General features: G+C 33.4%; 4 protein-coding genes and 4 pseudogenes across 4 annotated transcripts; all 8 read right to left on the bottom strand.

Annotated features, from left to right (window-relative positions):
* Positions 1-2,262: 2,262 nt before the first annotated feature.
* Positions 2,263-3,894, bottom strand: LOC149576870 (linoleate 9S-lipoxygenase 5-like). The gene is made up of 5 exons (XM_089795179.1): positions 3,662-3,894; positions 3,225-3,584; positions 3,021-3,045; positions 2,814-2,937; positions 2,263-2,726 (listed from the first exon to the last, which is right to left on the bottom strand). Exons 1-5 carry the CDS (start codon positions 3,892-3,894, stop codon positions 2,263-2,265), a joined length of 1,206 nt encoding a protein of 401 aa, XP_089651305.1.
* An 18-nt stretch (positions 3,895-3,912) lies between these two features.
* Positions 3,913-5,038, bottom strand: LOC149576869 (linoleate 9S-lipoxygenase A-like). The gene is made up of 5 exons (XM_089795168.1): positions 4,855-5,038; positions 4,440-4,763; positions 4,267-4,352; positions 4,052-4,159; positions 3,913-3,969 (listed from the first exon to the last, which is right to left on the bottom strand). Exons 1-5 carry the CDS (start codon positions 5,036-5,038, stop codon positions 3,913-3,915), a joined length of 759 nt encoding a protein of 252 aa, XP_089651294.1.
* Positions 5,039-15,708: 10,670 nt separating this feature from the next.
* Positions 15,709-19,313, bottom strand: LOC149576868 (linoleate 9S-lipoxygenase-like; annotated as a pseudogene).
* A 25-nt stretch (positions 19,314-19,338) lies between these two features.
* Positions 19,339-31,676, bottom strand: LOC149576867 (seed linoleate 9S-lipoxygenase-2-like). Its single transcript, XM_089795145.1, has 3 exons — positions 31,589-31,676; positions 31,152-31,476; positions 19,339-19,381 (listed from the first exon to the last, which is right to left on the bottom strand). Exons 1-3 carry the CDS (start codon positions 31,674-31,676, stop codon positions 19,339-19,341), a joined length of 456 nt encoding a protein of 151 aa, XP_089651271.1.
* A 163-nt stretch (positions 31,677-31,839) lies between these two features.
* On the bottom strand, positions 31,840-32,981 carry LOC149576866 (linoleate 9S-lipoxygenase A-like). The gene is made up of 5 exons (XM_089795142.1): positions 32,852-32,981; positions 32,367-32,690; positions 32,194-32,279; positions 31,979-32,086; positions 31,840-31,896 (listed from the first exon to the last, which is right to left on the bottom strand). Exons 1-5 carry the CDS (start codon positions 32,979-32,981, stop codon positions 31,840-31,842), a joined length of 705 nt encoding a protein of 234 aa, XP_089651268.1.
* Positions 32,982-39,095: 6,114 nt separating this feature from the next.
* LOC149576865 (linoleate 9S-lipoxygenase A-like) lies at positions 39,096-42,722 on the bottom strand (annotated as a pseudogene).
* An 11,304-nt stretch (positions 42,723-54,026) lies between these two features.
* Positions 54,027-57,656, bottom strand: LOC149576864 (linoleate 9S-lipoxygenase A-like; annotated as a pseudogene).
* A 9,870-nt stretch (positions 57,657-67,526) lies between these two features.
* Positions 67,527-71,131, bottom strand: LOC149576863 (linoleate 9S-lipoxygenase-like; annotated as a pseudogene).
* Between the last annotated feature and the right edge of the window lie 958 nt (positions 71,132-72,089).

Raw genomic sequence — 72,089 nt, 5'->3', positions numbered from 1 at the left:
TTTTAAATTTCAATTTACTTCTACATCTAAATCTAAATGAAAATGTAAATAAAAAATAGAAATCTCACCTGCAAAAATGTTACTCCAAAACTTCAATTTACTCCTATTCAAAAACTCCAATCTAATCCTACAATAACCTCCACCTCTTTCTTCCTGCAAAAACATAAAATGAAAATGAAATGAGGAGCCTTGGTTTTATAACTTCTGAGAGGCTCCTCATATCCCCCAACAGACGTCTCTTCACATTCCACGAATTTGTTTCAAATTCCCCCACTCCCCGCAAAAAAAAAGCATGAATGTGCATGCAAAATTATATTTAACAAAAAAAAAACCATATTGAAATTATTTCGCCCCTATTTTTTCAGGCCCTATTTTTTCGGGTCGTACTTTTTCGGGCCCTACTTTTTCGAGCCTATTATTTCGGCCTCCATTTGGCTTCCTATTATTTCGGCCAGCTACTATTTCGGGAATTCTTTTTTAATATTTAATTTGGAAGTTTGTAAATGCTCCCAATTCTTTTTTGTTGACAGGAATCTTGGCATATTCCCGTGCTGGGCATTTGTGCTGCCATTGTATAGAACGCCTCTCGGCGTAATAACTAATGCTCCTATACATAGATAAGGACGAACAACTATCCAAGCTACCCATAAATACTACTCCTATTTTTGGGTCAAAAATAACATTGTCCAATTAACAATAATTAACAGAACAAATATTGAATTTGTTAAGATGGCAGGATCATGCTCTGATACCACTATAATATCCCTCTTCCCAATCTTTTAAATATTTACCACTTTATTTCGTAAACAATCAATGATTTCTCTCCTTTGCGTTTGTATTCATTTATATATTTCATTGTAAGAGGGGATGCGTCTATTCAAATTAGTTTTGTTATATTTATCATTTATTTATATTTATACTTTAATATTAAAATATTATTATATATGTGAATCATATCATATACAATTTATTTCTCTATTAAATATTACAATTATAAGGTAATATCATATTATATGATAATGATTTGTATATAATTTATTTATATATTTATATAAGACTATTTCTTATTTCGATGTTGCATTTGATATTATGACATATTAAATTTATGATCCTATATAATATTTATATGTACAATTATCATATATTATTATTAATAGATAATATAGTATTATTATCTCATTCAATATTACTATATTGCTATGAGTAACGTATTATTATTATGACAAAATATATTATTTTATATTATAATTCTTTAATTTCTCTATCATGATTAGGAGACATGACATAAGGCTTGTTATGGTCTATGAAAATGTTCTAAACAATGAAATGTATACTAAATGTCTTGATAAGAACCTTAGGATCAAAATAATGAATATGTTGCATTTTTTTATCTTGTGTCAAAATATATTTTTCTTTGTTTAATTGATTCATTAAAGTTTTAAATCATCACTTTTATTAAACAACTAGAAGGTACAATTTAATGCATGTAAAATGTATGCTCAAAATTTAAAATAATATTTTATTTCTATCTCCATTGATTCGCTGAACTTCCTTGAATCTTCTCTAAATTTTAGCATTCATTTTATACTAGCTTTTTACACCATAATATTTGAAAAATGACAGATTTTATTCCAGTTTTCAGATTTTATTCCAGTTTTCATTCTCCCCCTTCAAGAAACATATTTTTTTGATCAATTCATACATTCACGATCCCATAAAAGGTGCCAAGTATTCCTACAAATATTCAACCATGGGAATAAATGACATATCAATAAAACACATGGATTCCATTTGTTTACAATTTAATGATTCTTCTAATAGATAGATTAAGATAAATACTTCATTCGAAAATACATGGAATAATTTCTCTTAAAGCAATTTAAGAAGCATCTAATTAAAGCATAATTGTTTTTTATGAAGGTAATATATTACATTTTCGTCCTTATTTTAATATAAAATTTTCTTTGTTTAATTGATTCATAGAAGTTATAAATCTTCACTTTTATTAAACATTAAATTGAAGAGAAGAACCACATTTCTTATGGGAAGAACATAAATTAATAAATCTTTATTGGTACATTGAAGAACGGCTAGAAGGTACAATTTAATGTGTGTAAAATCTCTGCTCAAAATTCAAAACAAAAGAAAACAATGGTGCTCAATTGTCATGTGTGACGGATGATAATTTTGAGTTGCAGCCGTATTGTGAATGGAAGTGCTTCGAGTGAAGGTTTGGAATTTCTTGTCTGTGCGAAGATGCCATTAAATAGATATGCTATTGGGCACACCACGGCCTGTGAGACCACCTGATTTTGATAGATCAGTAGTGTTGGGGTATAGCAGTGTGTAAGGGACTTTTGCAGGTCCGGTCCTGTTCTTGTAAACATGACAGTTGTTATTCCTGTCAATAATAATATTCTCAATCTTTGTCATGTTCTCTGAAAATTTTGTAAATCTCTCTTGAATACGGAGATCATCTACTCTAGCAATGGTGGAGCCCTGCAACTGTCCCACATACAACTCATTTTTTGCATGGTTTGACAAAATTTCCAGAACAGCCATGACAAGGGTTGCTTGCGTGGGAGCGGAGACGGTCTTGAGGAAGAATTCCTCTGGATCCTTAACAAGTTCATCATACTCAGGTGTTCCCTTTTCTGGAATCAAGCGTCTACTCATGGTAGGTAGATTGGGCATGTATCCCCCGTACGAGTACTGCCCAAAGTTGACTGCAGCATGGTGAGCAAATGCAGTTCAGATTATAGTCGTCACTATTTGAACTGCTTCAACCAAAGAATCCATCTTGTACCATCTGCTTGGATCGTCCCTGAGTTCTCCGTGGCCAACATTTACTATCTCATCCCACCAAGCCTGCAATTCCTTTTTATTTCTAATGGAGGCATCATCCTTGTAGTAGAGGGACAGGTAGTCTGAAACCCACTGTTTCACGGCAAACCATATTTCTATACAAGGTCAACAGCATATGGGTAGTCCTTGATCACAAGCTTCAAACCATTCGGTGCCTTTGAATCACGGACTGCCATTCCCCTGCACAGTACATTGTGAAGTAACGGGTCAAATTTTCGGTATCTCTGTTAACTGGATTGGAAAAATGAAACGGATGTAAAAGGACAGTAATCAGCTTTTTAGCAACATTTCACCATATTACGAATAAATGTTATGAACCAGCATAGGTAATGCAGCAGTCGAGCTATTAAATAAGTTACCTTTTGAGCAGATCGGTCTCTAATCCTTGTTCATTGAATTTCCACTGCTTGTAGGCTTTAGATGACAATTCTATACAATATCTGCTAGGCGTGAAGCCTTGTTCAATAATACCTGACGCATTTATCAAACTCTGACAGGCAGCTTGATTGATGTCCATGGTATCCACGTAATGAGGTATTAACAATTTGTATACTGGGTGCATTTTGCTTAGTTGTCTGTGGGTTGCTATAATGAAAGGCTCCGTGATACAATGTGTTGTTAACTTGCGGACAATTGGAGAGCAAAACGTGTTTATCTTTAAGAAGTTTTTAGGCAACTTATAATCTTTGATCGATTTTGCCAGAATATAATTTAAGTGGCTGTTGGTATATTACGGTGGGAAAATGGTAATGTGCATACTGCATAGTGAAAATACAGGTCGGAAAATGGTACTTACCAATGACTGACGAGCTGATGGTAACCTACATCATTGACTTTAGCATGCGCTTTGGCCAGCTGCCACAGCGCTCCTTCTTCTGTCCCATGTTCCCCTGGTGTGAAAACCTTTCTTACGACCGCCTGATCATCAATTGGTGGCAAACACAACTCAATGGCCACTGGCTTCAGAATCCCTCCTTTGGTGAGGAAGTAAAGCGTGCGGCTTGCATATGTCTTGGCATCTTTCGACATCTTGTTTATACGCTCCACTTAAGGCATATAAACATCATAGTAGTCCACAATAAATAACCTTTTAGAAGCAGTGGCCTGCATTTTCCACATTAATTTTACATTAGATTTCAATAACAGTTAGATTAAGGAAGAGGGAGCTTTTGAAGAAAATAAAGACCAGATCCACCGAAAGGCCCTCAAGGTTCATTTCTATGTGCTGTGCGGCGATGGCGCTCTTATTTGGACCGTATATCCTTTCATCCAAGCTACTCGTGGGAGGAAATGTCTGTTTCAATTGTAAAGCGGCCATTGTTTATGTTATTGAAGAGACACGAGAAGAAGAGTTATAAATGTGAAGATTTTGGGGAGTTACAGAAAGTGGGTCAAGGTTACCTCTAGGCACTTGATCACCAATGGATTCAGCCTTGCAAGTGTCTGGCGTGCAAATTCCTCGTCGCTTCTCCAAGCGCACTCATCCGCTGTGGTGTGCAAAAGATTGGTTCAATTGTTGTTTAACCTTAATAGATTGTAGATCGATTAATGAAGCAATGCCAATATATTTATACTTTGGACAATTTGCGGGCGAGTGAAATTAATGAGCGGAATGTCATCCTCGATGCTGTCGAGGAGTCCCTGCACAAAATGCAGTGGGCTGCTATCCTGACGGAGAGTCCTGAGAGAATTGTGGGCAGTTTTGAGACCTCGTTTGTAGAGGTCGCTTACGTCATCAAAGGAGTCAAATCCGTGATCGAAGAGATTAGTGAGAGTGGGAACGATGAGGTCAGCAACTGCGTCTATGAGGTGAGCTCCAAAGTCAGAATAGTCAGAATAAGGAAACCTTTCGTCCGGGGGAATGAAGATCAAGCTTGTGCGAGTCTCGAATTCGGGGGCTGCAACAGATTCAATAAGAAAACATGTGTCAAGATTACAGGCTCACAGTTACATAATGACTAGTGAGTATACATGTATATAGACACATGCCTATTTGAATGCGCGGACGACCAGTTCGGCATCTCCTGGGATATGGGAGCTCCTGCGATCCACCCAGCACTTCCCTCCGCAGCTCTGCATCCTTCTCTGGCTCCCCAATCAAATCCATCTCCCTCAACTTTCTCAGCCCCGCCGGGGTTTCCTCCGGAACAAAGCTCTGATGATAAACACACATTCACATTCACCTTCATGTTAGCGCTTCTACTATTTGGTCAAATCCTGAATAATTTAAAACCTTGCAATTGCTATATATATGTGTTAGCGATAAGGAAAAATTGACCTTATTGGCGAAGAAAACACGGTCATTCGGGTTGACGAAAGAAAGGGTTATCCACGAGTTGCATTGGAAACGAACATTGCAGTCGCCAGGGACAGATATGGTGAGTGATTTCAGAAAGAACTCTTGGGCGTGCATGTTTTTTATGAAAAATGCGCCTGGGAACCGGAGTGCCAAGTTCCATTTCAACGTCCACCGCGCAGCTTGTCTCTTGTGAGATGGGTCCGTCCCATGGGCTCCACTTCAAGTGACAAGGCTGCCCCATCGTTTTGCCCAATCTCGTTTCTACACAAGATAACATGCATCGCATCGTATTAATTAAATTGGGATGAATATACCATTCTTCAAATTTAATTCATACCCTTTAATATCAACATACAAATACAAATTTATGTGTGTAAACGTCTTCTAATCGCCATTTCTTTACCATTACCATCAGTTAAGCAAACACAATTCTATGTGTATACTAATTATAATATTAGAAATGCACTTCCCATGAGAAAGCAGCTTAAAGCTTATATTATTATTATTATTATGCATAGATTATTGCCGGGGTCCACTTGGTCGGTGCTCACAAGCTGAAGAGAGATTTTGTTCCCCATCAATTCAGATGCCTCGTCAAGCAGCGTTGCAGCGTAGTCCGTCAAGTGGAGGAGAGCCACTTTCTGCAGCACCACTTCACCATTCATCTCATAGTCGGGTGAACTCATTCCATTGCTGCCCACTGTTGCAGCTGTTGTAATTGAACCCATCTTACTAATTCGCTCCTTCACTCGATTACAATCCGCTAATATATATCACTTGCTGCAGACTCAGACTCCTACGAAGAAACGAAGATATCTAGTTTTGCTTAATCGCTTATATTTCCCTATATATTATATTGATAGGTCCTACGAACAATGAAGATATTTGCAAGTATTGCTCTATAAATAGCTGGCCAAGGAGGATAACATTACGATTCCGTGGTTGGCATGTTAACGTGTTTCACAACATCCTCACACTCGTTGTTGTTGACGACAATAATTGGTGGGCTCTATAATCAACGTGGTTTTAGGGTCAAATATTGTCTTCACATTCAAATTTTTTTATCATTTCTTGTCTCTGATCTCGTTCTTTTAAAAGTGTTTATAGATCCCGCTCTCCGGAATCTTCAAAACACATTTACGTCATCAACGTGGTTTTAGTGTCTAATGTCTTCCAATGGTATGCAAGATTTTTTTAAAAAATTATTCTCTCTCTCATTATTATTATTATTTTAAATATTCATAAAATCGTTTGACGGAATTTTCAAAATTCATTTTACTTTGGCTAGAAAGTTATCACGTGTTCAACATTAGAAATGTATGTCATAATGGTTTGGTCATTTGATGTGAAATAAAAAAATATAGTTGAATTTCTTGTAAACAAACATTGGAAAACTTTTCCAATCAATTATCTTTTCTTGATAATAACGTGACAAACCATCGGCACTAAGGTTTTAAACTAGCTATATATACCTCTATATATATTACGCCGAGAGTAATCGTTCTCGAGGCGCCTATTTTTATTTAATCCCAAAGTTATTTTAATCGAAGTTGGGATTAATGAAAATAAAAATAGGCGCCTCGAGAACGATTACTCTCGGCGTAATATATATAGAGGTAGATATAGCTAGTGGCAGTCGCGGCGCAATAGGAAAAATATTTACTTTTTATTTTTTATTTTGATAAGGTTACTATAAAATTGTTAATTAATTTTTAATTAGAGTTGTATGAAGTTAGTATAAAATTATGCTTCAAAATATTTTTAAAAATTTAATATAAGGAGTTTAATATAGATTAAAAATATATTTTTTATTTTTGGGATATTGTAATGTAAAATGTTATAGTCATACATAGATATATGGTTAGGGACAAAGTTACCATTATAGTTAATGTTAACCTTAGGGATAGAATTAGGGTTAGGGTTAGCATTAGAGTTAGGGTTGGAGTTAGGGTTAGGGTTTGAGCTATGGTTAAGGTAAGGGATAGAGTTATGGTTATGGTTATTGTTAGAGTTATGGTTATGGTTTAGATTAGAGCTATGTTTATGGTTAAGGTTAGGGTTAATGTTATGGTCATGGTTAAGGTTAGGGTTAGAGTTATGGTTATGGTTATGATTAGGGTTAGTGTTAGGGTTATAGTAAGGCTAACGTTAGAGTTATGCTCATGGTTAAGGCTAGCGTTAGAGTTATGCTCATAGTTAGGGTTAGGGATAGGATTAGAATCCAATTATGGTAGAGTTAGAATTAGGGTTAGAGTTAGGTGTAGAGTTATGTTTATGGTTAAGGTTAGGGTTAGAGTAATGCTCATGGTTAAGGTTAGGGTTACGGTTAAGGTTTGAGTCAAATATTATTTTAAATTTAATATAAGGAGTTTAATTTAGATTAAAATATATATTTTATTTTTGGGATATTGTAATGTAAAATGTTATAGTCATACGGAGATATATGGTTAGGGACAAAGTTAGGGTAAGGGTTTGAGCTAGGGTTAAGGTTAGGGTTAGGGTTAGACTCTAATTATGGTAGAGTTAGATTTATGGTTAGAGTTAGGGTTAGGATTAGGGTTATAGATAGGATTAGAATTAGAGTTAAGATTAGGATTAGAGTTAGGGTTAGGATTAGGGTTATAGATAGGGTTAGGGTTAGGGTTAGGGTCTAGGTTAGGGTTAGGGCTAGGGTCAGGTTTAGGGTTAGAGTATGAGTTAGGGTTAGAGTTTGAGTTAGGGTTAGGGTTATAGTTTGAGTTAGGGGTAGACAGAGCATTATAATTTGGGTTAGGATTAGGGTTAGGTTTAGGGTTTGAGTTTGAGTTATGGTTAGAGTTAGGGTTAGAGCTAGAGCTAGAGTTAGAGTTAGGGTTAGAATTAGGGTTAGTTTTAGGGTTTGAGTTACCAATAGAGTTAATTTTACAGTTGGGTTAATGTTAGAGTTAGGGTTAGGGTTAGAGTTTTGAGTCAAGGTTAGGGTTAGAGTTAGGGTTAGGGTTAAAATTAAAATCCAATTATGGTAGAGTTAGATTTACAGTTAGAGTTATGGGTAGGGGTAGGGTTACGCTTACAGTTAGGGTTAGAGTTAGATTTAGGGTTAGGGTTAGGGTTAGGGTTAGGTTTATATTTAGAGTTAGGGTTATATATAGAGAGAGTTATATCAATGTTAAGGTTAGGGTAAGGGGATTGAGTAAGGGTTAAGGTTAGAGTTAGGGTTAGGGTTAGGGTTTCAGTCAGGATTAAAGTTAGGGTTAGGGTTAGGGTTTCAGTCAGGATTAAAGTTAGGGTTAGGGTTAGAGTCTAATTATGGTAGAGTTAGATTTACAGAAAGAGTTAGAGTTAGGGGTAGGGTTAGGGTTAGGGTTAGGGTTAGAGATAGGGGTATACAAAGGGTTAGGCTTAGGCTTAGGGTTAGGGTTAGGGTCAAGGTTAGGGTTAGGTTTAGGGTTAGAATATGAGTTACGGTTAGAGTTTGAGGTATAGTTAGGGCTATAGTTTGAGTTAGGGGTAGACAGAGTATTAGAATCCTAGCTACGATTAGGGTTAGGTTTTGGGTTATGGTTATGGTTACGGTTAAGGTTAGAGTTAGGTTTAGGGTTATAGTTATAGTTAGGGTTAAAGTTCAATTATGGTAGAGTTAGATTCAGGGTTACAGTTAGTGGTAGGGATAGGGTTACAATTATAGTTAGGGTTAGGGTTAGGGTTAGAGTTAGAGGAAGGGTTATATTTAGAAGTTTTCTTATGGTCACAGTTATAGTTAGGAGTGGAGTAAGGGTTGGGATTTTAGATTATATTTATTATTATATAAGGTGCCCTATATAATAATATGTATATTCCCACGCTCATGGATAAGGTTAGGGAAAGAAGTAGGACTGTGGTTATTAGTGTTACATTTAGAATTTCATTTAGGAGGGCATTGTGTGCTATTTTTTCCCCCCATTCAACCCATCACTGATGTCTGATCTAAGAGACCTTAAATGGGATAGGTTCTTTGCAGAGGGTTAACATCGCTAAAGTTGGCGGCTAACATTTTGTGTTGGCTCAGTTTCTTCATTGACCATGCTGGATCATTTTTTCTTGGTCGGGTTGATTCATGCTGCGAGATTTGATAACTCTTATTTCTTCGCAAGCTATCTTCCCATCTTCCCAAAAGTGCAAGATGTTGCCATGCATTCCCATTCTAACGTTTCTTTATATGCTAGTGTCTTTGAAACACTCTAAAGCCTAGAATTGCACAAGATGCTGCCATGCATCTCCATTCTGATGCATCGTCATGCTACATTGTTTCTTCAATTCTCTGAAGCCCAAAATTGCATCATGCTACCACGCATTGCCTTTCCAACATTTCCTCACTCCACAATGCTTTCATGAGTCTTTAAGACCCAAAATTGTGCCACATGGAGGGGGTTCACACCTTTTGTGCTATCTACTTCATTTGTTGGGAGGAATCTCTTCACTACATCTTAGTCATCCATTGGAAATAAAGCCAATCTTGATCATCCTTTTTGAGGGGGGAATCGACATCGACGGTTGCGACTTAATCCTTCATTGGTGAGGATTCACGATGCATCTATGCCGTCTATTTCGAGAGGAAGACCTTCATCGATGACCATCATTCATTTTTGGGGAAACCAAATCCCCCTTTGGGATCAACCTTGCATTTTTTGTGGGAGGTTAAGACATCATGTTATCTCTTTTCATAGTTTTTTGCCAGCGACATGAATGTCTTTCCTCTTCTTTCCCTGAGTCTCCATTCTAGCGCCTCTTTAAGCTGCATTGTTTCTGCAATGCTCTAAAGCCCAAAATTGCATCATGCTACTACATGTCACCTTTATGACATTTCCTCACTCTGTAGTGCTTTCGCAAGGCTCCAAGACCCAGAATTGTGCCATGTAGCGGGGGTCCCCACCTTTCGTGCTATGGTTGAAATTTAGATTTTAGGGTTATGGTTAGAATCAAGGTCAATTCTAGAGTTTATAGAGTATTTAGAGTTAAGATTAGGGATTAAATATACATGAGGGTTAGCATTGGGTTGTATGATAATTACAGTTAGGATTATAGTTAGATATATCATTTAGATTAGGTTTTAGTCAGGGTTTAATTAGACTTAAGATTAGGGTGAGGATCAAGGTGAAATCTATATTAGGGTTCATATCATGGTAGGATTGAAACTAATGTTAGGGTTAACATTGAAATTATGATTAGGGGTAAGGTGAAGATTTATTTTTGGTCATGATTGCGGTTTGTGCTAGGATTAGGGTCTAAGCTATGATTAATTTTATGATTGTACCTTTAGGGTTAGGGTTTTGTTTAAGTTTATGATTATGGTTACAACTATGGTTTATGGTTCAAGTTTAAAGTTGGGAATGTGATTAGGATCAGGGATTAGTAAATTTTTTAAGAGTTCAGTTATAGGTTTACACCATGGTTAGGACCTTGGGACTGGATTTAGAGTTTAATATCATGGTTATCCATATAGGTAGGTTTAGGATTTTGATCAATATTTTGGAGTTTTTGTTTACATTATGGTTAAGGGTTAGATTTTAGAGTTAGGACTATAACCAATATTAGTGTGTAGGTTTTTGGTTTAGATTATGGTTTGGACTGAGATTTTCGTTATATCAATAGGGATATGTTTTAGTGCTATAATTATAGTTTAATGTTGGATTATAGTTATATTGTACATCATTGTTGGGGCTAGGGCTAAGGTAGGGGTTGTTGTTAGGGTTAACTAAGGATGACAATTAGGATGGTTTATCTTTTCAAGTAGAAAAAAAAACTCATATTGATTCAAAAACAAAGAAATTATACTTCGAAAATATTTTTCTATGTCATAATAGATTCAGTTATTTTAATTATTGTATTAGTTAATTAGTTGTTTGATGTTTCAAAGTAAACATGGCTTATTTTATTTAAATTTAAATAATATTATTGTTTTGAATTGAATTTAGCTTAATTGTTAATGATCATATTTATATTTCTAATATTAACTCCAATTTGATCAAAGACCAAATATATTTTTGGTATTTTTGTAAACGAACTTGCTTAACACTTCCCTATTTTAAAGTTAATAAAATATCATTTCTATTGTCTTAGATTTGAGAGTAAGTATATTAAATAAGTAATAATAAATGAACATTATGATTAATATATTTCTAAAATAGAAATATATTACTTAAAAACTTGTTTACTTTAAATGAATAAAGTACTCATTTACTTGTAAATTTTAAAAATAGAAATTAATCTACATATATATAAAATATTTATTCTTTTTCCTATTTGCATACAAATTAATTAAAATCTAAACTTTAAACTACATAAATATTTTTAAAATATATATCCATCAATAAATAGTTTAGAATAGAGTAAAATCTAAAAATTAGACACATATAGAATCTTTTTAATTTCTATATACATGTTTTTCTAATTTATTTCTACAAACATGCAACTGATATTTCTATTATCCATTTTTTTCCATTCTAAAAAAATCTAGATGTAAATAGAATTTTTTTAGATGCATGCAATCTTTCTAATTTTTTCTACATACATATATTAACATTTCTATTTTATATTTTGTTTTTACATTATGGTTATTTCAATCAAAGTATGTAGATGTAAATAGAATTCTTTTCAAAAAAATTTATTTAAATTTAAATAACATTATTGTTTTGAACCGAATTTAGCTTAATTGTTAATGATCATATTTATATTTCTAATATTAACTCCAATTTGATCAAAGACCAAATATATTTTTGGTATTTTTGTAAACGAACTTGCTTAACACTTCCCTATTTCAAAGTTAATAAAATATCATTTCTATTGTCTTAGATTTGAGAGTAAGTATATTAAATAAGTAATAATAAATGAACATTATGATTAATATATTTCTAAAATAAAAATATATTACTTAAAAACTTGTTTACTTTAAATGAATAAAGTACTCATTTACTTGTAAATTTTAAAAATAGAAATTAATCTACATATATATAAAATATTTATTCTTTTTCCTATTTGCATACAAATTAATTAAAATCTAAACTTTAAACTACATAAATATTTTTAAAATATATATCCATCAATAATTAGTTTAGAATAAAGTAAAATCTAAGAATTAGACACATATAGAATCTTTTTAATTTCTAGATACACGTTTTTCTAATTTATTTCTACAAACATGCAACTGATATTTCTATTATCCAGTTTTTTTCCATTCTAAAAAAATCTAGATGTAAATAGAATTTTTTTAGATGGATGCAATCCTTCTAATTTTTTCTACATACATATATTAACATTTCTATTTTATATTTTGTTTTTACATTAAAAATAGAAATTAATCTACATATATATAAAATGTTTATTCTTTTTCCTATTTGCATACAAATTAATTAAAATCTAAAATTTAAACTACATAAATATTTTTAAAATATATATCCATCAATAATTAGTTTAGAATAAAGTAAAATCTAAAAATTAGACGCATATAGAATCTTTTTAATTTCTAGATACATGTTTTTCTAATTTATTTCTACAAACATGCAACTGATATTTCTATTATCCATTTTTTTCCATTCTAAAAAAATCTAGATGTAAATAGAATTTTTTTAGATGCATGCAATCTTTCTAATTTTTTCTACATACATATATTAACATTTCTATTTTATATTTTGTTTTTACATTATGGTTATTTCAATCAAAATATGTAGATGTAAATAGAATTCTTTTCAATAAATCTAGATGTATATAGAATTCTTTTAATTTTCTACATACATAAAATCTTTCTAATTTTTTTCTACATACATAAAAGAATAATTTCTATTTTCTATTTAAAAAAAAGAGCTATCATAAAGATTGATAAAAAAATTGATTGCATATGCATTCTTTAGTTTGTGCACTAAATGCACAAAATAAATTGTATAGATTAAAACTTTCCGTGCTGGGCACGGGAATATACAATAGAAATATCAGTTACCAAGAATAGTCGGCCACAAGCAATCAAATCTTAAACTCTGCAAAATTTCTTGCAAGCAATCTTTGTTCTGTCTTCGGCTGAAAAGGAAAAAAAGAATTTCAGATCTGAGATTGTTTAGATTGCCCTATTCGATTCAAAAAGCCATGGAAGTCACTGCAATTACATCTCCAAGAGGCCTAATGTGCCTTGATTCAGTACCCACATGCTTATCTCCACGAAAAACTCTGCACAGGTCCTCCAGTGGCCTCAATTTCGGTCATATGAACAGAATTCTAAATCTAAATGAAATTAATTAAAATTGAAATATAAGTCAAATTAGAATATTATAACTAATTTTGAATTTCAATTTACTTCTACATCTAAATCTAAATGAAAATGTAAATAAAAAATAGAAATCTCACCTGCAAAAATGTTACTCCAAAACTTCAATTTACTCCTATTCAAAAACTCCAATCTAATCCTACAATAACCTCCACCTCTTTCTTCCTGCAAAAACATAAAATGAAAATGAAATGAGGAGCCTTGGTTTTATAACTTCTGAGAGGCTCCTCATATCCCCCAACAGACGTCTCTTCACATTCCATGAATTTGTTTCAAATTCCCCCACTCCCCGCAAAAAAAAAGCATGAATGTGCATGCAAAATTATATTTAACAAAAAAAAAACCATATTGAAAATATTTCGCCCCTATTTTTTCGGGCCCTATTTTTTCAGGTCCTACTTTTTCGGGCCCTACTTTTTCGAGCCTATTATTTCGGCCTCCATTTGGCTTCCTATTATTTCGGCCAGCTACTATTTCGGGAATTCTTTTTTAATATTTAATTTGGAAGTTTGTAAATGCTCCCAATTCTTTTTTGTTTACAGGAATCTTGGCATATTCCCGTGTTGGGCATTTGTGCTGCCATTGTATAGAACGCCTCTCGGCGTAATAACTAATGCTGCTATACATAGAAAGGACGAACAGCTATCCAAGCTACCCATAAATACTACTGCTATTTTTGGGTCAAAAATAACATTGTCCAATTAACAATAATTAACAGAACAAATATTGAATTTGTTAAGATGGCAGGATCATGCTCTGATACCACTATAATATCCCTCTTCCCAATCTTTTAAATATTTACCACTTTATTTCGTAAACAATCAATGATTTCTCTCCTTTGTGTTTGTATTCATTTATTTATTTCATTGTAAGAGGGGATGTGTCTATTCAAATTAGTTTTGTTATATTTATCATTTATTTATATTTATACTTTAATATTAAAATATTATTATATATGTGAATCATATCATATACAATTTATTTCTCTATTAAATATTACAATTATAAGGTAATATCATATTATATGATAATGATTTGTATATAATTTATTTATATTTTTATATAAGACTATTTCTTATTTCGATGTTGCATTTGATATTATGACATATTAAATTTATGATCTTATATAATATTTATATGTACAATTATCATATATTATTATTAATAGATAATATAGTATTATTATTTCATTCAATATTACTATATTGATATGAGTAACGTATTATTATTATGACAAAATATATTATTTTATATTATAATTCTTTAATTTCTCTATCATGATTAGGAGACATGACATAAGGCTTGTTATGGTCTACGAAAATGTTCTAAACAATGAAATGTATACTAAATGTCTTGATAAGAACCTTAGGATCAAAATAATGAATATGTTGCATTTTTTATCTTGTGTCAAAATATATTTTTCTTTGTTTAATTGATTCATTAAAGTTTTAAATCATCACTTTTATTAAACAACTTGAAGGTACAATTTAATGCATGTAAAATGTATGCTCAAAATTTATAATAATATTTTATTTCTATCTCCCTTGATTCGCTGAACTTCCTTGAATCTTCTCTAAATTTTAGCATTCATTTTATACTAGCTTTTTACACCATAATATTTGAAAAATGACAGATTTTATTCCAGTTTTCAGATTTTATTCCAGTTTTCATTCTCCCCCTTCAAGAAAGATATTTTTTTGATCAATTCATACATTCACGATCCCATAAAAGGTGCCAAGTATTCCTACAAATATTCAACCATGGGAATAAATGACATATCAATAAAACACATGGATTCCATTTGTTTACAATTTAATGATTCTTCTAATAGATAGATTAAGATAAATACTTCATTCGAAAATACATGGAATAATTTCTCTTAAAGCAATTTAAGAAGCATCTAATTAAAGCATAATTGTTTTTTATGAAGGTAATATATTACATTTTCGACCTTATTTTAATAAAAAAATTTCTTTGTTTAATTGATTCGTAGAAGTTATAAATCTTCACTTTTATTAAACATTAAATTGAAGAGAAGAACCACATTTCTTATGGGAAGAACATAAATTAATAAATCTTTATTGGTACATTGAAGAACGACTAGAAGGTACAATTTAATGTGTGTAAAATCTCTGCTCAAAATTCAAAACAAAAGAAAACAATGGTGCTCAATTGTCATGTGTGACGGATGATAATTTTGAGTTGCAGCCGTATTGTGAATGGAAGTGCTTCGAGTGAAGGTTTGGAATTTCTTGTCTGTGCGAAGATGCCATTAAATAGATATGCTATTGGGCACGCCACGGCCTGTGAGACCACCTGATTTTGATAGATCAGTAGTGTTGGGGTATAGCAGTGTGTAAGGGACTTTTGCAGGTCCGGTCCTGTTCTTGTAAACATGACACTTGTTATTCCTGTCAATTATAATATTCTCAATCTTTGTCATGTTCTCTGAAAATTTTGTAAATCTCTCTTGAATACGGAGATCATCTACTCTATCCATGGTGGAGCCCTGCAACTGTCCCACATACAACTCATTTTTCGCATGCTTTGACAAAATTTTCAGAACAACCATCACAAGGGTTGCTTGCGTGGGAGCGGAGACGGTCTTGAGGAAGAATTCCTCTGGATCCTTAACAAGTTCATCATACTCAGGTGTTCCCTTTTCTGGAATCAAGCGTCTACTCATGGTAGGTAGATTGGGCATGTATCCCCCGTACGAGTACTGCCCAAAGTTGACTGCAGCATGGTGAGCAGATCCAGTCCAGATTATAGTCGTCACTATTTGAACTGCTTCAACCAAAGAATCCATCTTGTACCATCTGCTTGGATCGTCCCTGAGTTCTCCGTGGCCGACATTTACTATCTCATCCCACCAAGCCTGCAATTCCTTGTTATTTCTAATGGAGGCATCATCCTTGTAGTAGAGGGACAGGTAGTCTGAAACCCACTGTTTCACGGCAAACCATATTTCTATACAAGGTCAACAGCATATGGGTAGTCCTTGATCACAAGCTTCAAACCATTCGGTGCCTTTGAATCACGGACTGCCATTCCCCTGCACAGTACATTGTGAAGTAACGGGTCAAATTTTCGGTATCTCTGTTAACTGGATTGGAAAAATGAAATGGATGTAAAAGGACAGTAATCAGCTTTTTAGCAACATTTCACCATATTACGAATAAATGTTATGAACCAGCATAGGTAATGCAGCAGTCGAGCTATTAAATAAGTTACCTTTTGAGCAGATCGGTCTCTAATCCTTGTTCATTGAATTTCCACTGCTTGTAGGCTTTAGATGACAATTCTATACAATATCTGCTAGGCGTGAAGCCTTGTTCAATAATACCTGACGCATTTATCAAACTCTGACGGGCAGCTTGATTGATGTCCATGGTATCCACGTAATGAGGTATTAACAATTTGTATACTGGGTGCATTTTGCTTAGTTGTCTGTGGGTTGCTATAATGAAAGGCTCCGTGATACAATGTGTTGTTAACTTGCGGACAATTGGAGAGCAAAACGTGTTTATCTTTAAGAAGTTTTTAGGCAACTTATAATCTTTGATCGATTTTGCCAGAATATAGTTTAAGTGGTTGTTGGTATATTACGGTGGTAAAATGGTAATGTGCATACTGCATAGTGAAAATACAGGTCGGAAAATGGTACTTACCAATGACTGACGAGCTGATGGTAACCTGCATCATTGACTTTAGCATGCGCTTTGGCCAGCTGCCACAGCGCTCCTTCTTCTGTCCCATGTTCCCCTGGTGTGAAAACCTTTCTTACGGCCGCCTGATCATCAATTGGTGGCAAACACAACACAATGGCCACTGGCTTCAGAATCCCTCCTTTGGTGAGGAAGTAAAGCGTGCGGCTTGCATATGTCTTGGCATATTTCGACATCTTGTTTATACGCTCCACTTAAGGCATATAAACATCATAGTAGTCCACAATAAATAACCTTTTAGAAGCAGTGGCCTGCATTTTCCACATTAATTTTACATTAGATTTCAATAACAGTTAGATTAAGGAAGAGGGAGCTTTTGAAGAAAATAAAGACCAGATCCACCGAAAGGCCCTCAAGGTTCATTTCTATGTGCTGCGCGGCGATGGCGCTCTTATTTGGACCGTATATCCTTTCATCCAAGCTACTCGTGGGAGGAAATGTCTATTTCAATTTTAAAGCGGCCATTGTTTATGTTATTGAAGAGACACGAGAAGAAGAGTTATAAATGTGAAGATTTTGGGGAGTTACAGAAAGTGGGTCAAGGTTACCTCTAGGCAGTTGATCACCAATGGATTCAACCCTGCAAGTGTCTGGCGTGCAAATTCCTCGTCGCTTCTCCAAGCGCACTCATCCGCTGTGGTGTGCAAAAGATTGGTTCAATTGTTGTTTAACCTTTGATCGATTAATGAAGCAATGCCAATATATTTATACTTTGGACAATTTGCGGGCGAGTGAAATTAATGAGCGGAATGTCATCCTCGATGCTGTCGAGGAGTCCCTGCACAAAATGCAGTGGGCTACTATCCTGACGGAGAGTCCTGAGAGAATTGTGGGCAGTTTTGAGACCTCGTTTGTAGAGGTCGCTTACGTCATCAAAGGAGTCGAATCCGTGATCGAAGAGATTAGTGAGAGTGGGAACGATGAGGTCAGCAACTGCGTCTATGAGGTGAGCTCCAAAGTCAGAAAAGTCAAAATAAGGAAACCTTTCGTCCGGGGGAATGAAGATCAAGCTTGTGCGAGTCTCGAATTCGGGGGCTGCAACAGATTCAATAAGAAAACATGTGTCAAGATTACAGGCTCACAGTTACATAATGACTAGTGAGTATACATGTATATAGACACATGCCTATTTGAATGCACGGACGATCAGTTCGGCATCTCCTGGGATATGGGAGCTCCTGCGATCCACCCAGCACTTCCCTCCGCAGCTCTGCATCCTTCTCTGGCTCCCCAATCAAATCCATCTCCCTCAACTTTCTCAGCCCCGCTGGGGTTTCCTCCGGAACAAAGCTCTGATGATAAACACACATTTACATTCACCTTCATGTTAGCGCTTCTACTATTTGGTCAAATCCTGAATAATTTAAAACCTTGCAATTGCTATATATATGTGTTAGCGATAAGGAAAAACTGACCTTATTGGCGAAGAAAACACGGTCATTCGGGTTGACGGAAGAAAGGGTTATCCACGAGTTGCATTGGAAACGAACATTGCAGTCGCCAGGGACAGATATGGTGAGTGATTTCAGAAAGAACTCTTGGGCGTGCATGTTTTTTATGATAAATGCGCCCGAGAACCGGAGTGCCAAGTTCCATTTCAACGTCCACCGCGCAGCTTATCTCTTGTGAGATGGGTCCGTCCCATGGGCTCCACTTCAAGTGACAAGGCTGCCCCATCGTTTTGCCCAATCTCGTTTCTACACAAGCTAACATGCATCGCGTCGTATTAATTAAATTGGGATGAATATACCATTCGTCAAATTTAATTCAACATACAAATACAAATTTATGTGTGTAAACGTCTTCTAATCGCCATTTCTTTACCATTACCATCAGTTAAGCAAACACAATTCTATGTGTATACTAATTATAATATTAGAAATGCACTTCCCATGAGAAAGCAGCTTAAAGCTTATATTATTATTATTATTATGCATAGATTATTACCGGGGTCCACTTGGTCGGTGCTCACAAGCTGAAGAGAGATTTTCTTCCCCATCAATTCGGATGCCTCGTCAGGCAGCGTTGCGGCATAGTCCGTCAAGTGGAGGAGAGCCACTTTCTGCAGCACCACTTCGCCATTCATCTCATAGTCGGGTGAACTCATTCCATTGCTGCCCACTGTTGTAGCTGTTGTAATTGAACCCATCTTACTAATTCGCTCCTTCACTCGATTACAATCCGCTAATATATATCACTTGCTGCAGACTCAGACTCCTACGAACAAACGAAGATATCTGGTTTTGCTTAATCGCTTATATTTCCCTATATATTATATTGATAGCTCCTACGAACAATGAAGATATTTGCAAGTACTGCTCTATAAATAGCTGGCCAAGGAGGATAACATTACAATTCCGTGGTTGGCATGTTAATGTGTTTCACAACATCCTCACACTCGTTGTTGTTGACGACAATAATTGGTGGGCTCTATAATCAACGTGGTTTTAGGGTCAAATATTGTCTTCACATTCAAATTTTTTTATCATTTCTTGTCTCTGATCTCGTTCTTTTAAAAGTGTTTATAGATCGCGCTCTCCGGAATCTTCAAAACACATTTACGTCATCAACGTGGTTTTAGTGTCTAATGTCTTCCAATGGTATGCAAGCTTTTTAAAAAAAAATTATTCTCTCTCTCATTATTATTATTATTTTAAATATTCATAAAATCGTTTGACGGAATTTTCAAAATTCATTTTACTTTGGCTAGAAAGATATCACGTGTTCAACATTAGAAATGTATGTCATAATGGTTTGGTCATTTGATGTGAAATAAAAAAATATAGTTGAATTTCTTGTAAACAAACATTGGAAAACTTTTCCAATCAATTATCTTGTCTTGATAATAACGTGACAAACCATCGGCACTAAGGTTTTAAACTAGCTATATATACCTCTATATATATTACGCCGAGAGTAATCGTTCTCAAGGCGCCTATTTTTATTTAATCCCAAAGTTATTTTAATCGAAGTTGGAATTAATGAAAATAAAAATAGGCGCCTCGAGAACGATTACTCTCGGCGTAATATATATAGAGGTATATATAGCTAGTGGCAGTCGCGGCGCAATAGGAAAAATATTTACTTTTTATTTTTTATTTTGATAAGGTTACTATAAAATTGTTAATTAATTTTTAATTAGAGTTGTATGAAGTTAGTATAAAATTATGCTTCAAAATATTTTTAAAAATTTAATATAAGGAGTTTAATATAGATTAAAAATATATTTTTTTATTTTTGGGATATTGTAATGTAAAATGTTATAGTCATACATAGATATATGGTTAGGGACAAAGTTACCATTATAGTTAATGTTAACCTTAGGGATAGAATTAGGGTTAGGGTTAGCATTAGAGTTAGGGTTTGAGTTAGGGTTAGGGTTTGAGCTATGGTTAAGGTAAGGGATAGAGTTATGGTTATGGTTATTGTTAGAGTTATGGTTATGGTTTAGATTAGAGTTATGTTTATGGTTAAGGTTAGGGTTAATGTTATGGTCATGGTTAAGGTTAGGGTTAGAGTTATGGTTATGGTTATGATTAGGGTTAGTGTTAGGGTTATAGTAAGGCTAACATTAGAGTTATGCTCATGGTTAAGGCTAGGGTTAGAGTTATGCTTATAGTTAGGGTTAGGGATAGGATTAGAATCCAATTATGGTAGAGTTAGAATTAGGGTTAGAGTTAGGTGTAGAGTTATGTTTATGGTTAAGGTTAGGGTTAGCGTAATGCTCATGGTTAAGGTTAGGGTTACGGTTAAGGTTTGAGTCAAATATTATTTTAAATTTAATATAAGGAGTTTAATTTAGATAAAAATATATATTTTATTTTTGGGATATTGTAATGTAAAATGTTATAGTCATACGGAGATATATGGTTAGGGACAAAGTTAGGGTAAGGGTTTGAGCTAGGGTTAAGGTTAGGGTTAGGGTTAGATTCTAATTATGGTAGAGTTAGATTTATGGTGAGAGTTAGGGTTAGGATTAGGGTTATAGATAGGATTAGAATTAGAGTTAAGATTAGGATTAGAGTTAGGGTTAGGATTAGGGTTATAGATAGGGTTAGGGTTAGGGTTAGGGTCTAGGTTAGGGTTAGGGCTAGGGTCAGGTTTAGGGTTAGAGTATGAGTTAGGGTTAGAGTTTGAGTTAGGGTTAGGGTTATAGTTTGAGTTAGGGGTAGACAGAGCATTATAATTTGGGTTAGGATTAGGGTTAGGTTTAGGGTTTGAGTTTGAGTTATGGTTAGAGTTAGGGTTAGAGCTAGAGCTAGAGTTAGAGTTAGGGTTAGAATTAGGGTTAGTTTTAGGGTTTGAGTTACCAATAGAGTTAATTTTACAGTTGGGTTAATGTTAGAGTTAGGGTTAGGGTTAGAGTTTTGAGTCAAGGTTAGGGTTAGAGTTAGGGTTAGGGTTAAAATTAAAATCCAATTATGGTAGAGTTAGATTTACAATTAGAGTTATGGGTAGGGGTAGGGTTACGCTTACAGTTAGGGTTAGATTTAGATTTAGGGTTAGGGTTAGGGTTAGGGTTAGGTTTATATTTAGAGTTAGGGTTATATATAGAGAGAGTTATATCGATGTTAACGTTAGGGTAAGGGGATTGAGTCAGGGTTAAGGTTAGAGTTAGGGTTAGGGTTAGGGTTTCGGTCAGGATTAAAGTTAGGGTTAGGGTTAGAGTCTAATTATGGTAGAGTTAGATTTACAGAAAGAGTTTGATTTAGGGTTAGAGTTAGGGGTAGGGTTAGGGTTAGGGTTAGGGTTAGAGATAGGGGTAGACAAAGGGTTAGGCTTAGGGTTAGGGTTAGGGTTAAGGTCAAGGTTAGGGTTAGGTTTAGGGTTAGAATATGAGTTACGGTTAGAGTTTGAGGTATAGTTAGGGCTATAGTTTGAGTTAGGGGTAGATAGAGTATTAGAATCCTAGCTACGATTAGGGTTAGGTTTTGGGTTACGGTTATAGTTACGGTTAAGGTTAGAGTTAGGTTTAGGGTTATAGTTATAGTTAGGGTTAAAGTCCAATTATGGTAGAGTTAGATTCAGGGTTACAGTTAGTGGTAGGGATAGGGTTACAATTATAGTTAGGGTTAGAGTTAGAGGAAGGGTTATATTTAGAATTTTTCTTATGGTCACAGTTATAGTTAGGAGGGGAGTAAGGGTTGGGATTTTAGATTATATTTATTATTATATAAGGTTCCCTATATAATAATATGTATATTCCCATGCTCATGGATAAGGTTAGGGAAAGAAGTAGGATTGTGGTTATTAGTGTTACATTTAGAATTTCATTTAGGAGGGCATTGTGTGCTATTTTTTCCCCCTATTCAACCCATCACTGATGTCTGATCTGAGAGACCTTAAATGGGATAGGTTCTTTGCAGAGGGTTAACATCGCTAAAGTTGGCGGCTAACATTTTGTGTTGGCTCGGATTCTTCATTGACCACGCTGGATCATTTTTTCTTGGTTGGGTTGATTCATGCTGCGAGATTCGATAACTCTTATTTCTTTGCGAGCTATCTTCCCATCTTCCCAAAAGTGCAAGATGTTGCCATGCATTCCCATTCTAACGTTTCTTTATATGCTAGTGTCTTTGAAACACTCTAAAGCCTAGAATTGCACAAGATGTTGCCATGCATCTCCATTCTGATGCATCGTCATGCTACATTGTTTCTTCAATTCTCTGAAGCCCAAAATTGCATCATGCTTCCACGCATTGCCTTTCCAACATTTCCTCACTCCACAATGCTTTCATGAGTCTTTAAGACCCAAAATTGTGCCACATGGAGGGGGTTCACATCTTTTGTGCTATCTGCTTCGTTTGTTGGGAGGAATCTCTTCACTACATCTTAGTCATCCATTGGAAATAAAGCCAATCTTGATCGAGGAATGTGACTTAATCCTTCATTGGGAGGAGTTTCCTCGTTGCATCTCAGTCATCCTTTTTGAGGGGGGAATCTACATCAACGGTTGCGACTTAATCCTTCATTGGTGAGGATTCACGATGCATCTATGCCGTCTATTTCGAGAGGAAGACCTTCATCGATGACCATCATTCATTTTTGGGGAAACCAAATTCCCCCTTGGGATCAACCTTGCATTTTTTGTGGGAGGTTAAGACATCATGTTATCTCTTTTCATAGTTTTTTGCCAGCGAGATGAATGTCTTTCCTCTTCTTTCCATGAGTCTCCATTCTAGCGCCTCCTTAAGCTGCATTGTTTCTGCAATGCTCTAAAGCCCAAAATTGCATCATGCTACTACATGTCACCTTTATGACATTTCCTCACTCTGTAGTGCTTTCGCAAGGCTCCAAGACCCAGAATTGTGCCATGTAGCGGGGGTCCCCACCTTTCGTGCTATGGTTACAATTTAGATTTTAGGGTTATGGTTAGAATCAAGGTCAATTCTAGAGTTTATAGAATATTTAGAGTTAAGATTAGGGATTAAATATACATGAGGGTTAGCATTGGGTTGTATGATAATTACAGTTAGGATTATAGTTAGATATATCATTTAGATTAGGTTTTAGTCAGGGTTTAATTAGACTTAAGATTAGGGTGAGGATCAAGGTGAAATCTATATTAGGGTTCATATCATGGTAGGATTGAAACTAATGTTAGGGTTAACATTGAAATTATGATTAGGGGTAAGGTGAAGATTTATATTTGGTCATGATTGCGGTTTGTGCTAGGATTAGGGTCTAAGCTATGATTAATTTTATGATTGTACCTTTAGGGTTAGGGTTTTGTTTAAGTTTATGATTATGGTTACAACTATGGTTTATGGTTCAAGTTTAAAGTTGGGAATTTGATTAGGATCAGGGATTAGTAAAATTTTTAAGAGTTCGGTTATAGGTTTACACCATGGTTAGGACCTTGGGACTGGATTTAGAGTTTAATATCATGGTTATCCATATAGGTAGGTTTAGGATTTTGATCAATATTTTGGAGTTTTTTTTTACATTATGGTTAAGGGTTAGATTTTAGAGTTAGGACTATAACCAATATTAGTGTGTAGGTTTTTGGTTTAGATTATGGTTTGGACTGAGATTTTCGTTATATCAATAGGGATATGTTTTAGTGCTATAATTATAGTTTAATGTTGGATTATAGTTATATTGTACATCATTGTTGGGGCTAGGGCTAAGGTAGGGGTTGTTGTTAGGGTTAACTAAGGATGACAATTAGGATGGTTTATCTTTTCAAGTAGAAAAAAAAACTCATATTGATTCAAAAACAAAGAAATTATACTTCGAAAATATTTTTCTATGTCATAATAGATTCATTTATTATAATTATTGTATTAGTTAATTAGTTGTTTGATGTTTCAAAGTAAACATGGCTTATTTTATTTAAATTTAAATAATATTATTGTTTTGAATTGAATTTAGCTTAATTGTTAATGATCATATTTATATTTCTAATATTAACTCCAATTTGATCAAAGACCAAATATATTTTTGGTATTTTTGTAAACGAACTTGCTTAACACTTCCCTATTTTAAAGTTAATAAAATATCATTTCTATTGTCTTAGATTTGAGAGTAAGTATATTAAATAAGTAATAATAAATGAACATTATGATTAATATATTTCTAAAATAGAAATATATTACTTAAAAACTTGTTTACTTTAAATGAATAAAGTACTCATTTACTTGTAAATTTTAAAAATAGAAATTAATCTACATATATATAAAATATTTATTCTTTTTCCTATTTGCATACAAATTAATTAAAATCTAAACTTTAAACTACATAAATATTTTTAAAATATATATCCATCAATAAATAGTTTAGAATAGAGTAAAATCTAAAAATTAGACACATATATAATCTTTTTAATTTCTATATACATGTTTTTCTAATTTATTTCTACAAACATGCAACTGATATTTCTATTATCCATTTTTTTCCATTCTAAAAAAATCTAGATGTAAATAGAATTTTTTTAGATGCATGCAATCTTTCTAATTTTTTCTACATACATATATTAACATTTCTATTTTATATTTTGTTTTTACATTATGGTTATTTCAATCAAAATATGTAGATGTAAATAGAATTCTTTTCAAAAAAATTTATTTAAATTTAAATAACATTATTGTTTTGAACCGAATTTAGCTTAATTGTTAATGATCATATTTATATTTCTAATATTAACTCCAATTTGATCAAAGACCAAATATATTTTTGGTATTTTTGTAAACGAACTTGCTTAACACTTCCCTATTTCAAAGTTAATAAAATATCATTTCTATTGTCTTAGATTTGAGAGTAAGTATATTAAATAAGTAATAATAAATGAACATTATGATTAATATATTTCTAAAATAAAAATATATTACTTAAAAACTTGTTTACTTTAAATGAATAAAGTACTCATTTACTTGTAAATTTTAAAAATAGAAATTAATCTACATATATATAAAATATTTATTCTTTTTCCTATTTGCATACAAATTAATTAAAATCTAAACTTTAAACTACATAAATATTTTTAAAATATATATCCATCAATAATTATTTTAGAATAAAGTAAAATCTAAGAATTAGACACATATAGAATCTTTTTAATTTCTAGATACACGTTTTTCTAATTTATTTCTACAGACATGCAACTGATATTTCTATTATCCAATTTTTTTCCATTCTCAAAAAATCTAGATGTAAATAGAATTTTTTTAGATGGATGCAATCCTTCTAATTTTTTCTACATACATATATTAACATTTCTATTTTATATTTTGTTTTTTCATTAAAAATAGAAATTAATCTACATATATATAAAATATTTATTCTTTTTCCTATTTGCATACAAATTAATTAAAATCTAAAATTTAAACTACATAAATATTTTTAAAATATATATCCATCAATAATTAGTTTAGAATAAAGTAAAATCTAAAAATTAGACGCATATAGAATCTTTTAAATTTCTAGATACATGTTTTTCTAATTTATTTCTACAAACATGCAACTGATATTTCTATTATCCATTTTTTTCCATTCTAAAAAAATCTAGATGTAAATAGAATTTTTTTAGATGCATGCAATCTTTCTAATTTTTTCTACATACATATATTAACATTTCTATTTTATATTTTGTTTTTACATTATGGTTATTTCAATCAAAATATGTAGATGTAAATAGAATTCTTTTCAATAAATCTAGATGTATATAGAATTCTTTTAATTTTCTACATACATAAAATCTTTCTAATTTTTTTCTACATACATAAAAGAATAATTTCTATTTTCTATTTAAAAAAAAGAGCTATCATAAAGATTGATAAAAAAATTGATTGCATATGCATTCTTTAGTTTGTGCACTAAATGCACAAAATAAATTGTATAGATTAAAACTTTCCGTGCTGGGCACGGGAATATACAATAGAAATATCAGTTACCAAGAATAGTCGGCCACAAGCAATCAAATCTTAAACTCTGCAAAATTTCTTGCAAGCAATCTTTGTTCTGTCTTCGGCTGAAAAGAAAAAAAAGAATTTCAGATCTGAGATTGTTTAGATTGCCCTATTCGATTCAAAAAGCCATGGAAGTCACCGCAATTACATCTCCAAGAGGCCTAATGTGCCTTGATTCAGTACCCACATGCTTATCTCCACGAAAAACTCTGCACAGGTCCTCCAGTGGCCTCAATTTCGGTCATATGAACAGAATTCTAAATCTAAATGAAATTAATTAAAATTGAAATATAAGTCAAAGTAGAATATTATAACTAATTTTGAATTTCAATTTACTTCTACATCTAAATCTAAATGAAAATGTAAATAAAAAATAGAAATCTCACCTGCAAAAATGTTACTCCAAAACTTCAATTTACTCCTATTCAAAAACTCCAATATAATCCTACAATAACCTCCACCTCTTTCTTCCCGCAAAAACATAAAATGAAAATGAAATGAGGAGCCTTGGTTTTATAACTTGCTTAACACTTCCCTATTTTAAAGTTAATAAAATATCATTTCTATTGTCTTAGATTTGAGAGTAAGTATATTAAATAAGTAATAATAAATGAACATTATGATTAATATATTTCTAAAATAGAAATATATTACTTAAAAACTTGTTTACTTTAAATGAATAAAGTACTCATTTACTTGTAAATTTTAAAAATAGAAATTAATCTACATATATATATAATATTTATTCTTTTTCCTATTTGCATACAAATTAATTAAAATCTAAACTTTAAACTACATAAATATTTTTAAAATATATATCCATCAATAAATAGTTTAGAATAAAGTAAAATCTAAAAATTAGACACATATAGAATCTTTTTAATTTCTATATACATGTTTTTCTAATTTATTTCTAAAAACATGCAACTTATATTTCTATTATCCATTTTTTTCCATTCTAAAAAAATCTAGATGTAAATAGAATTTTTTTAGATGCATGCAATCTTTCTAATTTTTTCTACATACATATATTAACATTTCTATTTTATATTTTGTTTTTACATTATGGTTATTTCAATCAAAATATGTAGATGTAAATAGAATTCTTTTCAAAAAAAATTATTTAAATTTAAATAACATTATTGTTTTGAACCGAATTTAGCTTTATTGTTAATGATCATATTTATATTTCTAATATTAACTCCAATTTGATCAAAGACCAAATATATTTTTGGTATTTTTGTAAACGAACTTGCTTAACACTTCCCTATTTCAAAGTTAATAAAATATCATTTCTATTGTCTTAGATTTGAGAGTAAGTATATTAAATAAGTAATAATAAATGAACATTATGATTAATATATTTCTAAAATAAAAATATATTACTTAAAATCTTGTTTACTTTAAATGAATAAAGTACTCATTTACTTGTAAATTTAAAAAATAGAAATTAATCTACATATATATAAAATATTTATTCTTTTTCCTATTTGCATACAAATTAATTAAAATCTAAACTTTAAACTACATAAATATTTTTAGAATATATATCCATCAATAATTAGTTTAGAATAAAGTAAAATCTAAAACTTAGACACATATAGAATCTTTTTAATTTCTAGATACACGTTTTTCTAATTTATTTCTACAAACATGCAACTGATATTTCTATTATCCAATTTTTTTCCATTCTAAAAAAATCTAGATGTAAATAGAATTTTTTTAGATGCATGCAATCCTTCTAATTTTTCCTACATACATATATTAACATTTCTATTTTATATTTTTTTTTTACATTAAAAATAGAAATTAATCTACATATATATAAAATATTTATTCTTTTTCCTATTTGCATACAAATTAATTAAAATCTAAACTTTAAATTATATAAATATTTTTAAAATATATATCCATCAATAATTAGTTTAGAATAAAGTAAAATCTAAAAATTAGACACATATAGAATCTTTTTAATTTCTAGATACATGTTTTTCTAATTTATTTCTACAAACATGCAACTGATATTTCTATTATCCATTTTTTTCCATTCTAAAAAAATCTAGATGTAAATAGAATTTTTTTAGATGCATGCAATCTTTCTAATTTTTTCTACATACATATATTAACATTTCTATTTTATATTTTGTTTTTACATTATGGTTATTTCAATCAAAATATCTAGATGTAAATAGAATTCTTTTCAATAAATCTAGATCTATATAGAATTCTTTTAATTTTCTACATACATAAAATCTTTCTAATTTTTTTCTACATACATAAAAGAATAATTTCTTTTTTCTATTTTAAAAAAAAAGCTATCATAAAGATTGATAAAAAAATTCATTGCATATGCATTCTTTAGTTTGTGCACTAAATGCACAAAATAAATTGTATAGATTAAAACTTTCCATGCTGGGCACGGGAATATACAATAGAAATATCAGTTACCAAGAATAGTCGGCCACAAGCAATCAAATCTTAAACTCTGCAAAATTTCTTGCAAGCAATCTTTGTTCTGTCTTCAGCTGAAAAGGAAAAAAAGAATTTCAGATCTGAGATTGTTTAGATTGCCCTATTCGAGTCAAAAAGCCATGGAAGTCACCGCAATTACATCTCCAAGAGGCCTAATGTGCCTTGATTCAGTACCCACATGCTTATCTCCACGAAAAACTCTGCACAGGTCCTCCAGTGGCCTCAATTTCGGTCATATGAACAGAATTCTAAATCTAAATGAAATTAATTAAAATTGAAATATAAGTCAAAGTAGAATATTATAACTAATTTTGAATTTCAATTTACTTCTACATCTAAATCTAAATGAAAATGTAAATAAAAAATAGAAATCTCACCTGCAAAAATGTTACTCCAAAACTTCAATTTACTCCTATTCAAAAACTCCAATCTAATCCTACAATAACCTCCACCTCTTTCTTCCTGCAAAAACATAAAATGAAAATGAAATGAGGAGCCTTGGTTTTATAACTTCTGAGAGGCTCCTCATATCCCCCAACAGACGTCTCTTCACATTCCACGAATTTGTTTCAAATTCCCCCACTCCCCGCAAAAAAAAAAGCATGAATGTGCATGCAAAATTATATTTAACAAAATAAAAACCATATTGAAATTATTTCGCCCCTATTTTTTCAGGCCCTATTTTTTCGGGTCCTACTTTTTCGGGCCCTACTTTTTCGAGCCTATTATTTCGGCCTCCATTTGGCTTCCTATTATTTCGCCCAGCTACTATTTCGGGAATTCTTTTTTAATATTTAATTTGGAAGTTTGTAAATGCTCCCAATTCTTTTTTGTTGACAGGAATCTTGGCATATTCCCGTGCTGGGCATTTGTGCTACCATTGTATAGAACGCCTCTCAGCGTAATAACTAATGCTGCTATACATAGATAAGGACGAACAGCTATCCAAGCTACCCATAAATACTACTGCTATTTTTGGGTCAAAAATAACATCGTCCAATTAACAATAATTAACAGAACAAATATTGAATTTGTTAAGATGGCAGGATCATGCTCTGATACCACTATAATATCCCTCTTCCCAATCTTTTAAATATTTACCACTTTATTTCGTAAACAATCAATGATTTCTCTCCTTTGCGTTTGTATTCATTTATATATTTCATTGTAAGAGGGGATGTGTCTATTCAAATTAGTTTTGTTATATTTATCATTTATTTATATTTATACTTTAATATTAAAATATTATTATATATGTGAATCATATCATATACAATTTATTTCTCTATTAAATATTACAATTATAAGGTAATATCATATTATATGATAATGATTTGTATATAATTTATTTATATATTTATATAAGACTATTTCTTATTTCGATGTTGCATTTGATATTATGACATATTAAATTTATGATCCTATATAATATTTATATGTACAATTATCATATATTATTATTAATAGATAATATAGTATTATTATTTCATTCAATATTACTATATTGCTATGAGTAACGTATTATTATTATGACAAAATATATTATTTTATATTATAATTCTTTAATTTCTCTATCATGATTAGGAGACATGACATAAGGCTTGTTATGGTCTATGAAAATGTTCTAAACAATGAAATGTATACTAAATGTCTTGATAAGAACCTTAGGATCAAAATAATGAATATGTTGCATTTTTTATCTTGTGTCAAAATATATTTTTCTTTGTTTAATTGATTCATTAAAGTTTTAAATCATCACTTTTATTAAACAACTAGAAGGTACAATTTAATGCATGTAAAATGTATGCTCAAAATTTAAAATAATATTTTATTTCTATCTCCCTTGATTCGCTGAACTTCCATGAATCTTCTCTAAATTTTAGCATTCATTTTATACTAGCTTTTTACACCATAATATTTGAAAAATGACAGATTTTATTCCAGTTTTCAGATTTTATTCCAGTTTTCATTCTCCCCCTTCAAGAAAGATATTTTTTTGATCAATTCATACATTCACGATCCCATAAAAGGTGCCAAGTATTCCTACAAATATTCAACCATGGGAATAAATGACATATCAATAAAACACATGGATTCCATTTGTTTACCTTTTGAGCAGATCGGTCTCTAATCCTTGTTCATTGAATTTCCACTGCTTGTAGGCTTTAGATGACAATTCTATACAATATCTGCTAGGCGTGAAGCCTTGTTCAATAATACCTGACGCATTTATCAAACTCTGACGGGCAGCTTGATTGATGTCCATGGTATCCACGTAATGAGGTATTAACAATTTGTATACTGGGTGCATTTTGCTTAGTTGTCTGTGGGTTGCTATAATGAAAGGCTCCGTGATACAATGTGTTGTTAACTTGCGGACAATTGGAGAGCAAAACGTGTTTATCTTTAAGAATTTTTTAGGCAACTTATAATCTTTGATCGATTTTTCCAGAATATAGTTTAAGTGGCTGTTGGTATATTACGGTGGGAAAATGGTAATGTGCATACTGCATAGTGAAAATACAGGTCGGAAAATGGTACTTACCAATGACTGACGAGCTGATGGTAACCTGCATCATTGACTTTAGCATGCGCTTTGGCCAGCTGCCACAGCGCTCCTTCTTCTGTCCCATGTTCCCCTGGTGTGAAAACCTTTCTTACGGCCGCCTAATCATCAATTGGTGGCAAACACAACTCAATGGCCACTGGCTTCAGAATCCCTCCTTTGGTGAGGAAGTAAAGCGTGCGGCTTGCATATGTCTTGGCATCTTTCGACATCTTGTTTATACGCTCCACTTAAGGCATATAAACATCATAGTAGTCCACAATAAATAACCTTTTAGAAGCAGTGGCCTGCATTTTTCACATTAATTTTACATTAGATTTCAATAACAGTTAGATTAAGGAAGAGGGAGCTTTTGAAGAAAATAAAGACCAGATCCACCGAAAGGCCCTCAAGGTTCATTTCTATGTGCTGCGCGGCGATGGCGCTCTTATTTGGACCGGATATCCTTTCATCCAAGCTACTCGTGGGAGGAAATGTCTGTTTCAATTTTAAAGCGGCCATTGTTTATGTTATTGAAGAGACATGAGAAGAAGAGTTATAAATGTGAAGATTTTGGGGAGTTACAGAAAGTGGGTCAAGGTTACCTCTAGGCAGTTGATCACCAATGGATTCAGCCCTGCAAGTGTCTGGCGTGCAAATTCCTCGTCGCTTCTCCAAGCGCACTCATCCGCTGTGGTGTGCAAAAGATTGGTTCAATTGTTGTTTAACCTTAATAGATTGTAGATCGATTAATGAAGCAATGCCAATATATTTATACTTTGGACAATTTGCGGGCGAGTGAAATTAATGAGCGGAATGTCATCCTCGATGCTGTTGAGGAGTCCCTGCACAAAATGCAGTGGGCTGCTATCTTGACGGAGAGTCCTGAGAGAATTGTGGGCAGTTTTGAGACCTCGTTTGTAGAGGTTGCTTACGTCATCAAAGGAGTCGAATGCGTGATCGAAGAGATTAGTGAGAGTGGGAACGATGAGGTTAGCAACTGCGTCTATGAGGTGAGCTCCAAAGTCGAAAAAGTCAGAATAAGGAAACCTTTCGTCCGGGGGAATGAAGATCAAGCTTGTGCGAGTCTCGAATTCGGGGGCTGCAACAGATTCAATAAGAAAACATGTGTCAAGATTACAGGCTCACAGTTACATAATGACTAGTGAGTATACATGTATATAGACAGATGCCTGTTTGAACGCGCGGACGATCAGTTCGGCATCTCCTGGGATATGGGAGCTCCTGCGATCCACCCAGCACTTCCCTCCGCAGCTCTGCATCCTTCTATAGCTCCCCAATCAAATCCATTTCCCTCAACTTTCTCAGCCCCGCCGGGGTTTCCTCCGGAACAAAGCTCTGATGATAAACACACATTCACATTCACCTTCATGTTAGCGCTTCTACTATTTGGCCAAATCCTGAATAATTTAAAACCTTGCAATTGCTATATATATGTGTTAGCGATAAGGAAAAACTGACCTTATTGGCGAAGAAAACACGGTCATTCGGGTTGACGGAAGAAAGGGTTATCCACGAGTTGCATTGGAAACGAACATTGCAGTCGCCAGGGACAGATATGGTGAGTGATTTCAGAAAGAACTCTTGGGCGTGCATGTTTTTTATGAAAAATGCGCCCGGGAACCGGAGTGCCAAGTTCCATTTCAACGTCCACCGCGCAGCTTATCTCTTGTGAGATGGGTCCGTCCCATGGGCTCCACTTCAAGTTACAAGGCTGCCCCATCGTTTTGCCCAATCTCGTTTCTACACAAGATAACATGCATCGCATCGTATTAATTAAATTGGGATGAATATACCATTCGTGAAATTTAATTCAACATACAAATACAAATTTATGTGTGTAAACGTCTTCTAATCGCCATTTCTTTACCATTACCATCAGTTAAGCAAACACAATTCTATGTGTATACTAATTATAATATTAGAAATGCACTTCCCATGAGAAAGCAGCTTAAAGATTATATTATTATTATTATTATGCATAGATTATTACCAGGGTCCACTTGGTCGGTGCTCACAAGCTGAAGAGAGATTTTCTTCCCCATCAATTCGGATGCCTCGTCAGGCAGCGTTGCGGCGTAGTCCGTCAAGTGGAGGAGAGCCACTTTCTGCAGCACCACTTCGCCATTCATCTCATAGTCGGGTGAACTCATTCCATTGCTGCCCACTGTTGTAGCTATTGTAATTGAACCCATCTTACTAATTCGCTCCTTTACTTGATTACAATCCGCTAATATATATCACTTGCTGCAGACTCAGACTCCCACGAACAAACGAAGATATCTGGTTTTGTTTAATCGCTTATATTTCCCTATATATTATATTGATAGCTCCTACGAACAATGAAGATATTTGCAAGTACTGGTCTATAAATAGTTGGCCAAGGAGGATAACATTACAATTCCGTGGTTGGCATGTTAACATGTTTCACAACATCCTCACACTCGTTGTTGTTGACGACAATAATTGGTGGGCTCTATAATCAACGTGGTTTTAGGGTCAAATATTGTCTTCACATTCAAATTTTTTTATCATTTCTTGTCTCTGATCTCGTTCTTTTAAAAGTGTTTATAGATCCTGCTCTCCGGAATCTTCAAAACACATTTACGTCATCAACGTGGTTTTAGTGTCTAATGTCTTCCAATGGTATGCAAGCTTTTTTAAAAAAAATTATTCTCTCTCACATTATTATTATTATTTTAAATATTCATAAAATCGTTTGAAGGAATTTTCAAAATTCATTTTACTTTGGCTAGAAAGATATCACGTGTTCAACATTAGAAATGTATGTCATAATGGTTTGGTCATTTGATGTGAAATAAAAAAATATAGTTGAATTTCTTGTAAACAAACATTGGAAAACTTTTCCAATCAATTATCTTGTCTTGATAATAACGTGACAAACCATCGGCACTAAGGTTTTAAACTAGCTATATATACCTCTATATATATTACGCCGTGAGTAATCGTTCTCGAGGCGCCTATTTTTATTTAATCCCAAAGTTATTTTAATCGAAGTTGGGATTAATGAAAATAAAAATAGGCGCCTCGAGAACGATTACTCTCGGCGTAATATATATAGAGGTATATATAGCTAGTGGCAGTCGCGACGCAACAGGAAAAATATTTACTTTTTATTTTTTATTTTGATAAGGTTACTATAAAATTGTTAATTAATTTTTAATTAGAGTTGTATGAAGTTAGTATAAAATTATGCTTCAAAATATTTTTAAAAATTTAATATAAGGAGTTTAATATAGATTAAAAATATATTTTTTTATTTTTGGGATAATGTAATGTAAAATGTTATAGTCATACATAGATATATGGTTAGGGACAAAGTTACCATTATAGTTAATGTTAACCTTAGGGATAGAATTAGGGTTAGGGTTAGCATTAGAGTTAGGGTTTGAGTTAGGGTTAGGGTTTGAGCTATGGTTAAGGTAAGGGATAGAGTTATGGTTATGGTTATTGTTAGAGTTATGGTTATGGTTTAGATTAGAGTTATGTTTATGGTTAAGGTTAGGGTTAATGTTATGGTCATGGTTAAGGTTAGGGTTAGAGTTATGGTTATGGTTATGATTAGGGTTAGTGTTAGGGTTATAGTAAGGCTAACGTTAGAGTTATGCTCATGGTTAAGGCTAGGGTTAGAGTTATGCTTATAGTTAGGGTTAGGGATAGAATTAGAATCCAATTATGGTAGAGTTAGAATTAGGGTTAGAGTTAGGTGTAGAGTTATGTTTATGGTTAAGGTTAGGGTTAGAGTAATGCTCATGGTTAAGGTTAGGGTTACGGTTAAGGTTTGAGTCAAATATTATTTTAAATTTAATATAAGGAGTTTAATTTAGATAAAAACATATATTTTATTTTTGGGATATTGTAATGTAAAATGTTATAGTCATACGGAGATATATGGTTAGGGACAAAGTTAGGGTAAGGGTTTGAGCTAGGGTTAAGGTTAGGGTTAGGGTTAGATTCTAATTATGGTAGAGTTAGATTTATGGTTAGAGTTAGGGTTAGGATTAGGGTTATAGATAGGATTAGAATTAGAGTTAAGATTAGGATTAGAGTTAGGGTTAGGATTAGGGTTATAGATAGGGTTAGGGTTAGGGTTAGGGTCTAGGTAAGGGTTAGGGCTAGGGTCAGGTTTAGGGTTAGAGTATGAGTTAGGGTTAGAGTTTGAGTTAGGGTTAGGGTTATAGTTTGAGTTAGGGGTAGACAGAGCATTATAATTTGGGTTAGGATTAGGGTTAGGTTTAGGGTTTGAGTTTGAGTTATGGTTAGAGTTAGGGTTAGAGCTAGAGCTAGAGTTAGAGTTAGGGTTAGAATTAGGGTTAGTTTTAGGGTTTGAGTTACCAATAGAGTTAATTTTACAGTTGAGTTAATGTTAGAGTTAGGGTTAGGGTTAGAGTTTTGAGTCAAGGTTAGGGTTAGAGTTAGGGTTAGGGTTAAAATTAAAATCTAGTTATGGTAGAGTTAGATTTACAGTTAGAGCTATGGGTAGGGGTAGGGTTACGCTTACAGTTAGGGTTAGAGTTAGATTTAGGGTTAGGGTTAGGGTTAGGGTTAGGTTTATATTTAGAGTTAGGGTTATATATAGAGAGAGTTATATCAATGTTAAGGTTAGGGTAAGGGGATTGAGTCAGGGTTAAGGTTAGAGTTAGGGTTAGGGTTAGGGTTTCGGTCAGGATTAAAGTTAGGGTTAGGGTTAGAGTCTAATTATGGTAGAGTTGGATTTACAGAAAGAGTTAGATTTAGGGTTAGAGTTAGGGGTAGGGTTAGGGTTAGGGTTAGGGTTAGAGATAGGGGTAGACAAAGGGTTAGGCTTAGGGTTAGGCTTAGGGTTAAGGTCAAGGTTAGGGTTAGGTTTAGGTTTAGAATATGAGTTACGGTTAGAGTTTGAGGTATAGTTAGGGCTATAGTTTGAGTTAGGGGTAGACAGAGTATTAGAATCCTAGCTACGATTAGGGTTAGGTTTTGGGTTACGGTTATGGTTATGGTTAAGGTTAGAGCTAGGTTTAGGGTTATAGTTATAGTTAGGGTTAAAGTCCAATTATGGTAGAGTTAGATTCAGGGTTACAGTTAGTGGTAGGGATAGGGTTACAATTATAGTTAGGGTTAGAGTTAGAGGAAGGGTTATATTTAGAACTTTTCTTATGGTCACAGTTATAGTTACGAGGGGAGTAAGGGTTGGGATTTTAGATTATATTTATTATTATATAAGGTGCCCTATATAATAATATGTATATTCCCATGCTCATGGATAAGGTTAGGGAAAGAAGTAGGACTGTGGTTATTAGTGTTACATTTAGAATTTCATTTAGGAGGGCATTGTGTGCTATTTTTTCCCCCTATTCAACCCATCACTGATGTCTGATCTGAGAGACCTTAAATGGGATAGGTTCTTTGCAGAGGGTTAACATCGCTAAAGTTGGCGGCTAACATTTTGTGTTGGCTCAGTTTCTTCATTGACCACGCTGGATCATTTTTTCTTGGTCGGGTTGATTCATGCTGCGAGATTCGATAACTCTTATTTCTTTGCGAGCTATCTTCCCATCTTCCCAAAAGTGCAAGATGTTGCCATGCATTCCCATTCTAACGTTTCTTTATATGCTAGTGTCTTGGAAACACTCTAAAGCCTAGAATTGCACAAGATGCTGCCATGCATCTCCATTCTGATGCATCGTCATGCTACATTGTTTCTTCAATTCTCTGAAGCCCAAAATTGCATCATGCTACCACGCATTGCCTTTCCAACATTTCCTCACTCCACAATGCTTTCATGAGTCTTTAAGACCCAAAATTGTGCCACATGGAGGGGGTTCACACCTTTTGTGCTATCTGCTTCGTTTGTTGGGAGGAATCTCTTCACTACATCTTAGTCATCCATTGGAAATAAAGCCAATCTTGATCGACGAATGTGACTTAATCCTTCATTGGGAGGAGTTTCCTCGTTGCATCTCAGTCATCCTTTTTGAGGGGGGAATCTACATCGACGGTTGCGACTTAATCCTTCATTGGTGAGGATTCACGATGCATCTATGCCGTCTATTTCGAGAGGAAGACCTTCATCGATGACCATCATTCATTTTTGGGGAAACCAAATTCCCCCTTGGGATCAACCTTGCATTTTTTGTGGGAGGTTAAGACATCATGTTATCTCTTTTCATAGTTTTTTGCCAGCGACATGAATGTCTTTCCTCTTCTTTCCATGAGTCTCCATTCTAGCGCCTACTTAAGCTGCATTGTTTCTGCAATGCTCTAAAGCCCAAAATTGCATCATGCTACTACATGTCACCTTTATGACATTTCCTCACTCTGTAGTGCTTTCGCAAGGCTCCAAGACCCAGAATTGTGCCATGTAGCGGGGGTCCCCACCTTTCGTGCTATGGTTACAATTTAGATTTTAGGGTTATGGTTAGAATCAAGGTCAATTCTAGAGTTTATAGAATATTTAGAGTTAAGATTAAGGATTAAATATACATGAGGGTTAGCATTGGGTTTTATGATAATTACAGTTAGGATTATAGTTAGATATATCATTTAGATTAGGTTTTAGTCAGGGTTTAATTAGACTTAAGATTAGGGTGAGGATCAAGGTGAAATCTATATTAGGGTTCATATCATGGTAGGATTGAAACTAATGTTAGGGTTAACATTGAAATTATGATTAGGGGTAAGGTGAAGATTTATATTTGGTCATGATTGCGGTTTGTGCTAGGATTAGGGTCTAAGCTATGATTAATTTTATGATTGTACCTTTAGGGTTAGGGTTTTGTTTAAGTTTATGATTATGGTTACAACTATGGTTTATGGTTCAAGTTTAAAGTTGGGAATGTGATTAGGATCAGGGATTAGTAAATTTTTTAAGAGTTCGGTTATAGGTTTACACCATGGTTAGGACCTTGGGACTGGATTTAGAGTTTAATATCATGGTTATCCATATAGGTAGGTTTAGGATTTTGATCAATATTTTGGAGTTTTTTTTTACATTATGGTTAAGGGTTAGATTTTAGGGTTAGGACTATAACCAATATTAGTGTGTAGGTTTTTGGTTTAGATTATGGTTTGGATTGAGATTTTTGTTATATCAATAGGGATATGTTTTAGTGCTATAATTAAAGCATAATTGTTTTTTATGAAGGTAATATATTACATTTTCGACCTTATTTTAATGTAAAATTTTCTTTGTTTAATTGATTCATAGAAGTTATAAATCTTCACTTTTATTAAACATTAAATTGAAGACAACAACCACATTTCTTATGGGAAGAACATAAATTAATAAATCTTTATTGGTACATTGAAGAACGGCTAGAAGGTACAATTTAATGTGTGTAAAATCTCTGCTCAAAATTCAAAACAAAAGAAAACAATGGTGCTCAATTGTCATGTGTGACGGATGATAATTTTGAGTTGCAGCCATATTGTGAATGGAAGTGCTTCGAGTGAAGGTTTGGAATTTCTTGTCTGTGCGAAGATGCCATTAAATAGATATGCTATTGGGCACACCACGGCCTGTGAGACCACCTGATTTTGATAGATCAGTAGTGTTGGGGTATAGCAGTGTGTAAGGGACTTTTGCAGGTCCGGTCCTGTTCTTGTAAACATGACAGTTGTTATTCCTGTCAATTATAATATTCTCAATCTTTGTCATGTTCTCTGAAAATTTTGTAAATCTCTCTTGAATACGGAGATCATCTACTCTATCGATGGTGGAGCCCTGCAACTGTCCCACATACAACTCATTTTTTGCATGCTTTGACAAAATTTCCAGAACAGCCATGACAAGGGTTGCTTGCGTGGGAGCGGAGACGATCTTGAGGAAGAATTCCTCTGGATCCTTAACAAGTTCATCATACTCAGGTGTTCCCTTTTCTGGAATCAAGCGTCTACTCATGGTAGGTAGATTGGGCATGTATCCCCCGTACGAGTACTGCCCAAAGTTGACTGCAGCATGGTGAGCAGATGCAGTCCAGATTATAGTCGTCACTATTTCTGCTTCAACCAAAGAATCCATCTTGTACCATCTGCTTGGATCGTCCCTGAGTTCTCCGTGGCCGACATTTACTATCTCATCCCACCAAGCCTGCAATTCCTTGTTATTTCTAATGGAGGCATCATCCTTGTAGTAGAGGGACAGGTAGTCTGAAACCCACTGTTTCACGGCAAACCATATTTCTATACAAGGTCAACAGCATATGGGTAGTCCTTGATCACAAGCTTCAAACCATTCGGTGCCTTTGAATCAGGGACTGCCATTCCCCTACACAGTACATTGTGAAGTAACGGGTCAAATTTTCGGTATCTCTGTTAACTGGATTGGAAAAATGAAACGGATGTAAAAGGACAGTAATCAGCTTTTTAGCAACATTTCACCATATTACGAATAAATGTTATGAACCAGCATGGGTAATGCAGCAGTCGAGCTATTAAATAAGTTACCTTTTGAGCAGATCGGTCTCTAATCCTTGTTCATTGAATTTCCACTGCTTGTAGGCTTTAGATGACAATTCTATACAATATCTGCTAGGCGTGAAGCCTTGTTCAATAATACCTGACGCATTTATCAAACTCTGACAGGCAGCTTGATTGATGTCCATGGTATCCACGTAATGAGGTATTAACAATTTGTATACTGGGTGCATTTTGCTTAGTTGTCTGTGGGTTGCTATAATGAAAGGCTCCGTGATACAATGTGTTGTTAACTTGCGGACAATTGGAGAGCAAAACGTGTTTATCTTTAAGAAGTTTTTAGGCAACTTATAATCTTTGATCGATTTTGCCAGAATATAGTTTAAGTGGCTGTTGGTATATTACGGTGGGAAAATGGTAATGTGCATACTGCATAGTGAAAATACAGGTCGGAAAATGGTACTTACCAATGACTGACGAGCTGATGGTAACCTACATCATTGACTTTAGCATGCGCTTTGGCCAGCTGCCACAACGCTCCTTCTTCTGTCCCATGTTCCCCTGGTGTGAAAACCTTTCTTACGGCCGCCTGATCATCAATTGGTGGCAAACACAAATCAATGGCCACTGGCTTCAGAATCCCTCCTTTGGTGAGGAAGTAAAGCGTGCGGCTTGCATATGTCTTGGCATCTTTCGACATCTTGTTTATACGCTCCACTTAAGGCATATAAACATCATAGTAGTCCACAATAAATAACCTTTTAGAAGCAGTGGCCTGCATTTTCCACATTAATTTTACATTAGATTTCAATAACAGTTAGATTAAGGAAGAGGGAGCTTTTGAAGAAAATAAAGACCAGATCCACCGAAAGGCCCTCAAGGTTCATTTCTATGTGCTGTGCGGCGATGGCGCTCTTATTTGGACCGTATATCCTTTCATCCAAGCTACTCGTGGGAGGAAATGTCTGTTTCAATTTTAAAGCGGCCATTGTTTATGTTATTGAAGAGACACGAGAAGAAGAGTTATAAATGTGAAGATTTTGGGGAGTTACAGAAAGTGGGTCAAGGTTACCTCTAGGCACTTGATCACCAATGGATTCAGCCTTGCAAGTGTCTGGCGTGCAAATTCCTCGTCGCTTCTCCAAGCGCACTCATCCGCTGTGGTGTGCAAAAGATTGGTTCAATTGTTGTTTAACCTTAATAGATTGTAGATCGATTAATGAAGCAATGCCAATATATTTATACTTTGGACAATTTGCGGGCGAGTGAAATTAATGAGCGGAATGTCATCCTCGATGCTGTCGAGGAGTCCCTGCACAAAATGCAGTGGGCTGCTATCCTGACAGAGAGTCCTGAGAGAATTGTGGGCAGTTTTGAGACCTCGTTTGTAGAGGTCGCTTACGTCATCAAAGGAGTCAAATCCGTGATCGAAGAGATTAGTGAGAGTGGGAACGATGAGGTCAGCAACTGCGTCTATGAGGTGAGCTCCAAAGTCAGAATAGTCAGAATAAGGAAACCTTTCGTCCGGGGGAATGAAGATCAAGCTTGTGCGAGTCTCGAATTCGGGGGCTGCAACAGATTCAATAAGAAAACATGTGTCAAGATTACAGGCTCACAGTTACATAATGACTAGTGAGTATACATGTATATAGACACATGCCTATTTGAATGCGCGGACGACCAGTTCGGCATCTCCTGGGATATGGGAGCTCCTGCGATCCACCCAGCACTTCCCTCCGTAGCTCTGCATCCTTCTCTGGCTCCCCAATCAAATCCATCTCCCTCAACTTTCTCAGCCCCGCCGGGGTTTCCTCCGGAACAAAGCTCTGATGATAAACACACATTCACATTCACCTTCATGTTAGCGCTTCTACTATTTGGTCAAATCCTGAATAATTTAAAACCTTGCAATTGCTATATATATGTGTTAGCGATAAGGAAAAATTGACCTTATTGGCGAAGAAAACACGGTCATTCGGGTTGACGAAAGAAAGGGTTATCCACGAGTTGCATTGGAAACGAACATTGCAGTCGCCAGGGACAGATATGGTGAGTGATTTCAGAAAGAACTCTTGGGCGTGCATGTTTTTTATGAAAAATGCGCCTGGGAACCGGAGTGCCAAGTTCCATTTCAACGTCCACCGCGCAGCTTGTCTCTTGTGAGATGGGTCCGTCCCATGGGCTCCACTTCAAGTGACAAGGCTGCCCCATCGTTTTGCCCAATCTCGTTTCTACACAAGATAACATGCATCGCATCGTATTAATTAAATTGGGATGAATATACCATTCTTCAAATTTAATTCATACCCTTTAATATCAACATACAAATACAAATTTATGTGTGTAAACGTCTTCTAATCGCCATTTCTTTACCATTACCATCAGTTAAGCAAACACAATTCTATGTGTATACTAATTATAATATTAGAAATGCACTTCCCATGAGAAAGCAGCTTAAAGCTTATATTATTATTATTATTATGCATAGATTATTGCCGGGGTCCACTTGGTCGGTGCTCACAAGCTGAAGAGAGATTTTGTTCCCCATCAATTCAGATGCCTCGTCAAGCAGCGTTGCAGCGTAGTCCGTCAAGTGGAGGAGAGCCACTTTCTGCAGCACCACTTCACCATTCATCTCATAGTCGGGTGAACTCATTCCATTGCTGCCCACTATTGCAGCTGTTGTAATTGAACCCATCTTACTAATTCGCTCCTTCACTCGATTACAATCCGCTAATATATATCACTTGCTGCAGACTCAGACTCCTACGAACAAACGAAGATATCTAGTTTTGCTTAATCGCTTATATTTCCCTATATATTATATTGATAGGTCCTACGAACAATGAAGATATTTGCAAGTATTGCTCTATAAATAGCTGGCCAAGGAGGATAACATTACGATTCCGTGGTTGGCATGTTAACGTGTTTCACAACATCCTCACACTCGTTGTTGTTGACGACAATAATTGGTGGGCTCTATAATCAACGTGGTTTTAGGGTCAAATATTGTCTTCACATTCAAATTTTTTTATCATTTCTTGTCTCTGATCTCGTTCTTTTAAAAGTGTTTATAGATCCCGCTCTCCGAAATCTTCAAAACACATTTACGTCATCAACGTGGTTTTAGTGTCTAATGTCTTCCAATGGTATGCAAGCTTTTTTTTAAAAATTATTCCCTCTCTCATTATTATTATTATTTTAAATATTCATAAAATCGTTTGACAGAATTTTCAAAATTCATTTTACTTTGGCTAGAAAGTTATCACGTGTTCAACATTAGAAATGTATGTCATAATGGTTTGGTCATTTGATGTGAAATAAAAAAATATAGTTGAATTTCTTGTAAACAAACATTGGAAAACTTTTCCAATCAATTATCTTTTCTTGATAATAACGTGACAAACCATCGGCACTAAGGTTTTAAACTAGCTATATATACCTCTATATATATTACGCCGAGAGTAATCGTTCTCGAGGCGCCTATTTTTATTTAATCCCAAAGTTATTTTAATCGAAGTTGGGATTAATGAAAATAAAAATAGGCGCCTCGAGAACGATTACTCTCGGCATAATATATATAGAGGTAGATATAGCTAGTGGCAGTCGCGGCGCAATAGGAAAAATATTTACTTTTTATTTTTTATTTTGATAAGGTTACTATAAAATTGTTAATTAATTTTTAATTAGAGTTGTATGAAGTTAGTATAAAATTATGCTTCAAAATATTTTTAAAAATTTAATATAAGGAGTTTAATATAGATTAAAAATATATTTTTTATTTTTGGGATATTGTAATGTAAAATGTTATAGTCATACATAGATATATGGTTAGGGACAAAGTTACCATTATAGTTAATGTTAACCTTAGGGATAGAATTAGGGTTAGGGTTAGCATTAGAGTTAGGGTTGGAGTTAGGGTTAGGGTTTGAGCTATGGTTAAGGTAAGGGATAGAGTTATGGTTATGGTTATTGTTAGAGTTATGGTTATGGTTTAGATTAGAGCTATGTTTATGGTTAAGGTTAGGGTTAATGTTATGGTCATGGTTAAGGTTAGGGTTAGAGTTATGGTTATGGTTATGATTAGGGTTAGTGTTAGGGTTATAGTAAGGCTAACGTTAGAGTTATGCTCATGGTTAAGGCTAGCGTTAGAGTTATGCTCATAGTTAGGGTTAGGGATAGGATTAGAATCCAATTATGGTAGAGTTAGAATTAGGGTTAGAGTTAGGTGTAGAGTTATGTTTATGGTTAAGGTTAGGGTTAGAGTAATGCTCATGGTTAAGGTTAGGGTTACGGTTAAGGTTTGAGTCAAATATTATTTTAAATTTAATATAAGGAGTTTAATTTAGATAAAAATATATATTTTATTTTTGGGATATTGTAATGTAAAATGTTATAGTCATACGGAGATATATGGTTAGGGACAAAGTTAGGGTAAGGGTTTGAGCTAGGGTTAAGGTTAGGGTTAGGGTTAGACTCTAATTATGGTAGAGTTAGATTTATGGTTAGAGTTAGGGTTAGGATTAGGGTTATAGATAGGATTAGAATTAGAGTTAAGATTAGGATTAGAGTTAGGGTTAGGATTAGGGTTATAGATAGGGTTAGGGTTAGGGTTAGGGTCTAGGTTAGGGTTAGGGCTAGGGTCAGGTTTAGGGTTAGAGTATGAGTTAGGGTTAGAGTTTGAGTTAGGGTTAGGGTTATAGTTTGAGTTAGGGGTAGACAGAGCATTATAATTTGGGTTAGGATTAGGGTTAGGTTTAGGGTTTGAGTTTGAGTTATGGTTAGAGTTAGGGTTAGAGCTAGAGCTAGAGTTAGAGTTAGGGTTAGAATTAGGGTTAGTTTTAGGGTTTGAGTTACCAATAGAGTTAATTTTACAGTTGGGTTAATGTTAGAGTTAGGGTTAGGGTTAGAGTTTTGAGTCAAGGTTAGGGTTAGAGTTAGGGTTAGGGTTAAAATTAAAATCCAATTATGGTAGAGTTAGATTTACAGTTAGAGTTATGGGTAGGGGTAGGGTTACGCTTACAGTTAGGGTTAGAGTTAGATTTAGGGTTAGGGTTAGGGTTAGGGTTAGGTTTATATTTAGAGTTAGGGTTATATATAGAGAGAGTTATATCAATGTTAAGGTTAGGGTAACGGGATTGAGTAAGGGTTAAGGTTAGAGTTAGGGTTAGGGTTAGGGTTTCGGTCAGGATTAAAGTTAGGGTTAGGGTTAGAGTCTAATTATGGTAGAGTTAGATTTACAGAAAGAGTTAGATTTAGGGTTAGAGTTAGGGGTAGGGTTAGGGTTAGGGTTAGGGTTAGAGATAGGGGTAGACAAAGGGTTAGGCTTAGGGTTAGGGTTAGGGTTAAGGTCAAGGTTAGGGTTAGGTTTACGGTTAGAATATGAGTTACGGTTAGAGTTTGAGGTATAGTTAGGGCTATAGTTTGAGTTAGGGGTAGACAGAGTATTAGAATCCTAGCTACGATTAGGGTTAGGTTTTGGGTTACGGTTATGGTTACGGTTAAGGTTAAAGTTAGGTTTAGGGTTATAGTTATAGTTAGGGTTAAAGTCCAATTATGGTAGAGTTAGATTTAGGGTTACAGTTAGTGGTAGGGATAGCGTTACAATTATAGTTAGGGTTAGAGTTAGAGGAAGGGTTATATTTAGAAGTTTTCTTATGGTCACAGTTATAGTTACGAGGGGAGTAAGGGTTGGGATTTTAGATTATATTTATTATTATATAAGGTGCCCTATATAATAATATGTATATTCCCATGCTCATGGATAAGGTTAGGGAAAGAAGTAGGACTGTGGTTATTAGTGTTACATTTAGAATTTCATTTAGGAGGGCATTGTGTGCTATTTTTTCCCCCTATTCAACCCATCACTGATGTCTGATCTGAGAGACCTTAAATGGGATAGGTTCTTTGCAGAGGGTTAACATCGCTAAGGTTGGCGGCTAACATTTTGTGTTGGCTCGGTTTCTTCATTGACCACGCTGGATCATTTTTTCTTGGTCGGGTTGATTCATGCTACGAGATTCGATAACTCTTATTTCTTCGCGAGCTATCTTCCCATCTTCCCAAAAGTGCAAGATGTTGCCATGCATTCCCATTCTAACGTTTCTTTATATGCTAGTGTCTTCGAAACACTCTAAAGCCTAGAATTGCACAAGATGCTGCCATGCATCTCCATTCTGATGCATCGTCATGCTACATTGTTTCTTTAATTCTCTAAAGCCCAAAATTTCATCATGCTACCACGCATTGCCTTTCCAACATTTCCTCACTCCACAATGCTTTCATGAGTCTTTAAGACCCAAAATTGTGCCACATGGAGGGGGTTCACACCTTTTGTGCTATCTGCTTCGTTTGTTGGGAGGAATCTCTTCACTACATCTTAGTCATCCATTGGAAATAAAGCCAATCTTGATCGACGAATGTGACTTAATCCTTCATTGGGAGGAGTTTCCTCGTTGCATCTCAGTCATCCTTTTTGAGGGGGGAATCTACATCGACGGTTGCGACTTAATCCTTCATTGGTGAGGATTCGCGATGCATCTATGCCGTCTATTTCGAGAGGAAGACCTTCATCGATGACCATCATTCATTTTTGGGGAAACCAAATTCCCCCTTGGGATCAACCTTGCATTTTTTGTGGGAGGTTAAGACATCATGTTATCTCTTTTCATAGTTTTTTGCCAGCGACATGAATGTCTTTCCTCTTCTTTCCATGAGTCTCCATTCTAGCGCCTCCTTAAGCTGCATTGTTTCTGCAATGCTCTAAAGCCCAAAATTGCATCATGCTACTACATGTCACCTTTATGACATTTCCTCACTCTGTAGTGCTTTCGCAAGGCTCCAAGACCCAGAATTGTGCCATGTAGCGGGGGTCCCCACCTTTCGTGCTATGGTTACAATTTAGATTTTAGGGTTATGGTTAGAATCAAGGTCAATTCTAGAGTTTATAGAATATTTAGAGTTAAGATTAGGGATTAAATATACATGAGGGTTAGCATTGGGTTGTATGATAATTACAGTTAGGATTATAGTTAGATATATCATTTAGATTAGGTTTTAGCCAGGGTTTAATTAGACTTAAGATTAGGGTGAGGATCAAGGTGAAATCTATATTAGGGTTCATATCATGGTAGGATTGAAACTAATGTTAGGGTTAACATTGAAATTATGATTAGGGGTAAGGTGAAGATTTATATTTGGTCATGATTGCGGTTTGTGCTAGGATTAGGGTCTAAGCTATGATTAATTTTATGATTGTACCTTTAGGGTTAGGGTTTTGTTTAAGTTTATGATTATGGTTACAACTATGGTTTATGGTTCAAGTTTAAAGTTGGGAATGTGATTAGGATCAGGGATTAGTAAATTTTTTAAGAGTTCGGTTATAGGTTTACACCATGGTTAGGACCTTGGGACTGGATTTAGAGTTTAATATCATGGTTATCCATATAGGTCGGTTTAGGATTTTGATCAATATTTTGGAGTTTTTTTTTACATTATGGTTAAGGGTTAGATTTTAGGGTTAGGACTATAACCAATATTAGTGTGTAGGTTTTTGGTTTAGATTATGCTTTGGACTGAGATTTTCGTTATATCAATAGGGATATGTTTTAGTGCTATAATTATAGTTTAATGTTGGATTATAGTTATATTGTACATCATTGTTGGGGCTAGGGCTAAGGTAGGGGTTGTTGTTAGGGTTAACTAAGGATGACAATTAGGATGGTTTATCTTTTCAAGTAGAAAAAAAAACTCATATTGATTCAAAAACAAAGAAATTATACTTCGAAAATATTTTTCTATGTCATAATAGATTCATTTATTTTAATTATTGTATTAGTTAATTAGTTTTTTGATATTTCAAAGTAAACATGGCTTATTTTATTTAAATTTAAATAATATTATTGTTTTGAATTGAATTTAGCTTAATTGTTAATGATCATATTTATATTTCTAATATTAACTCCAATTTGATCAAAGACCAAATATATTTTTGGTATTTTTGTAAACGAACTTCCTTAACACTTCCCTATTTTAAAGTTAATAAAATATCATTTCTATTGTCTTAGATTTGAGAGTACGTATATTAAATAAGTAATAATAAATGAACATTATGATTAATATATTTCTAAAATAGAAATATATTACTTAAAAACTTGTTTACTTTAAATGAATAAAGTACTCATTTACTTGTAAATTTTAAAAATAGAAATTAATCTACATATATATAAAATATTTATTCTTTTTCCTATTTGCATACAAATTAATTAAAATCTAAACTTTAAACTACATAAATATTTTTAAAATATATATCCATCAATAAATAGTTTAGAATAAAGTAAAATCTAAAAATTAGACACATATAGAATCTTTTTAATTTTTATATACATGTTTTTCTAATTTATTTCTACAAACATGCAACTGGTATTTCTATTATCCATTTTTTTCCATTCTAAAAAAATCTAGATGTAAATAGAATTTTTTTAGATGCATGCAATCTTTCTAATTTTTTCTACATACATATATTAACATTTCTATTTTATATTTTGTTTTTACATTATGGTTATTTCAATCAAAATATGTAGATGTAAATAGAATTCTTTTCAAAAAAAATTATTTAAATTTAAATAACATTATTGTTTTGAACCGAATTTAGCTTAATTGTTAATGATCATATTTATATTTCTAATATTAACTCCAATTTGATCAAAGACCAAATATATTTTTGGTATTTTTGTAAACGAACTTGCTTAACACTTCCCTATTTCAAAGTTAATAAAATATCATTTCTATTGTCTTAGATTTGAGAGTAAGTATATTAAATAAGTAATAATAAATGAACATTATGATTAATATATTTCTAAAATAAAAATATATTACTTAAAAACTTGTTTACTTTAAATGAATAAAGTACTCATTTACTTGTAAATTTTAAAAATAGAAATTAATCTACATATATATAAAATATTTATTCTTTTTCCTATTTGCATACAAATTAATTAAAATCTAAACTTTAAACTACATAAATATTTTAAAAATATATATCCATCAATAAATAGTTTAGAATAAAGTAAAATCTAAAAATTAGACACATATAGAATCTTTTTAATTTTTATATACATGTTTTTCTAATTTATTTCTACAAACATGCAACTGATATTTCTATTATCCATTTTTTTCCATTCTAAAAAAATCTAGATGTAAATAGAATTTTTTTAGATCTATGCAATCTTTCTAATTTTTTCTACATACATATATTAACATTTCTATTTTATATTTTGTTTTTACATTATGGTTATTTCAATCAAAATATGTAGATGTAAATAGAATTCTTTTCAAAAAAATTTATTTAAATTTAAATAACATTATTGTTTTGAACCGAATTTAGCTTAATTGTTAATGATCATATTTATATTTCTAATATTAACTCCAATTTGATCAAAGACCAAATATATTTTTGGTATTTTTGTAAACGAACTTGCTTAACACTTCCCTATTTCAAAGTTAATAAAATATCATTTCTATTGTCTTAGATTTGAGAGTAAGTATATTAAATAAGTAATAATAAATGAACATTATGATTAATATATTTCTAAAATAAAAATATATTACTTAAAAACTTGTTTACTTTAAATGAATAAAGTACTCATTTACTTGTAAATTTTAAAAATAGAAATTAATCTACATATATATAAAATATTTATTCTTTTTCCTATTTGCATACAAATTAATTAAAATCTAAACTTTAAACTACATAAATATTTTTAAAATATATATACATCAATAAATAGTTTAGAATAAAGTAAAATCTAAAAATTAGACACATATAGAATCTTTTTAATTTCTATATACATGTTTTTCTAATTTATTTCTACAAACATGCAACTGATATTTCTATTATCCATTTTTTTCCATTCTAAAAAAATCTAGATGTAAATAGAATTTTTTTAGATGCATGCAATCTTTCTAATTTTTTCTACATACATATATTAACATTTCTATTTTATATTTTGTTTTTACATTATGGTTATTTCAATCAAAATATGTAGATGTAAATAGAATTCTTTTCAAAAAAATTTATTTAAATTTAAATAACATTATTGTTTTGAACCGAATTTAGCTTAATTGTTAATGATCATATTTATATTTCTAATATTAACTCCAATTTGATCAAAGACCAAATATATTTTTGGTATTTTTGTAAACGAACTTGCTTAACACTTCCCTATTTCAAAGTTAATAAAATATCATTTCTATTGTCTTAGATTTGAGAGTAAGTATATTAAATAAGTAATAATAAATGAACATTATGATTAATATATTTCTAAAATAAAAATATATTACTTAAAAACTTGTTTACTTTAAATGAATAAAGTACTCATTTACTTGTAAATTTTAAAAATAGAAATTAATCTACATATATATAAAATATTTATTCTTTTTCCTATTTGCATACAAATTAATTAAAATCTAAACTTTAAACTACATAAATATTTTTAAAATATATATCCATCAATAATTAGTTTAGAATAAAGTAAAATCTAAGAATTAGACACATATAGAATCTTTTTAATTTCTAGATACACGTTTTTCTAATTTATTTCTACAAACATGCAACTGATATTTCTATTATCCAATTTTTTTCCATTCTGAAAAAATCTAGATGTAAATAGAATTTTTTTAGATGCATGCAATCCTTCTAATTTTTTCTACATACATATATTAACATTTCTATTTTATATTTTGTTTTTACATTAAAAATAGAAATTAATCTACATATATATATATAAAATATTTATTCTTTTTCCTATTTGCATACAAATTAATTAAAATCTAAAATTTAGACTACATAAATATTTTTAAAATATATATCCATCAATAATTAGTTTAGAATAAAGTAAAATCTAAAAATTAGACACATATAGAATCTTTTTAATTTCTAGATACATGTTTTTCTAATTTATTTCTACAAACATGCAACTGATATTTCTATTATCCATTTTTTTCCATTCTAAAAAAATCTAGATGTAAATAGAATTTTTTTAGATGCATGCAATCTTTCTAATTTTTTCTACATACATATATTAACATTTCTATTTTATATTTTGTTTTTACATTATGGTTATTTCAATCAAAATATGTAGATGTAAATAGAATTCTTTTCAATAAATCTAGATGTATATAGAATTCTTTTAATTTTCTACATACATAAAATCTTTCTAATTTTTTTCTACATACATAAAAGAATAATTTCTATTTTCTATTTAAAAAAAAGAGCTATCATAAAGATTGATAAAAAAATTGATTGCATATGCATTCTTTAGTTTGTGCACTAAATGCACAAAATAAATTGTATAGATTAAAACTTTCCGTGCTAGGCACGGGAATATACAATAGAAATATCAGTTACCAAGAATAGTCGGCCACAAGCAATCAAATCTTAAACTCTGCAAAATTTCTTGCAAGCAATCTTTGTTCTGTCTTCGGCTGAAAAGGAAAAAAAGAATTTCAGATCTGAGATTGTTTAGATTGCCCTATTCGATTCAAAAAGCCATGGAAGTCACCGCAATTACATCTCCAAGAGGCCTAATGTGCCTTGATTCAGTACCCACATGCTTATCTCCACGAAAAACTCTGCACAGGTCCTCCAGTGGCCTCAATTTCGGTCATATGAACAGAATTCTAAATCTAAATGAAATTAATTAAAATTGAAATATAAGTCTAAGTAGAATATTATAACTAATTTTAAATTTCAATTTACTTCTACATCTAAATCTAAATGAAAATGTAAATAAAAAATAGAAATCTCACCTGCAAAAATGTTACTCCAAAACTTCAATTTACTCCTATTCAAAAACTCCAATGTAATCCTACAATAACCTCCACCTCTTTCTTCCTGCAAAAACATAAAATGAAAATGAAATGAGGAGCCTTGGTTTTATAACTTCTGAGAGGCTCCTCATATCCCCCAACAGACGTCTCTTCACATTCCACGAATTTGTTTCAAATTCCCCCACTCCCCGCAAAAAAAAAGCATGAATGTGCATGCAAAATTATATTTAACAAAAAAAAAACCATATTGAAATTATTTCGCCCCTATTTTTTCAGGCCCTATTTTTTCGGGTCGTACTTTTTCGGGCCCTACTTTTTCGAGCCTATTATTTCGGCCTCCATTTGGCTTCCTATTATTTCGGCCAGCTACTATTTCGGGAATTCTTTTTTAATATTTAATTTGGAAGTTTGTAAATGCTCCCAATTCTTTTTTGTTGACAGGAATCTTGGCATATTCCCGTGCTGGGCATTTGTGCTGCCATTGTATAGAACGCCTCTCGGCGTAATAACTAATGCTCCTATACATAGATAAGGACGAACAACTATCCAAGCTACCCATAAATACTACTCCTATTTTTGGGTCAAAAATAACATTGTCCAATTAACAATAATTAACAGAACAAATATTGAATTTGTTAAGATGGCAGGATCATGCTCTGATACCACTATAATATCCCTCTTCCCAATCTTTTAAATATTTACCACTTTATTTCGTAAACAATCAATGATTTCTCTCCTTTGCGTTTGTATTCATTTATATATTTCATTGTAAGAGGGGATGCGTCTATTCAAATTAGTTTTGTTATATTTATCATTTATTTATATTTATACTTTAATATTAAAATATTATTATATATGTGAATCATATCATATACAATTTATTTCTCTATTAAATATTACAATTGTAAGGTAATATCATATTATATGATAATGATTTGTATATAATTTATTTATATATTTATATAAGACTATTTCTTATTTCGATGTTGCATTTGATATTATGACATATTAAATTTATGATCCTATATAATATTTATATGTACAATTATCATATATTATTATTAATAGATAATATAGTATTATTATCTCATTCAATATTACTATATTGCTATGAGTAACGTATTATTATTATGACAAAATATATTATTTTATATTATAATTCTTTAATTTCTCTATCATGATTAGGAGACATGACATAAGGCTTGTTATGGTCTATGAAAATGTTCTAAACAATGAAATGTATACTAAATGTCTTGATAAGAACCTTAGGATCAAAATAATGAATATGTTGCATTTTTTTATCTTGTGTCAAAATATATTTTTCTTTGTTTAATTGATTCATTAAAGTTTTAAATCATCACTTTTATTAAACAACTAGAAGGTACAATTTAATGCATGTAAAATGTATGCTCAAAATTTAAAATAATATTTTATTTCTATCTCCATTGATTCGCTGAACTTCCTTGAATCTTCTCTAAATTTTAGCATTCATTTTATACTAGCTTTTTACACCATAATATTTGAAAAATGACAGATTTTATTCCAGTTTTCAGATTTTATTCCAGTTTTCATTCTCCCCCTTCAAGAAACATATTTTTTTGATCAATTCATACATTCACGATCCCATAAAAGGTGCCAAGTATTCCTACAAATATTCAACCATGGGAATAAATGACATATCAATAAAACACATGGATTCCATTTGTTTACAATTTAATGATTCTTCTAATAGATAGATTAAGATAAATACTTCATTCGAAAATACATGGAATAATTTCTCTTAAAGCAATTTAAGAAGCATCTAATTAAAGCATAATTGTTTTTTATGAAGGTAATATATTACATTTTCGTCCTTATTTTAATATAAAATTTTCTTTGTTTAATTGATTCATAGAAGTTATAAATCTTCACTTTTATTAAACATTAAATTGAAGAGAACAACCACATTTCTTATGGGAAGAACATAAATTAATAAATCTTTATTGGTACATTGAAGAACGGCTAGAAGGTACAATTTAATGTGTGTAAAATCTCTGCTCAAAATTCAAAACAAAAGAAAACAATGGTGCTCAATTGTCATGTGTGACGGATGATAATTTTGAGTTGCAGCCGTATTGTGAATGGAAGTGCTTCGAGTGAAGGTTTGGAATTTCTTGTCTGTGCGAAGATGCCATTAAATAGATATGCTATTGGGCACACCACGGCCTGTGAGACCACCTGATTTTGATAGATCAGTAGTGTTGGGGTATAGCAGTGTGTAAGGGACTTTTGCAGGTCCGGTCCTGTTCTTGTAAACATGACAGTTGTTATTCCTGTCAATAATAATATTCTCAATCTTTGTCATGTTCTCTGAAAATTTTGTAAATCTCTCTTGAATACGGAGATCATCTACTCTATCAATGGTGGAGCCCTGCAACTGTCCCACATACAACTCATTTTTTGCATGGTTTGACAAAATTTCCAGAACAGCCATGACAAGGGTTGCTTGCGTGGGAGCGGAGACGGTCTTGAGGAAGAATTCCTCTGGATCCTTAACAAGTTCATCATACTCAGGTGTTCCCTTTTCTGGAATCAAGCGTCTACTCATGGTAGGTAGATTGGGCATGTATCCCCCGTACGAGTACTGCCCAAAGTTGACTGCAGCATGGTGAGCAAATGCAGTTCAGATTATAGTCGTCACTATTTGAACTGCTTCAACCAAAGAATCCATCTTGTACCATCTGCTTGGATCGTCCCTGAGTTCTCCGTGGCCAACATTTACTATCTCATCCCACCAAGCCTGCAATTCCTTTTTATTTCTAATGGAGGCATCATCCTTGTAGTAGAGGGACAGGTAGTCTGAAACCCACTGTTTCACGGCAAACCATATTTCTATACAAGGTCAACAGCATATGGGTAGTCCTTGATCACAAGCTTCAAACCATTCGGTGCCTTTGAATCACGGACTGCCATTCCCCTGCACAGTACATTGTGAAGTAACGGGTCAAATTTTCGGTATCTCTGTTAACTGGATTGGAAAAATGAAACGGATGTAAAAGGACAGTAATCAGCTTTTTAGCAACATTTCACCATATTACGAATAAATGTTATGAACCAGCATAGGTAATGCAGCAGTCGAGCTATTAAATAAGTTACCTTTTGAGCAGATCGGTCTCTAATCCTTGTTCATTGAATTTCCACTGCTTGTAGGCTTTAGATGACAATTCTATACAATATCTGCTAGGCGTGAAGCCTTGTTCAATAATACCTGACGCATTTATCAAACTCTGACAGGCAGCTTGATTGATGTCCATGGTATCCACGTAATGAGGTATTAACAATTTGTATACTGGGTGCATTTTGCTTAGTTGTCTGTGGGTTGCTATAATGAAAGGCTCCGTGATACAATGTGTTGTTAACTTGCGGACAATTGGAGAGCAAAACGTGTTTATCTTTAAGAAGTTTTTAGGCAACTTATAATCTTTGATCGATTTTGCCAGAATATAATTTAAGTGGCTGTTGGTATATTACGGTGGGAAAATGGTAATGTGCATACTGCATAGTGAAAATACAGGTCGGAAAATGGTACTTACCAATGACTGACGAGCTGATGGTAACCTACATCATTGACTTTAGCATGCGCTTTGGCCAGCTGCCACAGCGCTCCTTCTTCTGTCCCATGTTCCCCTGGTGTGAAAACCTTTCTTACGGCCGCCTGATCATCAATTGGTGGCAAACACAACTCAATGGCCACTGGCTTCAGAATCCCTCCTTTGGTGAGGAAGTAAAGCGTGCGGCTTGCATATGTCTTGGCATCTTTCGACATCTTGTTTATACGCTCCACTTAAGGCATATAAACATCATAGTAGTCCACAATAAATAACCTTTTAGAAGCAGTGGCCTGCATTTTCCACATTAATTTTACATTAGATTTCAATAACAGTTAGATTAAGGAAGAGGGAGCTCTTGAAGAAAATAAAGACCAGATCCACCGAAAGGCCCTCAAGGTTCATTTCTATGTGCTGTGCGGCGATGGCGCTCTTATTTGGACCGTATATCCTTTCATCCAAGCTACTCGTGGGAGGAAATGTCTGTTTCAATTTTAAAGCGGCCATTGTTTATGTTATTGAAGAGACACGAGAAGAAGAGTTATAAATGTGAAGATTTTGGGGAGTTACAGAAAGTGGGTCAAGGTTACCTCTAGGCACTTGATCACCAATGGATTCAGCCTTGCAAGTGTCTGGCGTGCAAATTCCTCGTCGCTTCTCCAAGCGCACTCATCCGCTGTGGTGTGCAAAAGATTGGTTCAATTGTTGTTTAACCTTAATAGATTGTAGATCGATTAATGAAGCAATGCCAATATATTTATACTTTGGACAATTTGCGGGCGAGTGAAATTAATGAGCGGAATGTCATCCTCGATGCTGTCGAGGAGTCCCTGCACAAAATGCAGTGGGCTGCTATCCTGACGGAGAGTCCTGAGAGAATTGTGGGCAGTTTTGAGACCTCGTTTGTAGAGGTCGCTTACGTCATCAAAGGAGTCAAATCCGTGATCGAAGAGATTAGTGAGAGTGGGAACGATGAGGTCAGCAACTGCGTCTATGAGGTGAGCTCCAAAGTCAGAATAGTCAGAATAAGGAAACCTTTCGTCTGGGGGAATGAAGATCAAGCTTGTGCGAGTCTCGAATTCGGGGGCTGCAACAGATTCAATAAGAAAACATGTGTCAAGATTACAGGCTCACAGTTACATAATGACTAGTGAGTATACATGTATATAGACACATGCCTATTTGAATGCGCGGACGACCAGTTCGGCATCTCCTGGGATATGGGAGCTCCTGCGATCCACCCAGCACTTCCCTCCGCAGCTCTGCATCCTTCTCTGGCTCCCCAATCAAATCCATCTCCCTCAACTTTCTCAGCCCCGCCGGGGTTTCCTCCGGAACAAAGCTCTGATGATAAACACACATTCACATTCACCTTCATGTTAGCGCTTCTACTATTTGGTCAAATCCTGAATAATTTAAAACCTTGCAATTGCTATATATATGTGTTAGCGATAAGGAAAAATTGACCTTATTGGCGAAGAAAACACGGTCATTCGGGTTGACGAAAGAAAGGGTTATCCACGAGTTGCATTGGAAACGAACATTGCAGTCGCCAGGGACAGATATGGTGAGTGATTTCAGAAAGAACTCTTGGGCGTGCATGTTTTTTATGAAAAATGCGCCTGGGAACCGGAGTGCCAAGTTCCATTTCAACGTCCACCGCGCAGCTTGTCTCTTGTGAGATGGGTCCGTCCCATGGGCTCCACTTCAAGTGACAAGGCTGCCCCATCGTTTTGCCCAATCTCGTTTCTACACAAGATAACATGCATCGCATCGTATTAATTAAATTGGGATGAATATACCATTCTTCAAATTTAATTCATACCCTTTAATATCAACATACAAATACAAATTTATGTGTGTAAACGTCTTCTAATCGCCATTTCTTTACCATTACCATCAGTTAAGCAAACACAATTCTATGTGTATACTAATTATAATATTAGAAATGCACTTCCCATGAGAAAGCAGCTTAAAGCTTATATTATTATTATTATTATGCATAGATTATTGCCGGGGTCCACTTGGTCGGTGCTCACAAGCTGAAGAGAGATTTTGTTCCCCATCAATTCAGATGCCTCGTCAAGCAGCGTTGCAGCGTAGTCCGTCAAGTGGAGGAGAGCCACTTTCTGCAGCACCACTTCACCATTCATCTCATAGTCGGGTGAACTCATTCCATTGCTGCCCACTATTGCAGCTGTTGTAATTGAACCCATCTTACTAATTCGCTCCTTCACTCGATTACAATCCGCTAATATATATCACTTGCTGCAGACTCAGACTCCTACGAACAAACGAAGATATCTAGTTTTGCTTAATCGCTTATATTTCCCTATATATTATATTGATAGGTCCTACGAACAATGAAGATATTTGCAAGTATTGCTCTATAAATAGCTGGCCAAGGAGGATAACATTACGATTCCGTGGTTGGCATGTTAACGTGTTTCACAACATCCTCACACTCGTTGTTGTTGACGACAATAATTGGTGGGCTCTATAATCAACGTGGTTTTAGGGTCAAATATTGTCTTCACATTCAAATTTTTTTATCATTTCTTGTCTCTGATCTCGTTCTTTTAAAAGTGTTTATAGATCCCGCTCTCCGAAATCTTCAAAACACATTTACGTCATCAACGTGGTTTTAGTGTCTAATGTCTTCCAATGGTATGCAAGCTTTTTTTTAAAAATTATTCCCTCTCTCATTATTATTATTATTTTAAATATTCATAAAATCGTTTGACAGAATTTTCAAAATTCATTTTACTTTGGCTAGAAAGTTATCACGTGTTCAACATTAGAAATGTATGTCATAATGGTTTGGTCATTTGATGTGAAATAAAAAAATATAGTTGAATTTCTTGTAAACAAACATTGGAAAACTTTTCCAATCAATTATCTTTTCTTGATAATAACGTGACAAACCATCGGCACTAAGGTTTTAAACTAGCTATATATACCTCTATATATATTACGCCGAGAGTAATCGTTCTCGAGGCACCTATTTTTATTTAATCCCAAAGTTATTTTAATCGAAGTTGGGATTAATGAAAATAAAAATAGGCGCCTCGAGAACGATTACTCTCGGCATAATATATATAGAGGTAGATATAGCTAGTGGCAGTCGCGGCGCAATAGGAAAAATATTTACTTTTTATTTTTTATTTTGATAAGGTTACTATAAAATTGTTAATTAATTTTTAATTAGAGTTGTATGAAGTTAGTATAAAATTATGCTTCAAAATATTTTTAAAAATTTAATATAAGGAGTTTAATATAGATTAAAAATATATTTTTTATTTTTGGGATATTGTAATGTAAAATGTTATAGTCATACATAGATATATGGTTAGGGACAAAGTTACCATTATAGTTAATGTTAACCTTAGGGATAGAATTAGGGTTAGGGTTAGCATTAGAGTTAGGGTTGGAGTTAGGGTTAGGGTTTGAGCTATGGTTAAGGTAAGGGATAGAGTTATGGTTATGGTTATTGTTAGAGTTATGGTTATGGTTTAGATTAGAGCTATGTTTATGGTTAAGGTTAGGGTTAATGTTATGGTCATGGTTAAGGTTAGGGTTAGAGTTATGGTTATGGTTATGATTAGGGTTAGTGTTAGGGTTATAGTAAGGCTAACGTTAGAGTTATGCTCATGGTTAAGGCTAGCGTTAGAGTTATGCTCATAGTTAGGGTTAGGGATAGGATTAGAATCCAATTATGGTAGAGTTAGAATTAGGGTTAGAGTTAGGTGTAGAGTTATGTTTATGGTTAAGGTTAGGGTTAGAGTAATGCTCATGGTTAAGGTTAGGGTTACGGTTAAGGTTTGAGTCAAATATTATTTTAAATTTAATATAAGGAGTTTAATTTAGATAAAAATATATATTTTATTTTTGGGATATTGTAATGTAAAATGTTATAGTCATACGGAGATATATGGTTAGGGACAAAGTTAGGGTAAGGGTTTGAGCTAGGGTTAAGGTTAGGGTTAGGGTTAGACTCTAATTATGGTAGAGTTAGATTTATGGTTAGAGTTAGGGTTAGGATTAGGGTTATAGATAGGATTAGAATTAGAGTTAAGATTAGGATTAGAGTTAGGGTTAGGATTAGGGTTATAGATAGGGTTAGGGTTAGGGTTAGGGTCTAGGTTAGGGTTAGGGCTAGGGTCAGGTTTAGGGTTAGAGTATGAGTTAGGGTTAGAGTTTGAGTTAGGGTTAGGGTTATAGTTTGAGTTAGGGGTAGACAGAGCATTATAATTTGGGTTAGGATTAGGGTTAGGTTTAGGGTTTGAGTTTGAGTTATGGTTAGAGTTAGGGTTAGAGCTAGAGCTAGAGTTAGAGTTAGGGTTAGAATTAGGGTTAGTTTTAGGGTTTGAGTTACCAATAGAGTTAATTTTACAGTTGGGTTAATGTTAGAGTTAGGGTTAGGGTTAGAGTTTTGAGTCAAGGTTAGGGTTAGAGTTAGGGTTAGGGTTAAAATTAAAATCCAATTATGGTAGAGTTAGATTTACAGTTAGAGTTATGGGTAGGGGTAGGGTTACGCTTACAGTTAGGGTTAGAGTTAGATTTAGGGTTAGGGTTAGGGTTAGGGTTAGGTTTATATTTAGAGTTAGGGTTATATATAGAGAGAGTTATATCAATGTTAAGGTTAGGGTAAGGGGATTGAGTAAGGGTTAAGGTTAGAGTTAGGGTTAGGGTTAGGGTTTCAGTCAGGATTAAAGTTAGGGTTAGGGTTAGGGTTTCAGTCAGGATTAAAGTTAGGGTTAGGGTTAGAGTCTAATTATGGTAGAGTTAGATTTACAGAAAGAGTTAGAGTTAGGGGTAGGGTTAGGGTTAGGGTTAGGGTTAGAGATAGGGGTATACAAAGGGTTAGGCTTAGGCTTAGGGTTAGGGTTAGGGTCAAGGTTAGGGTTAGGTTTAGGGTTAGAATATGAGTTACGGTTAGAGTTTGAGGTATAGTTAGGGCTATAGTTTGAGTTAGGGGTAGACAGAGTATTAGAATCCTAGCTACGATTAGGGTTAGGTTTTGGGTTACGGTTATGGTTACGGTTAAGGTTAGAGTTAGGTTTAGGGTTATAGTTATAGTTAGGGTTAAAGTTCAATTATGGTAGAGTTAGATTCAGGGTTACAGTTAGTGGTAGGGATAGGGTTACAATTATAGTTAGGGTTAGGGTTAGGGTTAGAGTTAGAGGAAGGGTTATATTTAGAAGTTTTCTTATGGTCACAGTTATAGTTAGGAGTGGAGTAAGGGTTGGGATTTTAGATTATATTTATTATTATATAAGGTGCCCTATATAATAATATGTATATTCCCACGCTCATGGATAAGGTTAGGGAAAGAAGTAGGACTGTGGTTATTAGTGTTACATTTAGAATTTCATTTAGGAGGGCATTGTGTGCTATTTTTTCCCCCCATTCAACCCATCACTGATGTCTGATCTAAGAGACCTTAAATGGGATAGGTTCTTTGCAGAGGGTTAACATCGCTAAAGTTGGCGGCTAACATTTTGTGTTGGCTCAGTTTCTTCATTGACCACGCTGGATCATTTTTTCTTGGTCGGGTTGATTCATGCTGCGAGATTTGATAACTCTTATTTCTTCGCGAGCTATCTTCCCATCTTCCCAAAAGTGCAAGATGTTGCCATGCATTCCCATTCTAACGTTTCTTTATATGCTAGTGTCTTTGAAACACTCTAAAGCCTAGAATTGCACAAGATGCTGCCATGCATCTCCATTCTGATGCATCGTCATGCTACATTGTTTCTTCAATTCTCTGAAGCCCAAAATTGCATCATGCTACCACGCATTGCCTTTCCAACATTTCCTCACTCCACAATGCTTTCATGAGTCTTTAAGACCCAAAATTGTGCCACATGGAGGGGGTTCACACCTTTTGTGCTATCTACTTCATTTGTTGGGAGGAATCTCTTCACTACATCTTAGTCATCCATTGGAAATAAAGCCAATCTTGATCATCGAATGTGACTTAATCCTTCATTGGGAGGAGTTTTCTCGTTGCATCTCAGTCATCCTTTTTGAGGGGGGAATCGACATCGACGGTTGCGACTTAATCCTTCATTGGTGAGGATTCACGATGCATCTATGCCGTCTATTTCGAGAGGAAGACCTTCATCGATGACCATCATTCATTTTTGGGGAAACCAAATCCCCCTTTGGGATCAACCTTGCATTTTTTGTGGGAGGTTAAGACATCATGTTATCTCTTTTCATAGTTTTTTGCCAGCGACATGAATGTCTTTCCTCTTCTTTCCCTGAGTCTCCATTCTAGCGCCTCTTTAAGCTGCATTGTTTCTGCAATGCTCTAAAGCCCAAAATTGCATCATGCTACTACATGTCACCTTTATGACATTTCCTCACTCTGTAGTGCTTTCGCAAGGCTCCAAGACCCAGAATTGTGCCATGTAGCGAGGGTCCCCACCTTTCGTGCTATGGTTGAAATTTAGATTTTAGGGTTATGGTTAGAATCAAGGTCAATTCTAGAGTTTATAGAATATTTAGAGTTAAGATTAGGGATTAAATATACATGAGGGTTAGCATTGGGTTGTATGATAATTACAGTTAGGATTATAGTTAGATATATCATTTAGATTAGGTTTTAGTCAGGGTTTAATTAGACTTAAGATTAGGGTGAGGATCAAGGTGAAATCTATATTAGGGTTCATATCATGGTAGGATTGAAACTAATGTTAGGGTTAACATTGAAATTATGATTAGGGGTAAGGTGAAGATTTATTTTTGGTCATGATTGCGGTTTGTGCTAGGATTAGGGTCTAAGCTATGATTAATTTTATGATTGTACCTTTAGGGTTAGGGTTTTGTTTAAGTTTATGATTATGGTTACAACTATGGTTTATGGTTCAAGTTTAAAGTTGGGAATGTGATTAGGATCAGGGATTAGTAAATTTTTTAAGAGTTCAGTTATAGGTTTACACCATGGTTAGGACCTTGGGACTGGATTTAGAGTTTAATATCATGGTTATCCATATAGGTAGGTTTAGGATTTTGATCAATATTTTGGAGTTTTTGTTTACATTATGGTTAAGGGTTAGATTTTAGAGTTAGGACTATAACCAATATTAGTGTGTAGGTTTTTGGTTTAGATTATGGTTTGGACTGAGATTTTCGTTATATCAATAGGGATATGTTTTAGTGCTATAATTATAGTTTAATGTTGGATTATAGTTATATTGTACATCATTGTTGGGGCTAGGGCTAAGGTAGGGGTTGTTGTTAGGGTTAACTAAGGATGACAATTAGGATGGTTTATCTTTTCAAGTAGAAAAAAAAACTCATATTGATTCAAAAACAAAGAAATTATACTTCGAAAATATTTTTCTATGTCATAATAGATTCAGTTATTTTAATTATTGTATTAGTTAATTAGTTGTTTGATGTTTCAAAGTAAACATGGCTTATTTTATTTAAATTTAAATAATATTATTGTTTTGAATTGAATTTAGCTTAATTGTTAATGATCATATTTATATTTCTAATATTAACTCCAATTTGATCAAAGACCAAATATATTTTTGGTATTTTTGTAAACGAACTTGCTTAACACTTCCCTATTTTAAAGTTAATAAAATATCATTTCTATTGTCTTAGATTTGAGAGTAAGTATATTAAATAAGTAATAATAAATGAACATTATGATTAATATATTTCTAAAATAGAAATATATTACTTAAAAACTTGTTTACTTTAAATGAATAAAGTACTCATTTACTTGTAAATTTTAAAAATAGAAATTAATCTACATATATATAAAATATTTATTCTTTTTCCTATTTGCATACAAATTAATTAAAATCTAAACTTTAAACTACATAAATATTTTTAAAATATATATCCATCAATAAATAGTTTAGAATAGAGTAAAATCTAAAAATTAGACACATATAGAATCTTTTTAATTTCTATATACATGTTTTTCTAATTTATTTCTACAAACATGCAACTGATATTTCTATTATCCATTTTTTTCCATTCTAAAAAAATCTAGATGTAAATAGAATTTTTTTAGATGCATGCAATCTTTCTAATTTTTTCTACATACATATATTAACATTTCTATTTTATATTTTGTTTTTACATTATGGTTATTTCAATCAAAATATGTAGATGTAAATAGAATTCTTTTCAAAAAAATTTATTTAAATTTAAATAACATTATTGTTTTGAACCGAATTTAGCTTAATTGTTAATGATCATATTTATATTTCTAATATTAACTCCAATTTGATCAAAGACCAAATATATTTTTGGTATTTTTGTAAACGAACTTGCTTAACACTTCCCTATTTCAAAGTTAATAAAATATCATTTCTATTGTCTTAGATTTGAGAGTAAGTATATTAAATAAGTAATAATAAATGAACATTATGATTAATATATTTCTAAAATAAAAATATATTACTTAAAAACTTGTTTACTTTAAATGAATAAAGTACTCATTTACTTGTAAATTTTAAAAATAGAAATTAATCTACATATATATAAAATATTTATTCTTTTTCCTATTTGCATACAAATTAATTAAAATCTAAACTTTAAACTACATAAATATTTTTAAAATATATATCCATCAATAATTAGTTTAGAATAAAGTAAAATCTAAGAATTAGACACATATAGAATCTTTTTAATTTCTAGATACACGTTTTTCTAATTTATTTCTACAAACATGCAACTGATATTTCTATTATCCAATTTTTTTCCATTCTAAAAAAATCTAGATGTAAATAGAATTTTTTTAGATGGATGCAATCCTTCTAATTTTTTCTACATACATATATTAACATTTCTATTTTATATTTTGTTTTTACATTAAAAATAGAAATTAATCTACATATATATAAAATATTTATTCTTTTTCCTATTTGCATACAAATTAATTAAAATCTAAAATTTAAACTACATAAATATTTTTAAAATATATATCCATCAATAATTAGTTTAGAATAAAGTAAAATCTAAAAATTAGACGCATATAGAATCTTTTTAATTTCTAGATACATGTTTTTCTAATTTATTTCTACAAACATGCAACTGATATTTCTATTATCCATTTTTTTCCATTCTAAAAAAATCTAGATGTAAATAGAATTTTTTTAGATGCATGCAATCTTTCTAATTTTTTCTACATACATATATTAACATTTCTATTTTATATTTTGTTTTCACATTATGGTTATTTCAATCAAAATATCTAGATGTAAGTAGAATTCTTTTCAATAAATCTAGATGTATATAGAATTCTTTTAATTTTCTACATACATAAAATCTTTCTAATTTTTTTCTACATACATAAAAGAATAATTTCTATTTTCTATTTAAAAAAAAGAGCTATCATAAAGATTGATAAAAAAATTGATTGCATATGCATTCTTTAGTTTGTGCACTAAATGCACAAAATAAATTGTATAGATTAAAACTTTCCGTGCTGGGCACGGGAATATACAATAGAAATATCAGTTACCAAGAATAGTCGGCCACAAGCAATCAAATCTTAAACTCTGCAAAATTTCTTGCAAGCAATCTTTGTTCTGTCTTCGGCTGAAAAGGAAAAAAAGAATTTCAGATCTGAGATTGTTTAGATTGCCCTATTCGATTCAAAAAGCCATGGAAGTCACCGCAATTACATCTCCAAGAGGCCTAATGTGCCTTGATTCAGTACCCACATGCTTATCTCCACGAAAAACTCTGCACAGGTCCTCCAGTGGCCTCAATTTCGGTCATATGAACAGAATTCTAAATCTAAATGAAATTAATTAAAATTGAAATATAAGTCAAATTAGAATATTATAACTAATTTTGAATTTCAATTTACTTCTACATCTAAATCTAAATGAAAATGTAAATAAAAAATAGAAATCTCACCTGCAAAAATGTTACTCCAAAACTTCAATTTACTCCTATTCAAAAACTCCAATCTAATCCTACAATAACCTCCACCTCTTTCTTCCTGCAAAAACATAAAATGAAAATGAAATGAGGAGCCTTGGTTTTATAACTTCTGAGAGGCTCCTCATATCCCCCAACAGACGTCTCTTCACATTCCACGAATTTGTTTCAAATTCCCCCACTCCCCGCAAAAAAAAAGCATGAATGTGCATGCAAAATTATATTTAACAAAAAAAAAACCATATTGAAAATATTTCGCCCCTATTTTTTCGGGCCCTATTTTTTCAGGTCCTACTTTTTCGGGCCCTACTTTTTCGAGCCTATTATTTCGGCCTCCATTTGGCTTCCTATTATTTCGGCCAGCTACTATTTCGGGAATTCTTTTTTAATATTTAATTTGGAAGTTTGTAAATGCTCCCAATTCTTTTTTGTTTACAGGAATCTTGGCATATTCCCGTGTTGGGCATTTGTGTTGCCATTGTATAGAATGCCTCTCGGCGTAATAACTAATGCTGCTATACATAGAAAGGACGAACAGCTATCCAAGCTACCCATAAATACTACTGCTATTTTTGGGTCAAAAATAACATTGTCCAATTAACAATAATTAACAGAACAAATATTGAATTTGTTAAGATGGCAGGATCATGCTCTGATACCACTATAATATCCCTCTTCCCAATCTTTTAAATATTTACCACTTTATTTCGTAAACAATCAATGATTTCTCTCCTTTGTGTTTGTATTCATTTATATATTTCATTGTAAGAGGGGATGTGTCTATTCAAATTAGTTTTGTTATATTTATCATTTATTTATATTTATACTTTAATATTAAAATATTATTATATATGTGAATCATATCATATACAATTTATTTCTCTATTAAATATTACAATTATAAGGTAATATCATATTATATGATAATGATTTGTATATAATTTATTTATATTTTTATATAAGACTATTTCTTATTTCGATGTTGCATTTGATATTATGACATATTAAATTTATGATCCTATATAATATTTATATGTACAATTATCATATATTATTATTAATAGATAATATAGTATTATTATTTCATTCAATATTACTATATTGATATGAGTAACGTATTATTATTATGACAAAATATATTATTTTATATTATAATTCTTTAATTTCTCTATCATGATTAGGAGACATGACATAAGGCTTGTTATGGTCTACGAAAATGTTCTAAACAATGAAATGTATACTAAATGTCTTGATAAGAACCTTAGGATCAAAATAATGAATATGTTGCATTTTTTATCTTGTGTCAAAATATATTTTTCTTTGTTTAATTGATTCATTAAAGTTTTAAATCATCACTTTTATTAAACAACTTGAAGGTACAATTTAATGCATGTAAAATGTATGCTCAAAATTTATAATAATATTTTATTTCTATCTCCCTTGATTCGCTGAACTTCCTTGAATCTTCTCTAAATTTTAGCATTCATTTTATACTAGCTTTTTACACCATAATATTTGAAAAATGACAGATTTTATTCCAGTTTTCAGATTTTATTCCAGTTTTCATTCTCCCCCTTCAAGAAAGATATTTTTTTGATCAATTCATACATTCACGATCCCATAAAAGGTGCCAAGTATTCCTACAAATATTCAACCATGGGAATAAATGACATATCAATAAAACACATGGATTCCATTTGTTTACAATTTAATGATTCTTCTAATAGATAGATTAAGATAAATACTTCATTCGAAAATACATGGAATAATTTCTCTTAAAGCAATTTAAGAAGCATCTAATTAAAGCATAATTGTTTTTTATGAAGGTAATATATTACATTTTCGACCTTATTTTAATAAAAAAATTTCTTTGTTTAATTGATTCGTAGAAGTTATAAATCTTCACTTTTATTAAACATTAAATTGAAGAGAAGAACCACATTTCTTATGGGAAGAACATAAATTAATAAATCTTTATTGGTACATTGAAGAACGGCTAGAAGGTACAATTTAATGTGTGTAAAATCTCTGCTCAAAATTCAAAACAAAAGAAAACAATGGTGCTCAATTGTCATGTGTGACGGATGATAATTTTGAGTTGCAGCCGTATTGTGAATGGAAGTGCTTCGAGTGAAGGTTTGGAATTTCTTGTCTGTGCGAAGATGCCATTAAATAGATATGCTATTGGGCACGCCACGGCCTGTGAGACCACCTGATTTTGATAGATCAGTAGTGTTGGGGTATAGCAGTGTGTAAGGGACTTTTGCAGGTCCGGTCCTGTTCTTGTAAACATGACACTTGTTATTCCTGTCAATTATAATATTCTCAATCTTTGTCATGTTCTCTGAAAATTTTGTAAATCTCTCTTGAATACGGAGATCATCTACTCTATCCATGGTGGAGCCCTGCAACTGTCCCACATACAACTCATTTTTCGCATGCTTTGACAAAATTTTCAGAACAACCATCACAAGGGTTGCTTGCGTGGGAGCGGAGACGGTCTTGAGGAAGAATTCCTCTGGATCCTTAACAAGTTCATCATACTCAGGTGTTCCCTTTTCTGGAATCAAGCGTCTACTCATGGTAGGTAGATTGGGCATGTATCCCCCGTACGAGTACTGCCCAAAGTTGACTGCAGCATGGTGAGCAGATCCAGTCCAGATTATAGTCGTCACTATTTGAACTGCTTCAACCAAAGAATCCATCTTGTACCATCTGCTTGGATCGTCCCTGAGTTCTCCGTGGCCGACATTTACTATCTCATCCCACCAAGCCTGCAATTCCTTGTTATTTCTAATGGAGGCATCATCCTTGTAGTAGAGGGACAGGTAGTCTGAAACCCACTGTTTCACGGCAAACCATATTTCTATACAAGGTCAACAGCATATGGGTAGTCCTTGATCACAAGCTTCAAACCATTCGGTGCCTTTGAATCACGGACTGCCATTCCCCTGCACAGTACATTGTGAAGTAACGGGTCAAATTTTCGGTATCTCTGTTAACTGGATTGGAAAAATGAAATGGATGTAAAAGGACAGTAATCAGCTTTTTAGCAACATTTCACCATATTACGAATAAATGTTATGAACCAGCATAGGTAATGCAGCAGTCGAGCTATTAAATAAGTTACCTTTTGAGCAGATCGGTCTCTAATCCTTGTTCATTGAATTTCCACTGCTTGTAGGCTTTAGATGACAATTCTATACAATATCTGCTAGGCGTGAAGCCTTGTTCAATAATACCTGACGCATTTATCAAACTCTGACGGGCAGCTTGATTGATGTCCATGGTATCCACGTAATGAGGTATTAACAATTTGTATACTGGGTGCATTTTGCTTAGTTGTCTGTGGGTTGCTATAATGAAAGGCTCCGTGATACAATGTGTTGTTAACTTGCGGACAATTGGAGAGCAAAACGTGTTTATCTTTAAGAAGTTTTTAGGCAACTTATAATCTTTGATCGATTTTGCCAGAATATAGTTTAAGTGGTTGTTGGTATATTACGGTGGTAAAATGGTAATGTGCATACTGCATAGTGAAAATACAGGTCGGAAAATGGTACTTACCAATGACTGACGAGCTGATGGTAACCTGCATCATTGACTTTAGCATGCGCTTTGGCCAGCTGCCACAGCGCTCCTTCTTCTGTCCCATGTTCCCCTGGTGTGAAAACCTTTCTTACGGCCGCCTGATCATCAATTGGTGGCAAACACAACACAATGGCCACTGGCTTCAGAATCCCTCCTTTGGTGAGGAAGTAAAGCGTGCGGCTTGCATATGTCTTGGCATATTTCGACATCTTGTTTATACGCTCCACTTAAGGCATATAAACATCATAGTAGTCCACAATAAATAACCTTTTAGAAGCAGTGGCCTGCATTTTCCACATTAATTTTACATTAGATTTCAATAACAGTTAGATTAAGGAAGAGGGAGCTTTTGAAGAAAATAAAGACCAGATCCACCGAAAGGCCCTCAAGGTTCATTTCTATGTGCTGCGCGGCGATGGCGCTCTTATTTGGACCGTATATCCTTTCATCCAAGCTACTCGTGGGAGGAAATGTCTATTTCAATTTTAAAGCGGCCATTGTTTATGTTATTGAAGAGACACGAGAAGAAGAGTTATAAATGTGAAGATTTTGGGGAGTTACAGAAAGTGGGTCAAGGTTACCTCTAGGCAGTTGATCACCAATGGATTCAACCCTGCAAGTGTCTGGCGTGCAAATTCCTCGTCGCTTCTCCAAGCGCACTCATCCACTGTGGTGTGCAAAAGATTGGTTCAATTGTTGTTTAACCTTTGATCGATTAATGAAGCAATGCCAATATATTTATACTTTGGACAATTTGCGGGCGAGTGAAATTAATGAGCGGAATGTCATCCTCGATGCTGTCGAGGAGTCCCTGCACAAAATGCAGTGGGCTACTATCCTGACGGAGAGTCCTGAGAGAATTGTGGGCAGTTTTGAGACCTCGTTTGTAGAGGTCGCTTACGTCATCAAAGGAGTCGAATCCGTGATCGAAGAGATTAGTGAGAGTGGGAACGATGAGGTCAGCAACTGCGTCTATGAGGTGAGCTCCAAAGTCAGAAAAGTCAGAATAAGGAAACCTTTCGTCCGGGGGAATGAAGATCAAGCTTGTGCGAGTCTCGAATTCGGGGGCTGCAACAGATTCAATAAGAAAACATGTGTCAAGATTACAGGCTCACAGTTACATAATGACTAGTGAGTATACATGTATATAGACACATGCCTATTTGAATGCACGGACGATCAGTTCGGCATCTCCTGGGATATGGGAGCTCCTGCGATCCACCCAGCACTTCCCTCCGCAGCTCTGCATCCTTCTCTGGCTCCCCAATCAAATCCATCTCCCTCAACTTTCTCAGCCCCGCTGGGGTTTCCTCCGGAACAAAGCTCTGATGATAAACACACATTTACATTCACCTTCATGTTAGCGCTTCTACTATTTGGTCAAATCCTGAATAATTTAAAACCTTGCAATTGCTATATATATGTGTTAGCGATAAGGAAAAACTGACCTTATTGGCGAAGAAAACACGGTCATTCGGGTTGACGGAAGAAAGGGTTATCCACGAGTTGCATTGGAAACGAACATTGCAGTCGCCAGGGACAGATATGGTGAGTGATTTCAGAAAGAACTCTTGGGCGTGCATGTTTTTTATGATAAATGCGCCCGAGAACCGGAGTGCCAAGTTCCATTTCAACGTCCACCGCGCAGCTTATCTCTTGTGAGATGGGTCCGTCCCATGGGCTCCACTTCAAGTGACAAGGCTGCCCCATCGTTTTGCCCAATCTCGTTTCTACACAAGATAACATGCATCGCATCGTATTAATTAAATTGGGATGAATATACCATTCGTCAAATTTAATTCAACATACAAATACAAATTTATGTTTGTAAACGTCTTCTAATCGCCATTTCTTTACCATTACCATCAGTTAAGCAAACACAATTCTATGTGTATACTAATTATAATATTAGAAATGCACTTCCCATGAGAAAGCAGCTTAAAGCTTATATTATTATTATTATTATGCATAGATTATTACCGGGGTCCACTTGGTCGGTGCTCACAAGCTGAAGAGAGATTTTCTTCCCCATCAATTCGGATGCCTCGTCAGGCAGCGTTGCGGCATAGTCCGTCAAGTGGAGGAGAGCCACTTTCTGCAGCACCACTTCGCCATTCATCTCATAGTCGGGTGAACTCATTCCATTGCTGCCCACTGTTGTAGCTGTTGTAATTGAACCCATCTTACTAATTCGCTCCTTCACTCGATTACAATCCGCTAATATATATCACTTGCTGCAGACTCAGACTCCTACGAACAAACGAAGATATCTGGTTTTGCTTAATCGCTTATATTTCCCTATATATTATATTGATAGCTCCTACGAACAATGAAGATATTTGCAAGTACTGCTCTATAAATAGCTGGCCAAGGAGGATAACATTACAATTCCGTGGTTGGCATGTTAACGTGTTTCACAACATCCTCACACTCGTTGTTGTTGACGACAATAATTGGTGGGCTCTATAATCAACGTGGTTTTAGGGTCAAATATTGTCTTCACATTCAAATTTTTTTATCATTTCTTGTCTCTGATCTCGTTCTTTTAAAAGTGTTTATAGATCGTGCTCTCCGGAATCTTCAAAACACATTTACGTCATCAACGTGGTTTTAGTGTCTAATGTCTTCCAATGGTATGCAAGCTTTTTAAAAAAAAATTATTCTCTCTCTCATTATTATTATTATTTTAAATATTCATAAAATCGTTTGACGGAATTTTCAAAATTCATTTTACTTTGGCTAGAAAGATATCACGTGTTCAACATTAGAAATGTATGTCATAATGGTTTGGTCATTTGATGTGAAATAAAAAAATATAGTTGAATTTCTTGTAAACAAACATTGGAAAACTTTTCCAATCAATTATCTTGTCTTGATAATAACGTGACAAACCATCGGCACTAAGGTTTTAAACTAGCTATATATACCTCTATATATATTACGCCGAGAGTAATCGTTCTCGAGGCACCTATTTTTATTTAATCCCAAAGTTATTTTAATCGAAGTTGGAATTAATGAAAATAAAAATAGGCGCCTCGAGAACGATTACTCTCGGCGTAATATATATAGAGGTATATATAGCTAGTGGCAGTCGCGGCGCAATAGGAAAAATATTTACTTTTTATTTTTTATTTTGATAA

The sequence above is a fragment of the Cupressus sempervirens genome, chromosome 1 (assembly GCF_028749045.1).
Source record: "Cupressus sempervirens isolate cs-2001-9-10 chromosome 1, ASM2874904v1, whole genome shotgun sequence".
NCBI lineage: Eukaryota > Viridiplantae > Streptophyta > Pinopsida > Cupressales > Cupressaceae > Cupressus > Cupressus sempervirens.
Note: the sequence above shows the minus strand (reverse complement) of the source record. Positions and strands in the feature narration are given on the sequence as shown.

What these genes read in the sequence shown, in the direction of transcription:
- LOC149576866 (XM_089795142.1), bottom strand. Translation starts at nt 32,981, where the DNA reads ATGAAGGTGAATGTGAATGTGTGTTTATCATCAGAGCTTTGTTCCGGA. An exon ending in ATGCAGAGCTGCGGAGGGAA is followed by an intron (nt 32,691 to 32,851) that starts GTGCTGGGTGGA and finishes AATCTGTTGCAG; the next exon opens with CCCCCGAATTCGAGACTCGC. An exon ending in TCGCCCGCAAATTGTCCAAA is followed by an intron (nt 32,280 to 32,366) that starts GTATAAATATAT and finishes TGCACACCACAG; the next exon opens with CGGATGAGTGCGCTTGGAGA.
- LOC149576870 (XM_089795179.1), bottom strand. Translation starts at nt 3,894, where the DNA reads ATGTCGAAAGATGCCAAGACATATGCAAGCCGCACGCTTTACTTCCTC. An exon ending in GAGACCGATCTGCTCAAAAG is followed by an intron (nt 3,046 to 3,224) that starts GTAACTTATTTA and finishes TGTACTGTGCAG; the next exon opens with GGGAATGGCAGTCCGTGATT. An exon ending in AGAACTCAGGGACGATCCAA is followed by an intron (nt 2,727 to 2,813) that starts GCAGATGGTACA and finishes ACCATGCTGCAG; the next exon opens with TCAACTTTGGGCAGTACTCG.
- LOC149576869 (XM_089795168.1), bottom strand. Translation starts at nt 5,038, where the DNA reads ATGTGTGTTTATCATCAGAGCTTTGTTCCGGAGGAAACCCCGGCGGGG. An exon ending in TCGTCCGCGCATTCAAATAG is followed by an intron (nt 4,764 to 4,854) that starts GCATGTGTCTAT and finishes AATCTGTTGCAG; the next exon opens with CCCCCGAATTCGAGACTCGC. An exon ending in TCGCCCGCAAATTGTCCAAA is followed by an intron (nt 4,353 to 4,439) that starts GTATAAATATAT and finishes TGCACACCACAG; the next exon opens with CGGATGAGTGCGCTTGGAGA.
- LOC149576867 (XM_089795145.1), bottom strand. Translation starts at nt 31,676, where the DNA reads ATGGGACAGAAGAAGGAGCGCTGTGGCAGCTGGCCAAAGCGCATGCTA. An exon ending in CATCAGCTCGTCAGTCATTG is followed by an intron (nt 31,477 to 31,588) that starts GTAAGTACCATT and finishes AATCGATCAAAG; the next exon opens with ATTATAAGTTGCCTAAAAAA. An exon ending in GAGACCGATCTGCTCAAAAG is followed by an intron (nt 19,382 to 31,151) that starts GTAAACAAATGG and finishes GTTTGTTCGTAG; the next exon opens with GAGTCTGAGTCTGCAGCAAG.